The sequence below is a fragment of the Eucalyptus grandis genome, chromosome 5, assembly GCF_016545825.1.
Source record: "Eucalyptus grandis isolate ANBG69807.140 chromosome 5, ASM1654582v1, whole genome shotgun sequence".
Classification (NCBI taxonomy): Eukaryota; Viridiplantae; Streptophyta; class Magnoliopsida; order Myrtales; family Myrtaceae; genus Eucalyptus; species Eucalyptus grandis.
Genome location: NC_052616.1, coordinates 2492103 through 2548849, shown reverse-complemented (window position 1 = coordinate 2548849; position 56747 = coordinate 2492103). Strand labels below are relative to the sequence as shown.

The following is a 56747-nucleotide window of genomic DNA, read 5'->3' as shown; positions in this document are numbered from 1 at the left end:
GCTGCAGATTTGACGGAAGCAATCCTGAAAGAAGAACATGGGAACAGATTTTATTTACTCACTGAACTTCTATACATTCCTTCAAATGCTATAAGGAAAACAAGAAGACCTTTTGGATATTACTATAAGTGGAAGCTTCATGTACAAGAAAATACTGTTGATATTTGATTACCGGAAATGGTATGTTGGATCTTTGAACTGTAGCTTTCTTGCGGTCCTATGTTCCATGAATGGCAGAAAACTGCAGGGCACTCTCAATGTTGTCTGCACCACAAAGTTGTTCTTTTATAAGTAATTTATGACATCGATGAAAGCCCTGTGTGAGTTAATTTCTTCTTGGATTCGACGAACTTCCTCCTCATTTTCCTCTCCGTCTCTAAGTATCTCTCTGAGGGAGTTCTCGCTTTCCAAGGGCAAAGCCTCCATTCTGCCCCTCAATCGATAGCAGTCAAAACATCATGAGCTGAATTGCTTGGATAAAAGAATCAGATACACAGCACATGGTCAGGATCACAGAGAATGACTGGGCAAGAAACTGCGATTCCTCAAAATTAGATGGGCAAAAACGTTTTAACTTCATTGTTCTAATCATATACTTCTTCTTTGATTTCCGTCATGCAATATGATGCATCATCTTTTATAAGTACGGAGAATAATGTTCTCTGAATTCTGGCACACACTGCAACACTGAACTAGTCTTAAAATGTTCGAGAAGCTTACCCTTTTAATTTCTGAATAAGATGTGTGGATTGGAGTTCTGCTCTTCATTTATGCCTACTTCAATGGTCTTTGATCTACCAAATAGACTTGTCATACAAGAAGATTTCCGATACAAATATAAGGAAAAATATGAAGATGACTGATTGTGCCGAGGGCTACATAATCACCTCGAAGTTAAAAGACTCGCTTGTTTGGGAGCAACAGGAATATAAAATGCTTCCTGTTCACCTTCAAGCCTCTTAGCATCTTGAAATTCCCAAAAAATTGCGGCCAAATCTTTGGCAAGTTTGGCATACTCGACAGTCTTCCCAGCCTGGCATGGCAATGAGGGAAAAAAAGATAAAATAAATCAGAAGTTCCCAACAAAGATATTGGAAACAAAATAAAGAATTCAAGGTAGAAAGCAACACAGCATAAAAGAATGTAGACTGGTGATTTTTTCTTACCAAACAAGAAAATGAACGTTCAAAATTGGAGAAATCTAAGCTCTAGTTGAAAGAGATAAAAGGCGAGGTAGAAGAAGGAAAAAATAAGGCAGTATAGATTAAATGCATACTAACATCATCACGATCTCTGCCGTCTTGTTCAAGCAGAGCTGATAGCGCTTGTAGTATATTTCTTATACGTTGCCCTGCCATGTCCCTGGTTGTCGCAATTCCCCATAGATAAATTACACACTAAAAATGCAAGCATGAAGCAACAGTCGAGTATCGTCAACATGATTCGCTTTGCTTTTATTTTGCACGAAACACATGCCAGAGATATGGTTCATTTTTGTGCCATTGGACCTCCATGACTTTCTAAAGCCGGTGATTGGCTATATGATCTCACATGCAGCACACGTAATAGTCAGAAACTAAGGAAACCTCTATTAGACAAACCCACAGAATTTCGCAGAGCAAAGGGTTGTCCTTGGAGGTCCTGATGAGATCAACAAAACCTTGATAAGTGGTCACGATGTTGGCTGTCTGAGATATTGCAGTCCGCCAGCACAACAATATACTAGTGCTCGTGTCATCTGCCCTTCATCCAGGTTGAGTACATGTCACGGTCTTTGCGACTTCTTCATGGGCCAGACCTTAACCATAAGGGGTCTTCCATGGAGTGGTGGAAAGCTTGTCTAGATAAATTGAATGGGGTGGAAATGCAACGCATTGGCACATCAGGTTCATCTTAATACTGTTGATAAATATTCTGCAGAAGTTCATTATATCAGCTGACTATAGCTAAAGGTCAAGAAGTATATAGATTACCAGAACTCGCACTGCGTTTTTCTACCCAGCTGCTACTTCTTAATTTTGTTATTCTCAAGGAAAACGGTCTCTCATTGAAAACACGCTCAGTTTCCTTCACTATTAATGTGAATTGTCCTTATTTTCTCCTTCGCAGTAGTTCTGTCATTGCTGTTAAAACAACCCCATGATGTAAAATCTGCAACTTGGATTATCTGACTCTGCTCGAGGACCATTTCTCTAAACCAGACGTGTTCTCATTTGTAACATTGAACCAGGTACGATTATGAGCTTGACCGTCTTTGTAGGAGGATTCAGCTTTCTACCGCAGGAGAACTTGTTGCGAGATTGATGCAGAAACCGACAGGATCTTACAATTAAATCAACATGAAATCATTGAAGAAATAAATGATGAACTTAACACCAATGAATTTAGGTGGATCGGTCCGAGTGTTAGTACATACTACATATATGCTCGAGGGTTCCTACATCTAAATTACACCCAAGCTCAGAGTATTCACAAATAAACAATTCGATTATTTTTTGGTACATGGACAAAACAAGAAGCAAGCAAGAAGGCTTGCCATTCAACCACACACTTAAGCTTTGACTGATCTTGCACTATTAACAGCAATCCAGGAAAAAAAAAAACACAGAAGTAAGATACATAGAAACCATCATTTCCACAGAAAGCACAATCCAAAAGGTTGAAGAAAGCAATCCTGAAAAGAAAAGCACAGGAGTGAAGTTCCATTAGTCCCTGACACCCAACACTTCCCTTCAAATGATAAGAGAAAAAATAAGAAGAAGAAGGAATGTTTGGACAACCACGGAAGCTTCAAAGCCTATAGTTGTCAGTTAGAAATTACCAGAAATGTCAACTTTAATTTTATGTCACAAGCTTCAGGTTGAGTGGTCGGCATCTGCGGGGCTCTCAGTGTTGGCAGCATTGACTTGTTCTTCTTCGAGTGATTTAAGGTCGTTGATCAGAGCTTTCACAAAATTGATTTCTTCTTGGACTCGACGGACTTCCTCCTCACTTTCCTCTCCATCTCTGAGGATCTCTTTGAGGGCATTCTCATTTCCCAGGAGCAACGCCTCCATGCTGCATATCAAGAGAGACAAGTGATAACTTCAGGAGGTGATCCATTGCAATAGAAAATTTTTGAAAAACCATGAAGGGTAAATGCTGAAACATAGGAAAGAAGTAAAGTAGGGGTTGCCAAATTTCGCAGCTTACAACGACATCAAATTCGTCTTAGAATGTTCGGGAAGCTAACCTTTTCAGTTCATCAAGAGATTTATGCAAATCAGCGTCCTGGTCTGCTTTTCTGCCCTCCTCATCGTCCTTATCTCTGTCAAACCAACTCAAAACACAAGATCACCAATTTGAGAAATTAGTGCAAAAATGCACTAATCTTCAGAAATGTATAAATGTTATGGCATGATCAGGTTATATGAATTGCAGTGCTTTGGCTTTCGGAGACTTTACCCTTTTCGTTCAAGTTACATGAAAAGAGATAGATGTTAGTGAAGGGAAACGAGAAACAGAGGACAAGACAAGGGAAAATATCTGCCAAGAGCTATATGCACCTTGAAGTCAGGAGATTTGCTTGCTGGGGAGCAACAGGAACATGCGATGCTTCCGCTTCAGCTTCAAACCTTTTAGTCTCTTGATATTCCCTTACAACTGCACCAGACTCTTCGATGACATTGGCATCTACAACATTACTCTTAGCCTGGCAGGACGACGGTGAAAAGGTTGAGCTAATATAAAGCATACGAATCAAGGTAGGAAAATAAGATGGCATAAGGGCATCTCACTGAATGAGAAACTCATGTTCGATATGAGAGGAAAATGCGAATTCTAATTGAAAGGAAGAGAGAAAAGGAGGAGAGTAAGGACAACATTAAAGTGATGCGGATTAAGTCATACTAACTTTGATATGATCGTGGATTTCATGTTTTATTTCAGCTGATATATCTTTAAGCAGATCCCCGAAATGTTGCTTTGCCTTGTGCCTGACAATCAAATGAAATGTACTCAGGAGAGAGTGATTAAGAAGTTCACGAAAGAGTAACAGAGTCAGCTCCTTCAGCTAATAAAGCTTCTTTTCCCTCCTGAATGTACTGAAGAACTAAAAATTGCACATCCGGTCTGCCTTATTTTACACAAACCAAATGCCTCGGACATGGTATGTTGTCGAAGCTATTGGTGGATTTCCGTAATTTCCTAGCCATGATTGGCTATGTGATTAAACTCAAATATGTCGAAGAAAATTGACTAGGCAGACTCACAGTTTTTCACGGAACCTGGGGCTATGTGATGCACATAGTGTTGATACTTGGAAACAAAATCGGCTGAATAATTACAGCCGTGTGCAAAGATCCATGAGTTGTCACGTGATCGACCATTCGTCCTAGGGGGATTCAACCTCAACAAACTGCAGATTGGCTAGAGTTCTAAGCTTGTGTCGCCCCCTTTTTCCTTGTCAATATTTGAAATGGAGGTACGGACATCTGGAGTGTCAAAACTTGGCACAGAGGGACATTAAGTACCAAAAGTTTGGAAAGTGACACTTTAGTGCCAAAATTAGAGCATAATGGATCACTTAAGTGTCAATCCGGCCAAAATTTGGCTAAATTGCTGACGTGGCAATTTTCCAGCAAGGTAAGTGCAAAACGGCGTCGTTTTACACGCCGACTTTGCTAAAAAAAAAAAATAAATACAAAAACGATGTTGTTTTGTGTGGTAAATAATTATTATAAAAATTTATTAAATTAAATTTAAAACTAAATTTATTTAAAGTATTTTAAAAAATAAAAACTTTAAATTTAAAAACTTTACAAAAAAGTGGGGCCGAAGGGAGGCGGGCGAGGGTTGAGCCCTCGTTGTCGTCGCCTCCCCGCCGCCACCGGGAAGGGCTAGTGACGGAGGGGGTCGGCCGGGGTCGCCGAGCCATCACCGCCTCCCCCTCTGCCGTCACCGGGAAGGGCCAACGGCAGTGGGGGAGCGTCGGCCGGGGTCGCCGGCCCGGCCGGGGCCGGCGACATCGGTTGACCGATGGAGAGGGCCCGCAGCCCTCGCCCAAATTTAGGGCGAGGGTCGCGGCCCTCGCCTAGATCCGGTGAGGGTCGGCTACCCTTGCCCCGGCATCCAACGAGGGCTCACGGGCCTCACCGTAGGTCGGCTAGGAGCCGGCGATTTGGGCAAGGGCTTGCAAGCCCTCGCCGCCGATCAACTAGGGGCCGGCGACCCCGGCCAACCCTCCCCCTCTATTGCCGGCCCTTCCCGGCGGTGGGAGGCGGTAGCGGCGAGGTCTCGGCCCTTAGCAGCCTCCCTTCGCCCCTCCCCCCCCTTCCATTTTTTAATTTTTTTTTAAATTTTAGTTTTTAATTTTTTTTTAATATTTTAAATAAATTTAGTTTTAAATTAAATTAAATTTTTTTATATTAATTATTTACCACACAAAACGCCGTTTTTTAGTCACGTCAATGTGCAAACGCGTCACTTTTGCACTCACCTCGTCGGAAAAATTGCCACGGAGCAATTTGGCCATGGATTGGCACTTAAGGGTGCGCATGGATTTGTTTCCGATTTTGTTCTGGGAACGAAAAAAAAAGTGTTTGTTCCGGGAAACAGTTTTGAACAAAAGAACACGTTTGGTAACGTTTGAAATAAAAAATGAACCACGTTTGGTAAATTTTATTATTATTTTGTTTCTTTTAATTTTTTAAACATTTTTTTTTTTTTTATTTTTCCTTTCTTTTTATTTTTCTTTTCTTCGGCCGGTCACCGGCCTCCGGCGACTCGGCCGACGGGGCCGGGCACCCTCGCCCACCAGCGAGGCTCGCCGGCCACGGCGAGGCCGAGCCTGGTTGGGCGAGGCTCGGCCTCACCTTGGGCAGGGCGAGCTCGGGCTCGCCGGATCTGGGCGAGCTCGAGCTCGCCCAGCCATGGCGAGGCTCGGGCTCGCCAAGGCGAATCTGGCGAGCCCGAGCTCGCCCCAAGGCGAGGCTCAAGGCGAGCTCGGCGTCGCGGCGCGAGGCGCCTCGCCCGCCGGCGAGCCGGGCGAGCCCGAGCCGCCATGGCCGGGCGAGCTCGAGCCGCCAGATCCGGCGAGCCCGAGCCTCGCCGGGGCCGGCGACGCTCGGCCTCGCCGGATCTGACGGGCCGAGGCCGAGCCTCGACGCCGGTCGCCGGCCGGTCGGGCCATGGCCGAGGCCGGCGACCGGCCAAAATGAAAAAGAAGAAAAAAATAAGAAAAGAAGAAGAGAAGAAGAAGAGAAAGAGTGATTTTTGTTCTTTTGTTCCTTCCGAAAGTGTTTCTTTCAGGAGAAACAACTTTTTTTTTTTTTTTCTGTTTCTATTTCGTTCCGAAACAAAAAAAAAAAAGAACAAACGCAACCAAACGCGTTTTTTCTTTTTTTGTTCCCGGAACACTTACCGTACAGAAGTGTTCAAACACTTTTCAAGTGTTTTGCACCCCTAAGTTATCCATTTTTATTTTGAAGAGTGTCACTTTTCAAACTTTTGTTTAAGTGTCCTTCCAAAGTTTTGGCACTTGGGCTGTACTTTGCCCATCTTAAATGCTTCTTCCCTGAACTAGCACGTAGGAAGCTTCTCTGTGTTGCTTCTCTATGCTTCTTCCCTGAACTAGCACGTCTTCTCGTGTTGCTAGCTTCTCTATGTGTCCGTGCTATTTATCAAAAATCTATAGAAGTAACATTAGTATGTGCCTACATAAAAGGTTAAAAAATAATCTGGTACTAAAGCTCCGTTTGTTTCACGGAAAATGACTTATAGGAAAATGTTTTCCGGATTTTCCAGTATTTGTTTCACGGAAAATGAATTAGTCAAATCATTGGAAAAAACAACCTTTAAAAATAAGGAAAATGTAATCCACTTTTCAAAAGTAGAAAACATTTTTCATAACCTCTTTTACCAACACATTTTAGTTTTATTTTTATGCTTTCTTTTTCTTTTCTTTTTTTCTTTCTTTCCTTTTCATCCGGCGAGGCTCCGCCTAGCCCGATCTAGGGAAGTCGAGCTCATCGAGCTAGGGTAGAGCTCGAGCCTCGCCCATTCGGCGAGCTTGGGCGGGGCCCGGCAAGATCGGCCGAGCCTCAAGCTCGTCGAATCTCGGCGACCACGTCTTGGTCGGCCGCCGGGCAACCGGGCATCGTCAAACTGGCGGCGGCAGAGGAAGGATGAGGAGGAAGGAGGAAGGAAAAGAAAAGAAAAGAAAAGGAAAAAATAAAAAGAAAAAGAAAGAAAAATAATAAAAATAAAAATTTCAATTTTTAAAAATATAAATAATTAAAAATTCATTAAAAAATAAAACTAATTTTTTGGTAAATTAAAAATATTTAAATTCAAATTTTTAATAATTTTTCTCAAACAATTAAATTAGCTAATGAACGGTGGAAAATATTTTCTACTCAAAGTTCCGCTTTCAGCCAAACATCGAAAAATATAGTCATTTTCCAAGAAAATAACTTACTGGAAAATATTTTTCAAAAACGTGATATTTTCCGCGAAACGAACGGAGTCTTAGTTGTTAACCATTTTGTAAGTACGATGAAAGGTAAAATGAAAACATCTAACGCCCATTTATAAGTTTGGTGGTGTTTGGCCAATGGATGAAAATTTCATGATTCTCCAAGTTACATTGTGGGTTTGATATCCATCTGAAGAGATTCATGCACCCAAGGGAGAAAGTATATCATGAATGGCGCACACCATGTGAATATGCTTTTAATCATTAAGTAACAGATAATAATAACTATATATTCATAAAAAGAAAATCGTATCGAGTTGGTGATATCACATCCAAAAGTGATTTATATATTATATAATTATATATATCAAATGTATATCTTGACTAACATTATTGATCATTTCCACAAACACTATCATAAAATTGATCTTATATGAAGCAGTGGCTCGCATGTTTATTGTCGTGTGGCAAAGCAATACCGACTATATAATTCATTCCCATGAAGTCCATTGCAAAAATCTTACTCGCACATAGTGTAGACTTGTCTTGTTAAAACGACAATGGACAATATTTACATGGGTTTAAAATCAAAGATTGACCTTACCAAAAGAGATATTCCACATGGGTTAACCCCAAAAAAAAAAAAAAAAAAATCCTTTTCTCCCAAAGCACAAGAAATGAAAAGGAAAAAGGAGAGTAGTAAAAAAAGAATAATAGAAGTCCCAAATATTGATAACTTTCCCCCCTCATATTTTCCTCTCTTTTTCACTCTTTAGCTGTTTGGTAGTCGGGATAAAATTCGGGATATAATATGATTTATCATATCCTATGTTTGATGCTCACTTAGGACAGGATAAAGTCGGATATAATGAGGATATAGGCAGACTAAAATTATCTCATGGGGAGATGAAATAAATGTGGATATGATTTCTAACGTCCAAAATAAAAAGTTATTTTTCTCGAATAACAAACTTATTAAATTAACAAAATTATAATTATAATTCAATATAAATAATATTTGAATTATAATTTAAGAAATTAAAAAAAAAATTAATTTTTAATCTTATTTTAATTTATATATTCAACTTTAATTCTATCTTATAATAAACATTCAATCTATCAATTAAAAATTTATATTTATTATATATTTAGGTATGTTAGTACAGTTTACTATTTGATAAATTTTTATTAAAGAATGATGAAAGGGGAAAAAAGAAATAATAAAGAAAATAATATAAAAAAAGAGGAAACATAAAATAAAATTAAAATTAAAATAAATTAAGAAATAGTGTTACGAGAGATTTTTACTATTTCATTTTTTATGAACATTTAGGCTTTCATTTATAATAATATACCGTTTATATAAAAAAAAAAAGACATAATATGATGTGAATATATTTAACTTTAATACTGTGATTTTTCAAACAATGAATATGATATGAAAAAATCTCAGGATTTCATATCCTATCTTATCTAGTCCTATCTTGATCTAGGTCCACACAAAAGGCAAGGAAAAATAAAAAGAAAAGGAACTCCTCCGTCACCCTCTCCCTCTCTCTCTCTCTCTCTCTCTAGCTCCTCAAGTGTCATTTTCTCACTTATACTTCACACAAAGGAAAACGAGGCCGCTGTCTTCATTTCCTCTCTCTCTCTCTCTCTCTCTTCTCCATCTCAAAGTTCTCTGCAACTACTCCTTCCTCAGTCTCATATTGATCTAACCCCATTCATGAATCCAACCCTCTCCTCCCTCTTCCCAACTTTAAATTCCTCGACCCAATAACCAGATCAACCCAAAAACTCTCAGCCTCCGCTGTTTTCTTTTAAGGGTTTTCTGGACACACTTTTTACCTAGAGCCTCTTGATACACCTCAGTATCAGGGAGCCAAAGAAAGGAGGATATATTATCAGAGGGAGAATCCGAAACCAACGTGCCGTTTGTTCTTTCGTGGTCTAAATGGAAATCTTCCCAGCTCAGCCAGATTTGTCCCTGCAAATCAGCCCGCCTAACGCCAAATCGGCGTCCTGGCGGCGGACGGCGGAGGAAGATGTGAACCTGGGCTTCTGGAAGAGGGCCCTCGACTCGAGGAGCCACCACTCCTTGCCGTCCTCAATGGCGGCCAAGAACGACGCCCGCTTCGATCTATCCTTGTCGAATCCGAGGGCAGGCCACAACGCCGTTGGCGGCAACACCATTCCGGAGGCCAACAATAACGTCTCTTACAACCATCTCCACCAAGGCGGCAACCATATCCACTCCTTCCAAAACCAAAGCCAGTACTCCGACAGTAATCACCACCAGCATATGCACCAGCATCATCACTCGGTGTTGCAGCATCAGCCACAAGGGCTGAGCCAAGAGCTCGGCTTCTTGAGACCGATTAGAGGCATCCCGGTGTACCACCAGAACTCTTCTAGTGCTTTCCCATTCGCCACTCAACTTCAACATCTAGACCCATCGCCAATTCATCACCCGAATAGTAGTAACTCCCTAACAAATAGTGCCAATTCCATCGCTTCGAACCTTTGCCATTCACACGGGCTGGTGAGATCGAGGTTCTTGTCACGGTTTCCGGCAAAGCGGGGCATGCGGGCGCCACGAATGCGGTGGACGACTACGCTGCACGCCCGGTTCGTCCATGCGGTGGAGCTGCTCGGCGGCCACGAGAGTAATGCTTCTCATCTTTGTATTCTTTGTGATTTCTCTCTTTTCTATGACGTTGTTGCCTCATCTTTCCTCTTTTACAGATTTTTATTCCTTCCTGAAAAAAAGAAAAAAAATCGGGCTTCATTCTTTAGAAGTTGCGAAAACAGGAAACCAAATAAGAAGAGAATATTTACTTTTTTCTGCTTATTCTCTCTTTTCTTCTCGTGGGTTTTTTCAGGAGCCACACCAAAGTCAGTCCTTGAGCTGATGGATGTTAAAGATCTAACCTTGGCACATGTTAAGTCTCATTTACAGGTAATAAAAGCACCTCATTTTTATTTTTATTTTCAAGATTTCTCTTTCTCTAATTAATCGAAAAGCAAGAAAATGTAGCCAGAAATTCTGTCTCTCTTGCATCTTGTGCTTTCTCTGAGAAATTGCATGACGTTAAGCAGTAATCCATTTTTTTTCTCCATGGTGTTATAAGCATCACCACTTGCATTATTCAAAAGCTGACGTTGTACTGGAGGTCTGTTTAGTGCATTGGTTTCAGATTCCAAGATTTTCACAGCTTAAGCCCTTTGCACACTCTTTTCTCTACTAGATCTGATGGTCCTGCAAAGAAACTAATCATGAACAGCTTTTTACTCTCAAGAATCAATAACCCAAGTCAAAAAAGAAAGAAAAATATATTAATAGGTTGGGGGTGGAGAGAGAGAGAGGGAGTGTTAAATTGCTAAAGGGAGGAGAGATGAGGCTGAAACTTCATCTTACGTACAAAGCAACCAAGTCTTTTACAAAAGACAAAATACATAACGTAAAACACACCATAACTACCAATGTTCTCCATAAAACACTTGCTCCACTAACACCTAAAAACTAGGATAACTAACACATATGACTCCACTAACTCTAATAACTAAAAAACCAAATCAGCAACATGTGAAAAATGAAATAACTGTTATATTAACAATCCCTCCCTTAAACTGATGTTTGCTAACATTCAGTTTAAAGCCTTGACTTTTTTTCACCGTGCAAACACCTAGTAACCTTCTAAGCTTCACAAATGACTCCATCTTGAGGGCCTTGGTGAATATATTAGCAACTTGATTTTCACTCCTGCAGTAGATTAGATCAATTGTTCCATCATTGCTAAGATCTCTCAAGAAATAAAACTTCACATTAATGTGATTGCTTCTTCCTTGTAACACCGGATTCTTGGAGAGTTTTATTGCCGAGTTATTGTCACAAAAAATTTTAGTAGGTCCCGGTTGCTTGAATTGTAGCTCCTCAAGAATTCTCCTTAGCCAAATAGCTTGACAAACACTAGCTGCTGCAGCAACAAATTCAGCTTCTGTACTTGACAATGTGACAATTGGTTGCTTCTTGGATGACCACGAAATAGCACCTGTTCCAAACATAAAAGCATAACCCGAAGTGCTCCTCCTATCATCTTGATCTCCTGCATAGTCACTATCAGCAAATCCCAACAAATCAAACTTTTCACCCTTCTTGTAAAATAGCCCAAAGTCTCTAGTTCCTTGCAAGTAACGAAGGATTCTCTTGGCAGCTAACAAATGCATTTGTGTAGGATTCTCCATATATCTAATGATTAAACTCGCAGAATACATTATGTCTGGTCTTATTGCAGTTAAATACATCAAACCGCCCACAATTTGTTTATAAAGTGTGCTGTCAACCTTCTTCCCTTCATGATCTTTGTATAACTTTAAGCCAAACTCAATTGGAGTGTTTACAGGATTACAATCCTTCATCTGAAACCTGTCCAAAATTTCTCCCACATATTTCTTTTGAGAAATAAAGATCCCATCATCCGATTGTACCACTTCTATGCCAAGGAAGTAATGCATCATACTAAGATCAAACATTTCAAACTTATCCATCATAGATTTCTTGAATTCTTCAAACATACCATCACAACTTCCAGTAAATATAAGATCGTCAACATACAAGCATACAATAAGCATTTTCCCTTTATCTCCAATCTTGACAAAAAGCGTATGCTCATAAAGACATTTTGAAAAATCAACTTTAAGAAAATAAGTTTCAATACGACTATACCAAGCCCGAGGGGCTTGTTTTAGCCCATAAAGAGCTTTCTTCAATCTATAAACTTTATGCTCATTTTCAATCTTGACATAACCAGGGGGTTGCTCAACAAATACATGTTCCTCCAAGTACCCATGCAAGAATGTCGATTTGACATCTAGTTGGAAAATAGGCCAAGAATTCTGTATCGCCAATGCAACCACCAATCTGATCGTGTCATGTCTCGCAACTGGAGAAAAAACCTCTGTATAGTCGATCCCATATTGCTACTTGTATCCCTTGGCTACCAAACGTGCTTTGTATTTGTCAACTTCACCATTTTCTTTCAGTTTTGTTTTAAAGACCCACTTCACACCAATGATTTTTTGTCCATCCGAAAGATCGGATAACTCCCAAGTATCATTTCTTTCGATGGAATTAATTTTATCATCTATCGCTTTTCGCCATTTTTCTTCTTTGACAGCACTCTCAAAAGTTGTAGGGTCATAGTCTGAAAATAAGGCAAAGTGAGTTATTGAATCTCCAATTCCAGTTACCTCATAATCTTCCATCCAAGCAGGCTTTCTTCTAATGCGGCGGAGAGATTGGGCTTCTTCTTCATTGACTTCATGCTTGTTGGTGAAATTTCAGCAGCTGTAGAAGTTGTATTTGATGAATTTTAGGGCATATAAGGTGCTAAAAATTGCTCATGTTCAGCATCATTGTCATAAAGAACTTGGGTAGGCTGCTGCCTATTCCAATCCCAAGTGTTCTCTTCATAAAAAATAACATCCCTGCTAGTCACAATCTTCTTTGTTAGTGGATTAAATAATTTATATGCTTTGGATGCTTCACTTTCACCAAGAAAGACACATTTTTCAGCCTTGTCAACAAATTTCTTCATTTTCACATCCGGGACATGGGCATATGCGATGCATCCAAAAATTCTGAAGTGATCTATAGCCGGTCTTCTCCCACTCCAAGCCTCTTCAGGTGTCATATTCTAAACAGCAAAAGTTGGACTTCTGTTCAAAACATGAATACTCCAATTTACTGCTTCTGGCCATAAAGTCTTTGGAACTCTTCCTCTTGCCAATAAACTTCTCACCATGTTGAGAATTGTTCTATTTTTCCTCTCAGATACACCATTCTGCTGTGGTGTATATGCAGCAGTAAGCTCTTTTCGAATGCCATACTCTGCACAAAAAACTTCAAATTCTTTTGAGCAATATTCACCACCACGATCTGTTCGAAGAGTCTTAATGGTCTTTCCTGCTTCATTTTCAACACGAGCTTTGAAGCTTTTAAATGTGAGGAAAGCTTCTGATTTTTCCTGTAAAAAATAAACCCAAGTTTTTCTGGAAAAATCATCAATGAATGTAATTAAGTATCTTTTATCTCCATTAGAAGATGGGTTTATAGGACCGCAAATGTCCGAATGCATCAACTGCAAAACATCCTTTGCTTTCCATGACTTTTCTTTTGAAAATTGAGAACGATGTTGTTTGCTAACAACACATTCTTCACAAACTTGGGAAGGAACAGCAATATGAGGAAGACCCGTCACCATGTTTTTCTGTTAGAGGGTCTTCAATCCACTAAAACTCAAGTGACCATAGCGAAAATGCCAAAGCCATGATGGATCTTTCTTTCCAACCATCAAACAAGACTGAATATTTTCAATCTTTAATGGAAACAATCTATTTGAATTCATAGGAACAACTGCAATAGCACCTCTAACCGAATCATAAATTTCACACACCCCTTTGAATGGTGATTACATAACCATTTTCTTGTAATTGGCCAGCACTCAATAGGTTATTTTTCAAGTTAGGAACATACAACATTAGAGATCGTTTCCACAAAACCATTCTTGGTTCTTATCTTAATATCACATTTTCCCATCACATTCACAGTAGAATGATCCCCAAAACTTACAGTGGAATGAAAATCTTCATTTAGATAAGAAAAAGAAGACTTACTTCCACTCACGTGGTTACTACAGCCTATATCCACATACCAAATATCTGACTCGCGCTCCTTTTCATCTTAAACAGCCATCAACAACGTTTCTGCTCTTTTTTCTTCAACAAAGTTTGAACTCTCTACCTTTTCTTTATTATTAGGCAGCCTAGTATAACATTCGGATGCATAATGACCAAATTTATGACATCTAAAACACTCTACCTTGGCTTTGTTAGGATCCCGTCCTCTGCCTTTGCCTTGAAATTGGTCATTATTGGCTTTGAAATTCCTGCCAACATCTCTATTTCCTCGATCTCCCCTTCCTCTACCTCTACCTCTACCTCTACCCCTTCCTCTGAAATTGTTGGAATGAGTATTGGTAGAAGCCTTCAACGCTTGCTCCTCTACTGTTGAACTTCTGTTCATCTTCTGTTCATGGACCAATAAGGAGTTTTGCAATTCATCAAGAGATAATGCATCTATGTCTTTCGACTCTTCAATTGAGCAAACAACATAATTAAACTTTGATGTCAAGGAACACAAAATCTTCTCCACAATGGTAACGTCGTCCATCTTCTCGCCATGGAATCGCATCTTGTTGCCGATCTCCATTGTTCTGGCACAATAACTAGTGACAGATTCTCCATCCTTCATCGCTAGTGTCTCAAAATCTCTTCTCAAGGCTTGAAGCTGTGCACGCTTCACCCTAACAGAGCCTTGATATTTCTTCTTCATGGAATCCCAAATATCCTTGGAAGTTTCTTTGCAAAGAATAGTCTCCAAGATGGAACGATCGATAGTCTGAAAAAAATAATTTTTTGCCTTCAAGTCCTTCAACTTTCGAGCTTCCAATTATGCTTTCTAGGGATCTGTCAAAGCCATGCCTACTGGTGGCTCTTGAATTCCAGATTTGACAACCAACCAATACTCTTTTGATCGTAAAAAATTCTCCATTAACATACTCCAATGGTCCTAGTGACCATCAAAGCGTGGAATTGCTGGTTGAACAAAATTGTCGGTGGCCATTGGAAATATTGCTACTGCAAATTTCTCACGAAAGTTTTTTTATTTTAAAAAAAAACTCTCTCACGTTTCTCTCGGGCTCTGATACCACTGTTAAATTGCTAAAGGGAGGAGAGATGAGGCTGAAACTTCATCTTACGTACAAAGCAACCAAGTTTTTTACAAAAGATAAAATACATAACGTAAAACACACCATAACTACCCATGTTCTCCATAAAGCACTTGCCCCACTAACACCTAAAAACTAGGATAACCAACACACATGACTCCACTAACTCTAATAACTAAAAAACCAAATCAGCAACATGTGAAAAATGAAATAACTGTTATATTAACAGGGAGGGAGTTGCTGTTATCGATTTCAGAGAAAAAAAAAGTGGAGTCAGCCAAGCCGAGAGAAGAGCACAATTATGCTGAGTTTTTTCTTTTTTCTTTTTTGTTTCTTCAGAAAGTTCTGGGAAGGAAAAATAGGGAAAGGGAAAAGGACTAAGTACAGAACATCATCATTTCTCAATGATGTAGGTTTCAGACAGGGGTTTCTTCTCAAGTGGACACACTCGCACAACCTTCATGCGGTTTTTTATTTGTATTTCTGCATGAATTTTAGGATATGGCAGTAATGTTTTTGTATGTGCACATATTTTGGAGGCATATATATAGTTGAAGCATCATGCACGCGGAGATTAATCAGTCCCTGGTTTAAGCATTACATAAAACCCAAATAAAAGACTTTCTTTTTAGGTCGATTGCCAAAAAAACTCATAAACAAGTTTACTCGTGGGGTTTGCAGATGTATCGAACCGTGAAGACTACCGATAGAGCAGCAGCTAATTCTTCAGGTAAGCACTAACCGGTTTTCCTTTTTGTGAAAAAAATGATATAAACCATGTGTGCGATACAATGTTTTGGCATGCACCGTCGTGCACGAGGTTCTTATGCATCTATCTTGACCTTTATACACAGGACAAACGGATGTTTTTGATAATGGATCGTCGGGAGAAACTTCTGATGATTTAGTAATCGAAGTTGCGAACCCGAAAAGGCCTGAACTTGGAAGGCATGATCATCAAGATACGAATCAACACGGTCTTTGGAGCAATTCCTCAATGTGAGCTTTTTTATATGTGACCCCCTTTTTTCCTATTTCATTTGTGTTCTCCTGTGAAATACTAATGCTATACCCGAACTGAAATTATATATGCTCGTATCGGTTCATTCATGAAGTGACAAGCTCCAGAAACACCCATCATCACGTAACATTACGATATTCATTCATGTCAAGAAATTGAGAAATGCATGAAGAACAGTTTCGCCGTACTTCATTCTTGTCATTTTCAAGCTGACAAATATCATCCTAGATATTCTCATAATTTGAGAAATTATTCTATTCAAAGCAACTCCATAAGTCATTGTTCCGTCTTATCCTTCTAAGCAAAATTAATCTCAAATTAGGTCCCATTTAAAGCACGTAGTCAGTCTTCTTTTCTGCCCCATGTTTAATTATTCCCCCACAAAGTTTTTACAGAATTAGTCTAATTGTATACTTCTTTCAACCATATACCAAATTGGTCATCCATATTGATTTAAGGAGAAGGAAAAGTGAGCTTACACTAAAGAAGGTAGTTTATTTCGTATTTTTACTAAGTCACTGACAGAGTTAGGTTAGTGCGTAAGAATAAAACCCCGACCATCTTCCTTTCTTTGCGCTCTATATCCAAAGAATGTACTACATACCACTGACTGACATTATAGTTTAGAGAAATGAGACATGTTCAGCGAAGAAATTCCTGAATTTTGTGGCAAGATTTAGAGGAATGTCTTAGAGAGAAAAAAAAATGTGAGGCCCCAACTTCTCCGTCTCTTTGTCATTGATGATGGGGGCTGCGTCCGGACCTCAAAAAACACTCGATTCATCCCACAGAGTCAACGATAAATCCTTAGTCATCACGTTCAAGTAGTTGGTTGCAACGTCTGAGGTCCCTAAGGGAAGCTCCAAGGTTGTCTTCTTTAAAACTCGAAACCGTGCCCATGCTTCCTCCCTTGTTGGTTCTTAACCATTTCAATATCCCATTAGGGTTAAGGCCCTCTGTAAAACTTGTATTACGGTGGTGCGGGCATACCCCTATGAAAACTTGATCAGCAATTTTTTGGCAAGTTCCATGCATCGCAAACAACCATAGAGACTACATGTAACCTGATTGATACTTTAATACTTACATTCGGTATGTATCGCCATGTGAATACTTCATATATTCTGTCTTTGTTTCCGACTACTAATAGGGTCTAAATTCATGCCTTAAAATAATAGGGTCTCCTAGTCTTTGAGGGCTGTTTTGAATAGAAATCTGTATATTCAGATAATTTGGCCGAGTAACTCTTAACATTGAGTTCCATCATATCTGCAGAAAAAAACCAATTCGGCTCAAAAGGCAAAGATATTGTTTAAGTAGCTCACGTAGAAACTAACATGATTAAGCTTCAGTTCAGAGGCCCAAAAAGATAAAACTGAAGGTGAAGGACGCATGGCGCACCCATTTTAGACTTCTTGAATGATGTAACAAAATTTTCTATCAGTAATGTTGGAAATGGTGATCCATTTTCTAGAATTTCCTAGAGTTGCTAAACTTCTAGAATTCCCTAGATGAAGTTTTTGGAAGAAAGAGAAAAATGTAGAAGCACATGTGTAGATCTCTCTAGAAGAAGAGATGATAAACTACAATCTAGAACTCTCTAGATTAAGCCAAAGTGGACAACATTCTACACAAATCTAGAATGTTGGTAGAGCACCCTATAAATAGGAAAGAGGGGAGAGTATAGTAGAACAACAAATGTAAAAGGTGTGAGAGATAAACCCTCCACCTTGTGTGTGAGCTTTATACCTCCACCATGAGAGGAGCATGAGAACATACTCCATATCATGTAACTTCCACACCAACACCTCCTACAACTATTGTAAAATTATTTTATCCAACTAATGAAACTATTTCCCATATCCCATGTTCTTTGTCCTTCAATTATCCTAGTTTATATCTTGTTCATCCACTACAAACTATACCATACACTTGTACACGTCACTAACCAAAAATTATAACTAATACCAAAACCATGCTTCCGCAGCGCACACATCCAAAATTTTTTAACAAGTAATTTGATGCGATCGATTTGCTTCTGAATTTTCTGCTGCTCCTCTGCATTTTTTCTACCTTCTTTGGGGGTATTCTCCAGCTCCAAGAGCAATAATTCCATTCTGCAGCTCAAAAGGTCATTAGCTTATTTTCACATTGGTTTTCTTGTACACAGTTCCTCTATTTATATATGCCAAAGGAGTCACTCCCGATCGATTATGATGGACTCATAGAAGCGTTTATTTGGGTGGGTTTTTGATACTAGAGTGCATATCGTGCACGGTCAGACCTTTTCAGTTGCACGAGAAGAGGAGTTCCCAGATCCAGATTGAAACTTGTCTCTAGCTCGGCAACCTTTGAATTATCATTAATACATTAAGAAAGAAAGCACGCTCGAGTGAGCATACTGTTACTGGAGAAAATGAGCCCTTGAATCGAGCGATTACGCTTACTACCTGAATTGAGTATCTTGTTGGTGAAGAAAAGAAGAACACGCTGCTCCTTGCTTTGATTTATGTCGCTAAGCCACTGGAAACTCCTCAACAGCTTGAAATTCTGTTACGAGATCTTCTCTCATCATCTTCCTCTTGGACTGCACTTGAGTTGTGAAGATTCATCTATCAAGGAAATAAAAAGTAACCAAGCATTGGAAATTTAGTTGAGAATTTGTCTCATGTGCAGCATATAAATATAACACGGTTGAGAGAAACATCCTTGGAAAAATAAAAGAGAGATGCAACTCAGAGAAAAATTAACTTAGTTAATTTAGAAGAGCCGATTTAGTTTCTTTCATTTTCCAAAGGTGAAATGAATCTTCAATCATGTTGAACTTATGCACGGTGCACAACATTGAGTGTTCGATGTTGATCAGGAAGTAATTTGGTTTCTGTTTCATGCTTTTCTTACTCTGATAGATAAACTGACGGATCAATGACTTGATGTATTCATCAAATCAAAACTTTTAACTTCTGTACATGTACACAAAAGTGACCAACTACACTGGCAACTTTGATGAGTAAGGGATGATGTGCAGCTTACACATGCTCAAGTCAAAGATTATTCGACGGTTGTGGCGGGTAATAGAAATCTGATGTTCAATCTGTGACCAGTAGATGGATTTTACTGCACATCTTTTCCTAACAAAATAACAATGAAGCCACTGGTTCCATCCAAACTTAGGCCTCTAGTATTGCCTTTCAATCCCAAACAGATACAAAAGGTGCATTTAGACAGTTTAATAAATCATGTCGTGAAATTAAAAATCTCGCAATCATACTTTATACCCACAGATGGTCTCCCCACAGGATTTGCAGCAATTCAAAGCCTCTTAAGGCATTTGCAAGTTGATTTTTGTTTAATACAAGTAGCTGCCTCATGTAATTCAACATCAAGAGGTTACTCCATTATGATAGACCAGATCCAGTTTGCTTATTTTATAAATCCTTTTATATGTCAAATATTATTAGGAAGGTAACACAGGTGAAACTTCAGCAGAGGCCAAGGATTTACAAATGGAGAGTAAATTGAAAACATGACTTTAACTGCAATCCTTGTATGAAAGAATTAATTGGTGCTGTGCATAAGAAAGTGTAATGCTCTCACACTTCTTCAAGAGTTGTAAATTGAAATCTCACGGACCTGATTCTGAACCTCAAATCATCCGTGATGAGGTTAAACTGACTAAGGGAACCATTCAACTCTTCAAGATCCATTGTTGTTTTTGACTTAGAGTTCCACTACACAGCATTCAAATGCTCAAGATTTGAAGTTGCAATTGACAACTCACTATTTGGATCTTGTCATGCAATTACGAGCTAATTGCTTTCACATAAGAATGTCCAGATTCCTTGCCCATTCATGGTTGAGATTAAGAGATAGTAACAGGTTCTTCTCTTTTATAATTCAGAGACATGATATTTTTCCCAATTTTCACTGACTCATTTAAACTGACAACTAATAGTAGCAAAGAAGAAACTGTCAGAATGCTCACAGGACGCTCCAGGGAATAACAGAAATGAACAAATTCACTGATTTATTTTTACATGTCCGTACCTAAACAAAACAAATAATCAAGCCATGATGTCTGTCTTTCAAAACGCATAATAAGATTTCATTGGCATTGTAACTGGTTTATTCCCACTGCAAATGATAGAAAAAATGAGAGGACTATGGTTCCAACAAAAAACATGGGCCAAAGATTTGACGGAAGCAATCCTGAAAGAAGAACATGGGAACAGAATGTCATTAACTCACTGCACTTCTGTACTTTCCTTCAAATGCTATTAAGGAAAACAACAAGACCCTATGGACATTACTATAAATGGAAGCTTCAAGTACAAGGAAAAAAATGATGATATTTAATTACCAGAAATGATAAGTTGTGTCTTCGAACTATAGTGTTCTTGTGCTTCAATGTTTGATGAACGTTTGAAACCTGCTGGGAACTCTCAATGTCATCGATACCACGAGCTTGCTCCTTTGAAAGTGATTCATAGTCATTGATGAAAGCCTTTAGTGAGTTAATTTCTCCTTGGATTCGATGAACTTCATCCTCGTCTTCCTCCCCATCTCTAAGTATCTCTTCAAGGGAGTTCTCACTTTCCAAGAGCAAAGCCTTCATTCTGCATCTCAATTGAGAGCAGTCAAAACATCATGAGCTGAATTTCGTGGATCAGATGTGCAATGCATTGTCAGGATCTCAGAAAAGACTAGGCAGGAAATTGTGATACTGCTATATTAAATGGGCAAAATCTTTTCAGACCCTTCTTTATTGTCCTAATCATGAACTTTTCTTTTCGATTGCTTTAATGCAATATGATGTGTCATCTTTTAGTATGAAGAACAAATGTTATCCGAATTCGGGAGCACAGGCTGCATGTAACTAGTCTTACAACGTTCGGGAGCTTACCCTTTTAATTTCTCCAGAAGATCGTGCAGATTGGAGTTCTGGTCTGCATTTATGCCTGCTTCATTGGTCTTTGATCTGCAAATTAGACTTGTCATACAAGAAAATTTCCAACGCCAACATAAGAAAAAAAATGGAGATGAATATGATTGTGCCAAGGGCTACATAATCACCTTGATGTAAAAAGACTTGCTTGTTGAAGAACAATGGGAGCATAAAATGCTTCCTGTTTTGCTTCAAGCCTCTTGGCATCTTGAAATTTCCTAAAAATTGCAGCCAATTCTTTGGCAAGCTTGGCATATTCAGCAGCCTTTTCGGCCTGGCAGGGCAACGAAAAATGAAAAGAAATCGAAAGTTCACATAAAAGATACTGGAAACAAAATGAAAAACTCAAGGAAGAAAACAACAGAGCATAAAAGAATGTAGACTTGTGACCTTTTTAAAATAAACGTTCAAAATTGAATAAATCTCAACTCTAGTTGAAAGACAGAAAAGGCAGGGTAGGGGCAGGAAATAATAAGGCAGTCCAGATTAATGCATACTAACATCACCCTGATTTCTTCCGTCTTGTTCAAGCTGAGCTGATAGCGCTTGTAGCATGTTCCCTATAAGCTGCCTTTCCTGGTGCCTGGTCATCGCAATTCCCCATACAAAAATTACACGGGAAAAATGCAAACATGAAGCAGACAGTCGAGTATCGTCTGCATGATTCATCTTGCTTTTTATTTCACACAAAACACACGGCAGAGACACGGTTCGTTTTTGTGCCATCAGACCTCCATGACTTTCTAAAGCCGGTGATTGGCTATGTGATCTTACATGCAGCACATGTAATAGTCAGAAGCAAGGAGAACCTCTTAGAAAGACTCACAGTTTTTCGCAGAACACAGAAGTGTCTATGGAGGTCCCGATGAAATCAACGAAACCGTGATGATTAGCTGTCACGGTGTTGGCTGTGGCTGATATATTGTGGTCTGTAAGCGCAACAATTTACTAGTGCTCGTAAATTTTTTCACACAAACCAAACGCCTTGGACACTGTGTTGTCGTAGCTATTAGTGGATTTCTGTAACGTTGTAAGCCACGATCACCTATATGATTAAACTTGAAAAAATAGAAGAAAAGTGACTACGCACACTCACAGTTTTTCTCTGAACATGGGGGTGTCCTCCGAGGTTCCTATGTAATGTACATAGTGTTGATACTTAGAAACGACATCAGCGGACTGATGTACGACCGTCTGCAAAGATCCTTGAGTGGTCACGTGATTGGCCATTCTTCCTGGTGGATTCAACCTTGACAAAGTGCCGATCGTCTAGAGTTCTGAGCTAGCGTCACCCCCTTTTTCTTTGTCAAAACTGAAATGCTTCTTTCCCTGAACTAGGAGGTGGGAAGCTTCTCTGTGTTGATAGCTTAATCATCTTCACCTATCTATATATACAAGCATCTGCGGAAGTAACATAATTATGTGCCTACAGAAAAGGTCAACAAATAATCTGGTACTAATAATTGAATCAGGACGAGGGATAGAACATTCGTTGTGCTTTTGCTGCAACTACCGCTTTTGAGTTTTAATTATTAAAGAAGGGAGATAATCGCTCGTTGAGAAGATGCCAATTTTCCGTTATTTAATGCGAACCGCCAGTGCTTTGTTTTTCTTAGTATGTTACTACTTTCTAAGTGTGAACATGCTGAGTTTCCTTTATTCTAACGTGAATTGTGAACTGCCGGTGCCTTGTTTTTCATGGGCCGTTGTTGAACTGCTGTTCAAGATGTGCCGTGACCGCAACCTTGGAATTTTTCTGATGCTACAACTGGAGGAGCATTTTGGTCAACCCCATCTGTGATTTTATTCGTATTCGTTGGATGTCTTGTCCTTCAGACCGGTGAACTATGACATAAGTAGTTTAAGGAGCAGTTCAGTTTTCGATTTCAGCTTCAAATTACCCATCTTCTTCTTAAAGCATTCTCCTTTAGTTCATGAACCTCAGTAGATCAGTTTCATTGTCATAAACATGTTTGGTGAAATGACTTTTTGTTGAGAAAACATTCTCTAAGTGGTTTCGATGACTGACAAAACTTAGAGACTTTTGTTTCTGAAAAAGTTTTTCAGATGGAAAGTTTAATGGGATAGGATTAGATGAATTCAATCAAAATCAGAGTCGTAGTTTATCCTTCATTCCCTATACATTCTGTTAAACGGCTAGGAATGAGACAAAACATCCTCATGCGACGGCTAGTGGCGATTAGCTGGATTTCCTGACATACTTATAAAGAGTTTCAAAAAGAAAGTCTTGCTAATATCTTTTGGAGATTCAACTTTCCTGGAATTTCTTTCTAGAGGCGAAACATTCTTTCCATTTGTAAGCACTCGGCTTTTTGAAAACTCAAACTGCTGTATGGGTGGTAGAAATTATGGGAAGCGTCAACCTTGGTGATCCTGAAGTTGTTAGATCTTTTCAAGTAGATCCAAGCCAACGGGTAAATTGGCTAGATAAGTCCTCTTGGAGATTTGTCCAACGGTCAGCTTGGACTAGGAGGAGTGTAAGAGGACGTTTCACATTCACGAGATTTGAAACTTTTAATTCTGAGAGTCTGAAGAATGTTTTTGTGATCTCATATATTTGTTTTTGATGAGCAATATTGTGTAACCCTTTAGAGGTTGAAAGTGTGAGGAGTTGTTTACGCAAACTTGAGTGCTTATAGCTCAGGATTTATAACATCTGATCGGTTCTTATTAGTGAATTCTTTCCCCGAGAAAGTGCAGATCGTCTATAGTTATAAGCCAGCGTCGCCCCCTTTTTCTTCGTCAAAATCTGAAACGCTTCTTTCCCCGAGCTTGGAGGTGAAAAGCTTCTCTATGTGTTGGTAGCTAAATCATCTCCACCTTATTGCTATATATCAAAATTTCTGCAGAAGTAACATAAGTATGTGCCTACAGAAAAGGTGAACAAATAATCTGATACTAACAATTTAATTTGGATAAGGGATTAGTTTAGAATATGCATTGTACTTTGGCTCTAACTACCACCTATGGATTTTAAATATTAGAGAAGGGAGATGATTGCTCATTGAGAACATGTTCCATTATTAAATGCGAACTGCCGGTGCTTTGTTTTTCTTTGTGTGTTATTAGTTTCTCAGTGAGAACAGAGCCCTCTGCAGTACGGGATTCCTTGCCGTCCGGGCTATCTTCATACAAGCAGCCCTCTTAAATAATTGCTTCCGGAGTTGACTTTTCATTAGTTCAGTTTGAGTTTGAATCTATAGGAACTCAGAGATAAAGAACCTAACAGAAGCATCTTTCATAAAGAAAGGCTGAGGGTAGCTAGGCCAAATTCCCTTCATTCTAACGCAGATTGTGAACTGCGGGTGCGCTGTTTATCATAGGTTGTTCGTTGAACTGCTGTTAAAGACATGACGTAACTGTAACTTTGGAATTTATTTAAGTATCTGGACTTTGACTCAGTCAAAAGCTGTGGGCCAAAAATTAGCAACCAAAGTCTATTCAATGGCATCTTGCGACAGTCATGGATCCATGAAATGGAATATTTGTGCTATTCATCTTCGTTTACTATATAATCGAGGTCACCAACTTATGACTAAGCATCAACACTTCACATTATAAAGAAGTAATCACATGATTAAAGCCTTCAAGTAATTTCACAGCATGCTTGGATTTGCATTCCAACACAGCTTACACATGCTCAAGTCGAAGGTTACTCCATAGTTGTGGCAGGTAATAGAAATCTGATGTTCAATCTGTGACCAGTAGATGGATTTTATTGCGCATCTTTCCTTAACAAAATAACAATAAAACAACTGGTTCCATCCAAACTAAGGCCTCTTTTATTGCCTTTCAATCCCGAACTGAACCAAAAGGTGCATTCAAACGGTTAACAAATCAAGTTGTGGAATTAAAAATCAGCCAATCACAATTTAAACCCACAGATGGTCTCCAGTGAACCCACAGAATTTGCAAGAATTCAAAGCCTCTTAAGGCATGCGCAAGTTAATTTTTGCTTAATACAAGTAGCTGCCTCATGTAATTCAACATCAATAAGGTAACCACATTACGATAGACCACATCCAGCTTGCTTATTGTAGAAATCCTTTCACATGTCAAATATTATTAGGAAAGTAACACAGGCGAAACTTCAGCAGAGGCTAAGCACTTACAAATGGGGTGTAAATTGAAAACAATGACCTTAACCGCAATCCTTGTATGGAAGAATTAATAGGTGCCGTGCATTGGAAAGTTTAGCTGCTCTTACACTTCTTCGACAGTTGTAGGTGGAAATCTCAGACCTGATTCTGACCATCACATTATCCGTGATGTGGTTATACTAAGGGAACCATTCGACCTCTTCAAGATACATTACAGCATTCAGGTGCTCAAGTTTTGAACTCGCAAATGACAATTCGCAATTTGGATTACATCATACATTTGTAGACTAGACGCTTTCACATAATAATATCCAAATTCATTGCCTTTTCATGGCTGAGATTATAATACACCATCAGATTCTTCTCTTCTTTTATATGTCAAGAGGCGTGATTATTTTTTCCTCAATTTTCCCTGACTTCTATTAGAGGACTGACATATAATAGTAGGAAAGAAGAAACGGTCAGAGTGCTCATATGACATTCCAGGGAATAACAGAAATGAGATACAAATTTCACTTTAATTGATTTTTATGTGTTTGCACATAAACATAATGACAAGCCATGATGCTCGTCTTTCAAGCCACATAATAAGATTTCATTGGCATTGGAACTAGTCCATTCCCACTACAAATTAGATTAAAAAAAATGAGAGGATTCCGACAAGAAGCACGGGCTGCAGATTTGATGGAAGCAATCCTGAAAGAACATGGGAACAGAATTTCATTTACTCACTGAACTTCTATACTTTCCTTCAAATGCTATTAAGGAAAACAACAAGACCTTTTGGATATTACTATAGGTGGAAGCTTCAAGTACAAGAAAATAATGTTGAGATTCTTGTGGTCCTACGTTCCATGAACGGTTGAAAACTGCAGGGCACTCTCAATGTCGTCTGTACCACAAAGTTGTTCTTTTATAAGTAATTTATGACGTCAATGAAGAGTTAATTTCTTCTTGGATTCGACGAACTTCTTCCTCATTTTCCCCTCCGTCTCTAAGTATCTCTCTGAGGGAGTTCTCGCTTTCCAAGGGCAAAGCCTCCATTCTGCACCTCAATCCATAGCAGTCAAAACATCATGAGCTGAACTCCTTGGATAAAAGAATCAGATGCACAGCACATGGTCAGGATCACAGAAAATGACTAGGCAGGAAACTGTGATTCCTCAAAATTAGATGGGCAAAAACTTTTTAGACCTTTCTTCATTTTCTAATCATATACTTCTTCTTTGATTGCCTTCATGCAATATGATGCCTCATCTTTTATAAGTACGGAGAACAATGTTCTCTGAATTCTGGCACACACTGCAACACTGAACTAGTCTTAAAATGTTCGAGGAGCTTACCCTTTTAATTGCTGAAGAAGATGTGTGGATCGGAGTTCTGGTCTGCATTTATGCCTACTTCAATGGTCTTTGACCTACCAAATAGACTTGTCATACAAGAAGATTTCTGATACCAATATAAGGAAAAATATGAAGATGACTGATTGTGCTGAGGGCTACATAATCACCTCGAAGTTAAAAGACTTGCTCGTTGGGGAGCAACAGGAACATAAAATGCTTACTGTTCAACTTCAAGCCTCTTAGCATCTTGAACTTCCCTAAAAATTGCAGCCAAATCTTTGGCAAGTTTGGCATATTCGACAGTCTTCCCAGCCTGCCATGGCAATGAGGAGAAAAAAAAAAAAATCAGAAGTTCCCAACAAAGATATTGGAAACAAAATAAAAGAATTCAAGGTAGAAAGCAACACAGCATAAAAGAATGTAGACTCGTGAGTTTCTCTTACCAAACAAGAAAATGAACGTTCAAAATTGGTAAAATCTAAGCTCTAGTTGAAAGAGATAAAAAGCAGGGTAGAAGAAGGAAAAATAAGGCAGTCCAGATTAAATGCATACTAACATCATCACGATCTTTGCCATCTTGTTCAAGCAGAGCTGATAGCGCTTGTAGTATATTCCTTATATGTTGCCCTGCCATGTCCCTGGTCGTCGCAATTCCCCATAGATAAATTAGACAGGAAAAATGCAATTATGAAGCAACAGTCGAGTATCGTCAACATGATTTGCTTTGCTTTTATTTTGCACGAAACACATGCCAGAGATATGGTTCATTTTTGTGCCATTGGACCTCCATGACTTTCTAAAGCCAGTGATTGGCTATATGATCTCACATGCACCACACGTAATAGTCAGAAACTAGGAAAACCTATTAGATGAACCCACAGAATTTCACGGAGCAAAGGGTTGTCCTTGGAGGTCCTGATGAGATTGACAAAACCTCGATAAGTGGTCACGATGTTGGCTGTCTGAGATACTACAGTCCAACAGTGCAATAATATACTAGTGATCGTGTCATCTGCCCTTCGTCCAGGTTGAGTACATGTCACGGTCTTTGCGACTTCTTCATGGGGCAGACCTTAACCATAAGGGGTCTTCCATGGAGTGGTGGAAAGCTTGTCTAGATAAATTGAATGGGGTGGAAATGCAATGCACTGGCACATCAGGTTCATCTTAATACTGTTGATAATATTCTGCAGAAGTTCATTATATCAGCTGACTATAGCTAAAGGTCAAAAAGTATATAGATTACCAGAACTCGCACTGCGTTTTTCGACCCAACTGCTACTTCTTAATTTTGTTATTCTCAAGGAAAACGGTCTCTTGTTGAAAACACGCTCAGTTTCCTTCACTATTAATGTGAATTGTCCTTATTTTCTCCTTCGTAGTAGTTCTGTCATTGCTGTTAAAACAACCCCATGATGTAAAATCTGCAACTTGGATTATCTAACTCTGCTCAAGGACCATTTCTCTAAACCAGACGTGTTCTCATTTGTAACATTGAACCATCTATGATTATGAGCTTGACCGTCTTTGTAGGAGGATTCAGCTTTCTACCGCAGGAGAACTTGTTGCAAGATTGATGTGGAAACCGACAGGATCTTACAATTAAATCAACATGATATTATCGAGGAAAATAAATGATGAACTTGACACCAATGAATTACGTGGATCAATCCGAGTGTTAGTACATACTACATACATGCTCGAGAGTTTCCTACATCAAAATTACACCCAAGCTCAGAGTATTCACAAATAAACAATTCGATTAATTTTCGGTACATGAACAAAACAAGAAGCAAGCAAGAAGGCTTGCCATTCAACCACACACATAAGCTTTGACTGATCTTGCACTATTAACAGCAATCCAGGAAAAAAACACAGAAGTAAGAAACATAGAAACCATCATTTCCACAGAAAGCACAATACGAAGGGTTGAAGAAAGCAATCCTGAAAAGAAAAGGACAGGAGTGAAGTTCATTAGTCCCTGAAACCCCAACACTTCCCTTCAAATAATAAGAGAAACAAAAAGGAATGTTCAGAAAACCACAGAAGCTTCAAAGCCTATAATTGTCAGTTAGAGATTACCAGAAATGTCGACTTTGATTTTATGTCACAAGCTTCAGGTTGAGTGGTCGGCATCTGCAGGGCTCTCGGATTGTTGGCAGCATCGACTTGTTCTTCTTTGAGTGATTTAAGGTCATTGATTAGAGCTTTCACAAAATTGATTTCTTCTTGGACTAGACGGACTTTCTCCTCATTTTCCTCTCCATCTCTGAGGATCTCTTTGAGGGCATTCTCATTTCCCAGGAGCAACGCCTCCATGCTGCATCTCAAGAGAGACAAGTGATAACTTCCGGAGGTGATCCATTGCAATAGAAAATTTTGAAAAACCATTACGGGTAAATGCTGAAACATAGGAAAGAAGTGAAGTAGGGGTTGCCAAATTTCGCAGCTTACAACGACGTCAAATTTGTCTTAAAATGTTCAGGAAGCTAACCTTTTCAGTTCATCAAGAGATTTACGCAAATCAGCATCCTGGTCTGCTTTTCTGCCTGCCTCATCATCCTTATCTCTGTCAAACCAACTCAAAACACAAGATCACTAATTTGAGAAATTAGTGCAAAAATGCACTAATCTTCAGAAATGTATAAATGTTATGGTATCGGGTTACATGAATCGCAGTGCTTTGGCTTTCAGAGACTTTCTAGGAAGTAAATGCAAACTATAGCTTTACCCTTTTCGTTCAAGTTGCATGAAAGAGATAGATGTTAGCGAAGGGAAACGACAAACAGAGGACAAGACAAGGGCAAATATCTGCCAAGAGCTATGTGGTCACCTTGAAGTCTAAAGATTTGCTTGCTGGGGAGCAACAGGAACATGCGATGCTTCCTCTTCAGCTTCAAGCCTTTCAGTCTCTTGATATTCCTTTACAACTGCACCGGACTCTTCGATGACATTGGCATCTACAGCATTACTCCTAGCCTGGCAGGACAACGGTGAAAAGGTTGAGCTAATATAAAAGAGACGAATCAAGGTAGGAAAATAAATGGCATAAGGGCATCTCACTGAATGAGAAACTACGTTTGACGCGAGAGAAAAATGCGAATTCTAATTGAAAGGAAGAGAGGAGGAGAGTAAGGACAACATTAAAGTGAAGCGGATTAAGTCATACTAACTTTGATATGATCGTGGATTTCATGTTTTATTTCAGCTGATATATCTTTAAGCAGATCCCCGAAATGTTGTTTTGCCTTGTGCCTGACAATCAAATGAAATATGCTCAGGAGAGAGTGATCAAGAAGTTCACGAAAGAGTAACAGAGTCAGCTCCTTCAGCTAATAAAGCTTCTTTTCCCTCCTGAATGTACTGAAGAACTGAAAATTGCACGTCCGGTCTGCCTTATTTTACACAAACCAAATGCCTCGGACATGGTATGTTGTCGAAGCTATTGGTGGATTTCCGTAATTTCCTAGCCATGATTGGCTATATGATTAAACTCAAATATGTCGAAGAAAATTGACTGAGCAGACTCACAGTTTTTCACGGAACTTGGGGGCTATGTTATGCACATAGTGTTGATACTTGGAAACGAAATCGGCTGAATGATATACAGCCGTGTGCAAAGATCCATGAGTTGTCACGTAATCAGCCATTCGTCTTGGGGGATTCAACCTCGACAAACTGCAGATCGGCTAGAGTTCTAAGCTTGTGTCGCCCCCTTTTTCTTTGTCAAAATCTGAAATGCTTCTTCCCCTGAACTAGGACGTGGGAAGCTTCTCTGTGTTGATAGCTTCTCTATTTGTTCATGCTATTTATCAAAAATCTGCAGAAGTAACATAAGTATGTACCTACAGAAAAGGTCAAAAAATAATCTGGTACTAATAATTGAATTGGGAAGAGGAATTTGTTAGAACATGTGTTTGTGCTTTCGCTCCAACTACCACCTTTGGATTTGATCATTACAGAAGGGAGATAATTGCTCGTTGAGAACATGCTAATTTCCATTACTTGATGCGAACTGCCGGCGCTTTGTTTCCTAGGTCGTGATTATTTTATCAGTCGATGAGAGCATGTTGAGTTTGCTTTATTTGAACGAGAAAACGGGAAGGGCCGGCGCCTTGTTTTTTTATAGATTGTTGTTGAGCTGCTGTTCAAGATACGCCGTGACTGCAATTTTGGAATTTTATTTTATGAGTTGTCTTTCAAACATTACATGAATACTTCAAGGAGTAATTCAGTTACCCTTTTCACTTTGGCATATGTGCATTAAAAGTTTTAAAACTTATCACGAAAGTATAATTAAGTCTTAAAAATTTCAAAAAGTATAATTCAGTCTTAAAACTTTCAAAAAGTATAACAAGCCCTAAAAATTATCAAATTATTTGAAAATTTTAGAACTCCATTACATTTTTATGATAAGTTTTAGGATTTGATTGCCATCTTTGAAAATTTTAGAATTTAATTACACTTTCCTAATAAATTTTAAAACTTAATTGTACTTTTAAAAATTTAGGACTCAATTATACTTTCATAATCACTTCAACTTCAAATAATCCACATTTTATTTTTATATTTATATTTAGCGGTCTATGTCTGCATGCTCTTTTTCTTGATGAAAAAATCAGTAATTCAATTCATTCTCACGAACTTTTGGCCAAGTAACTCTTATTTTTTATATTGTGATCTTGGAAAAAAAAAATCAGGAAAACCCATCACTGAACCTACAGAAAGACCGCCGGTGACGTTTTTTTGAAAAGTAAAGGGATGCTTTCGAACCTTTAAAATAAAATATAAAAAAAAACAAAGAAAAAAAGAAAAGATTTTGATATTCGACCAAAAATAGAGGAACTGTTGGTGACATTATTCCATTTATTAAACACTCTCCATTGGTGTTTGCTTAACCTTCAATGGGGTGTTTAGCCATTCAACAACTCAGCCGTGGATGGTAATGTTCTTGTTTCTTAAAACAATTATATTCAGAAATAATTTATTTTTATTTATATCACCAGAACAAATTTCTGAGTAAAAAACCATAATTGGTTACTACATAAAATTTATATTCATGGAGTAGAAACGTGTTTGGTAGCAAACTCTCATAGTTCAAAGCCCAACTCCAACTACTTCTTTGTAAGTGAGGGGAGGTTCTTCTTTTGATTTGAATAGAGAGTAGCCATTCTTTTGGTTGAAGTAGCCATGACTTTGGTCCTAGTCGGTTCAAACACATAGACCCAGTCCACTTGCAGCCATGTTGATCAAAATGACTAAGTTTCATGACTTGATGAGTCACTCGACTTCATATTAAAATATCATCTCACCTTGTGGTCGACATTTCATTCCCTTTAGTCACATATGCTCGTTCTATTTTTATTTAAATGGGTCACAATGGGTCACGTCTCTTGAATGATCATAGTACAGCTGCTCATCTAATATCAAATCAATGTTCTAATTCTCATCTAATATCAAATCAATGTTCTATTTTTATGGGTCATGTCTCTTGAATGATCATAATATAGCCACTCATCTAATATCAAATCAATTATCAAATCAATCGGTAGATCTCACCTTCAAATATTTCTATAACTTAAAATTTCTTTTAATTTTTTAATATTTTTTTTTTTACATTTTCTCTTCTTTTTTTTGTCCCTTTTTTTCTTTTTTTTTTTTTTTTCCTTCTTTTTCTTCTTTCTTTAGCTGGCCACCAACGGACCAAATGAGAGCCAACGACCAGTTGGGAGAAGAAAAGGAGGATGAGAAAGAGAAAGAAAAGAATTAGATGAAAAGGAAAAAGAAAAAAAAAATTAGGCTTGATTCTTGAGTTGTTCCTTTAGAATAAAAAAGTAAATTTTTTTTTAAAATTTCTGTTCCAAATCTATTTTTGAAACAAAAATCTACACAAAAGGATTTATATTCTATTTCTCTTCCGGGGAAAGAGAGAGAGAGAGACAGGAATATTACCAAACGCAACCTCAAGTAGCTTTTCAGCCAACAATTAAAGGCGTCGCCAAATGCATCCTGGAACCATGACAAAACGCAAGGGATATAACAACGTCGATATGGCAATGTTATGCAAGATCAACCGCGATTCCAGACTCTTTCTTTGGTAAGACAATTCAAAGAATTGCAGAGGCTATTATTGATAACAATGAGAGCACCTTTACAGGACAGCAGTGACACAAACCTTGATAGGCCAAATCATAATCCCAGATGGTACGTATACAGGAACTTCACCAGCCAACGCAGCAAGCAACCCTCCCACCTCCTCTCTCTTCTTTCCTCCCCACTGTTTTTCTTCCTTAGTAGAGGAAAAATTATAAATTGTTTACTCCCAGTTTTACATATAGCAGACTCCTGTCGACCATGTTTTATAGTGAAAGAACAAATAAGGGTGGTTAATCAGGATAACCCCATTGTATCATTCACTCCCATGAGCAGTCTCCACTAATGCTTGCTTATTCTTCTGCTTAAGCTGCAACTACTATGACCACAATAAGAAGGGCTACCCCAACCATCACCATAAGCAAACAACTCTGCAGAAAACAAGAAAAATGATCTCAATATTAATGCACATAGCATTGTAATGCCGCTGAACTTGTGTTGGTGTGATTTTTTCTGTTTTTTCTTTTACTTCAAGTCCAATGCAAATATGGGATGCACTAAATAACCAGCCGAAAAAGGAGAACAGAGAGGTATAACTGCATTGATTCCTCATCAAGAGTAATGGTAGCCTTTGCCATGATACTTAAGAACAAGCCCAGCCATGGAAGCAAGTGAAAAACGAGGCTACGACATTCAGACTACTATGCTGTACATGAAAGTTAAAAAAAATTGCACAAACAAAACTGACGCTGCTTATGGCACTAGAGATATGCAATTTTCTGAACAGGAAATAGTTGCAAATAACTTTTGAAGAAGTATTTTTTCCAGAATATACCATAGATGAATTTGATCTTTGAGTCTTTGCAGCTTTCACCAAATGGGACTTTCCTTGAGCAGTGGATGCATGTGCACTTTCAATATGAGAACCAATATCATCTGCACAGCATATTAGTGTAAATTACAGAACAAGCCTCAAAAACTAGTAAAACAAAACTGACTAGAGTCTGGATACAATAACTTACCAATCATTGTCCCTTGATCATGAACAAGCACTGCAAGATCTTTGAACATTTCATTCACCTCACCAATTTGCTGCTGGATTTCCTGGATTCCTTGCTCCCTTTCCTCAATGATAGCTTCATTGAAGGCAATCTCATTTTCGGCCAGCAATACTTGTTCTCTGCAATAAAATTTGGCTTAACATTGAGGATATTGAAGTTACACACAACCAGCTGACCCATGAATGATGTGCATATCTAAGACCGTATGGGATGTTCCAGAATAATAGTTAAACACATGTCATTTTGGATGTTGAATTGAATTTTGCCAGATATTTCCAAGTGGTCTTTACCCACCTTGAACAACCCTCATCAACAGCCATTTCACAATACCAACAACTTAAATATTTGAAGCATAGTATAAACTATGGAAGCAACACAAACTTGGCTGCCCCACAGGAGAAGTATAGCTTGTTGGAAAACTGAATACTTATTGTACATGCATAGTGATGTTAAGAAAACTCATTTTAGGTATGAAGTTTTCTGGACAATGACATACTGTGAATTAGATAGAAAATTGTATATCATGACATGATCCAAGGACTTCCAGAAGTTCTCCTATGAACCTTTTCTGTCTGGGAAAAATGATACTCAGAAGAGTTTTTAAATTCTCAGCTAAAACAACATCTAGAGAAGATTTTGCATACTAGGAAAGGCCATAGTTGCGGGAAAACACAGATTTGTTGAAGAGAGCAAATACTAATGAAAAAGTGATGCTTCCCTTACCTCCTTGATTCAACAAGGAGAGCACGCTGTTGTGAACTCTTATCAGCATTTATCTCTTGGTCACTGGCAGAATAGCTGGTTAAGAATGAACAAGCATATAACACAGATCAATGTAAAATCAACATCATAAAATTAGCATCACATTCTACAACCATTACCTAGAAGAAAGAACAGACTGGGGTACAGATGGAGCGTATGCAGTTTCCTTCTCAGCTGCAAGCCGTTGGGCCTTCTGAAACTCTTTCAGAACAGCCTGAAAATCTTTTGCAAGTTTTGCATCTGCAATCTTCTTGGCAGGCTGTAAACATTATTTAAAAAAAAAAAAAAATTAAGACTCAAGAAATTAGCATGAGAGAAAACTGGAAAATCTGAAGGAAATGTACATGGAACAGAATCAGGAAACTTCAACCATCTAAAAGTAAAGAAGCCAAAGGGTAGAAAGGAGGACATAGATTGTTCCACATCAGGCTTAAGCCACCCTTTAGATTGGGATAGGCACTTTAAAGTACTCTATAAAATGGTATACAGATACATGAGTTGGTTTCTCCAACAAATGTATAGCTTGTGGTTAAAAAAAAAAAAGATTTCCATTATCAAATCGAATTCAAAATGCAATATGATCCTAATGATAAGTTACCAGGAGAATTAGTAATGTTAAAAAATGAACCATCGTCAGAAGCTATTTTGCTATTCATTCTGATACACCAATGCCATCCACCTACTTGATATATTAAGATGAAGATTCATTGATAAAACCCTTAATGAGTTAAAAAAATTTCAAAGAAAAAAAGGTAGCGCTTACCATGACACAAGTATGCATCCTCATTTTGCCATTACAGTACAAGACAGACTCTATCACAGTGCATTGTAAAGTTTTTAGTACATAATTCTATACCTCTTTATTGTCACATTGGCTACATCAAACGGAAAGAGACAATCACCCATCCTTAGACATGTTAACTGATTTATCAATCCAAAATGATAAAAATTTTCTCCATATAGGCAGTAGGGTGTTTATTAAGAGAGTTAACTTACGCTAACACCAGCTTGATGATCTGTCTCACTGGCTTGTTTAAGTCTTTCTGAGGTATCCTTCACCAGGTTCCCAATATATAGCCTTGTCTTGTGCCTGTAACAAACAAGGGGTCATGGAGACAGACAGTATTAAAGTATATTCAAGTAAAAGTCTAGACTCTTGAGGATGATTGGGACATTGCTGCTGATTTATCAGAGTGACCGGATTAGCATGATCTACATAGTATTTTTGAGATAACAAAGACCTCAACAGAAAGATGGACCCGTTTCTTTTATTTGATGATATATCTGACATCAAACGCATGCACATTCATAAGTACAAGGTTCTGAAAAGGTACAGGGTACGAGCCATAACGAGTGTGAGAGATGAGAACCATTTCGCGACAGCCACTAGACATACCATGACACCTTCGTCAGCCATATATTAGTCCAAAAGCCCAGTTAGTAGTTTGAAGGATGCTAATTCCAGTTAAGGCAATTCTTTGTAAACCATAGACTATTAAGTGCACAAAAATGAGCATTCTCTCAACGAATAAACTCTTCTGGAGCTCACACTAAGACAAGGTCACGTAAAGTCAAACGGCAAACTACATTAGAAGTCCATCAACAACCAATTTCCCGATACATAACTCCGGATTACTAGAAAGCAATTAAACCAAACCAAAGCAAGCTACGATTCCCCAGACTTCCAATTCCGATCCTAATTAAACGAGTCAAACCGAACCACAAGTCCCCGAGAGTGTCAACCCGTAATCACGCATCCGAACAATCGTACACACGAGAAATTCGGCCGCCGTGCAGCTCGAAACCACGAATTGAATCGAACCCCTACGACGACAAATCAAAGCACTCACAGCTTCTCCCGAAGCTCGGGCGTGTCCTTGGAAGTCCCGAGCGCATTGACCTGCCGCCGGAACGCGTTGACGGCGGTGTTGATCTGGAACACGCCGGACGCGACGGCCTGCGTGGGGTCCTGCTTGCCGCTGATGAGATCGCGCCGGCCGGCTTCCAAATCCTGAAAGCTCATCCCCCGCCGATTGACCTAGCTTTCCGAGAGAAGAGACGACGACCGCGGCGGCGAGGACGGCGGCGGCGGCGGACGGGGGCGATTCCTGCCGAATCGGGCGGCGATTACGGCGCGAATCGGGCGGGATTTGGGGCAGAATCGATTGGGAGGAATCGAAGGACGGAAAGAGAGGAAGAGAGAGAGAGAGAAATTGGAGATGGGGTCTGGAATTTTCGGGGAGGAGAGAGAGAGAAAATGGGAATGATTTTGTTTTTGACCGGCGTCTGGGCGGTGGCTTTCCGATTGGTTGCCGCGTCGGTTGTGAATGGTTTATCTGCCTTTACCGGCACGTCAACGGTGCGTTTTACGGGTGTGGTCCAAAGTGACGGTCTTGTCTTTTGATTTGGACTCTTCCTTCCACCGGACAAATCGGTTAGAGAACTGCAAATCAAATTTCTCCTTTGTAATAAAATAATTTTCATTTTTATCTTCGAATTTGACCGCGGTTTTTCACTCTTTTTATTTTTTTTTTCCCGCTGTGGAAACTTCATTTCTTATCTACCAAAAGGTAATAGTATGGCTGACTATCTTCTTCCTCTTAATACATGGTGAGTTTGAAGCTGGTTGATGACTTAAATGTCAAAGACCAATTCCAAATAAATAACGTGACTTCCCAAACGAGCTGGTAACTTACCCCATGAATACATCTATTAATCAATCAAACTAGCCACTGTTGAGGCCAGTGCAACTGAGGCCAATTCATATGGATCAAGACAAAAGAAGAAGAAGAAGAAAGCAATAGGTAAGTTGTGTTAGAACCTCGTAATGTTAATTTTATATGTTAAGGTTCCAATTTAATGATGATAATAGCGCACTAAGGATCCGATGACTAGGCCAATGCTTTTATAGAAGCTAGTGCAACTATTGGAGGATTTATTAGTGGGCAGACAATTGCTTTTGCTCAAGTTAGTGCACATATAAGATGATTCAGTGATTGGACCAAAGTTTCTAGGGGTGAGCACAGTTCGGGTTAGGCCAGTCAACCCCCTAACTCTAAAACCAACCTGCACAGTGCTAGTCTTCAATTTTTGGGACCGAGAACCAACCCTATTAAGCTTGGGACCGAGGACCGGACTGACCCAATGGGTTCGGTTCGGTTCTAGGGTCAACTTAGAACCAACTGATAATTTTTCATTTTTTTTTGTACTCCTTAAAAAAACGATTGAAGACTGGACTGACCTAATGGATTTGATCCGGTTTCAAGGTCAACCCAAGATTAACTAATAATTTTTATTTCATTTTTTGTACTGCTTAAAAGAGCAACCGAGGATCATACCGACCCAATGGGTTCCATGATGAGTAAGGTTAGCTAAGAAAGTCAAGCGATGAGGGTCAACTAGAGTGAGCGTTGAACATAATGAGCATCGAAAGTCGAGCGGAGAGCAACAATCCAAGTGAGCATCGAGCGCCAAATGACAAGAGTGACCCAAAGCGAGCGATGTGAGTGTTGAGTGGTGATCGGAGAAGTTATTTTTTTCGATTTTAGCAAATTAAAGACTAAAATGACAAATAAGACGGAAGATAACGAATACTAGAGAAAATGCCATAAGGTGTCTTTTTGGACGCCGTGAGGACTCCTCATAAAAAACATTTTCTTTCTTCGTAAATTATGACTATTGATGTCGTAAAAGACATTAAAATCCTAAGTTATTAAAGAATAATATAAAATTACTTAAACTCATCAATAGTTATTTAATGTTGTTGACGCCATTTATTTTAAGGTTTTCTCTATATAAAAAAATTATATATATATATATATAGTCGGGGTTGGTCCGGGTTAGACCGACCAATGATCAACCCGTACAGTATTAATTCAGAAATTCTAGGACCAAGGATCGATCCAGTCTCCTTGGGACTCGGACCAGGACCGGCGGGGTTGGGCTAGTCCAGGGTTAGTCTAGAGTTGACCCTGGACCGATGCTCACCCCTAAAAGTTTCTACTCAAGCCACAATTGATGAAGGAAGCTCTTATGATTGAGCCAATGCAACTGCTCATGAGAGACTATAAAAAATCCTAGTGAGTAATACCTCGATCCCCGTGCATTTGGGTGTTGTCATTTGATTCTCATGTCCAATGTTCTTTTGCTATAAGAGAGCTGCACAATCACGGCCAAGGAAGAACAAAATAGTAGCGAAGGATATTTACACAAACCTTGAGACAAATTTTCAAATTTTTAATGTTAGTAATTTTAACATTTCATAATTACACCATCCTATCAAATAAGCTAAAAATGCATTCATTGTCGCGTAGCTTGGAACAGTTGATGCAAGACTATTGAGGGTGCCAGAAAAAGAAGTTGTTTCCAAAGCTCCAAAGGCAAATGCATCATCACAACAACGACCACCATCAAATCCAAACTCTCAGGCGAGTGCACAACCTTGGTCGTCCAATGCTAAAACTTCCTCTCTAAAGAATGATTCTGCTGCTAGCGAATAACAGTCGTGGGAAAAAGGACTAGCTACAAGGAAAAGCGTGGGACTTATGAATCAAGTGAAGGCCAGACTTATAGGACCACCAGATATCGTGACTAAAAGGCTTGGATTGATGTATATTCTGCATTCTTCATGTTGGATTAGATGTTCTTCAGTTTTTTATTTTCATATTAATTAATGCTGATGACGGGTGTGAGGCGGGCTGGGTTGGATGGTTTTGGGTGTTTTGCTTTGACTTGGAGAAGGAGGATGGGTGACGTTTGGTTTTGTCCATTCATTTTGTTAAGGCGTTCCAATTTTTGTAGGTGGTTTTTTGTTTGCTGAACAAGGAGCTACTTATTCTATGCAATGACTCTATTTTATATTAATGGATGAGGTGTTTTTTGTGCAAATTGGGGCACTCTTTGGTCATTATCTATTGATGCAGCATCACTGGTTGATAGGTTGATTGATGGTCCTTCAAGTTTGCTGCATATTCAACACATTGATATTAACATTGAAAATTGCACGATATAGAAATCGACATTACATATTCAAAATGAAAACTCAAATGGTTGATTGGTCTGATCTCAAACATGAGTGCTTGTACTTAGGAGCAAGCATCGGTTCGGGCCCAAACCGACTGGATCTGAGACTGCTGGAATATTAAGATGGGTCCAACCTATACCAACCTCATAGTTATCTTCTTCTTCTTCTTCTTCTTCTTCTTTTTTCCAAATCCTATGTATATAATTGTAATAAGAGGCCCCGCCCAGCCATATCTCTTAAAGCCCAAGCCCTCAGCCCACCTTCACTTTTCTTCAAAGCCAACGGAGTAAACAAGAAAATAAGAAAACGTTCGTTCGTAAAGAAGGAAAGAAAGAGGAAAAGGAGAAAATTTTCCCTCTTAGCCGATCCAAACGTTCCGACAAGCCAATTCAACTCCGAATTGCAACACCCAGTAAGTATTTTAACCCATTATTCATCTGGTTAGAGTAATTTTTAAAGTTAGGTCATAAATCCAAAATTATGTCTATTTTGAACTGGGATTTTTTTCATTAGCGCGTAGGAGTGTTTTATCTTTCTCAATTCCTTGATGGGTTTTCAACTTTTCTAAGTGATACTATCTCTTTTATGAATTTACAAACTCACATCTTGAAAGTTGTAGAGATTTAATATAGTATAAGTTATGTGCTTGCACAAATTGGATCAATCTTTTACTATGTTTTTAGTATGTTGACAAGGCATTGGAAGGTATTATTTGAAATAGTTTGATCATTTGTGAATGTCTTGATTAAATGCTTTGTGAAATAAATTGCCAAAAGCTATATCTATTTGGTCGCCTTTGTCATGGGCATTAAGTATGGCCATTGTTAAATATTGAACATTAGATTAATCAATAGAATTAATCATTGATGTTTGATTTGAGAGAGATCAATCAATGGAATGGTTATTGATGATTGAACCTTCATATTATATTTTTCCTTTCTTTGCCGTGAGAATTGGTAATCGAGTACCACGATAACAAGTTAGGTCCAAGTCAACCTTATTAGGAGTTACGCCATTTGATTCAAACATTCGTGTCCTCATACTACCAGTTTACCAATTGTCATTCTTCGATTTGGGATTAAGGTTCCTCATGCCAAAATTAGAGATTGCATTTCAGTTTGAGGCTAGATATGATAGATCTTTATATTTTTTGAAGGATTAAAGGGGGAAAGCAACGACATCATTTTGAATCCCATGGACAAATCAATTAAGGAATTACTACATAGAAGAGAGAAATTCATGAATAAAGTGCCATGTCATAATTCGTCATCCATCAATTTAAACGAAGTTAACAAAGAAACTTAATTGTACTAATATTTCAAGTTTTAAAATTTGATTCCATTTTTACCGTAGGTATTATGACTTTTGTTGCATTTATGCCATTTGCATTAACTTTTGATTTATCTCTCATGAGTTTTGTCTTGTTTGGCTCTCTTTTTCTTTTGTTTAATTTTTCTTGTATAATGTCATGTCAGCGTTACATATGACTAAAAAATATCAAATGACAGTACGTTGGATTTTAGCATACCGCATTAGCAAAATTGGCTAAGTAATCATAGAAAGGACTTGACTACACCGGATCTAAAATGTGCATGACTTAATTATATTTCTTCAAACGATTAAATTTGATTGCTTAATAGGCGCAATTTCCCTATAATCCAGTAACCTTTTTTTCCCATTAATCAATCCAATAACTTAAAAAAGAAGAAATTCAAGATTTCAAGGCATTGACCGGACGAGGGCGCGTCAAGGAATTGGGGGTCCGCCCAAGGGGAGTGGGACCCAATCCCATGTCGGAGTGAAAACTCCCCTAATCAAGCAAAGGGGCCCCACCACTCCGTGGCCACTCACCGTCGGATCTTCGCACGCGCGATTACTGCCGGCCGTCCAGATCCGTCCTCCCACGCGCGATCTTCAAACTCGGCCTTCCGGGGGGTCCATTTTTCTGCCGTGTCCACTGCATAAATCTCCTTCTCTCAAGCTCAGCTCTCATTTCGAAGAAGAAGAGGACGACGAACAACGGCGGCGACGGCGACGGCGACGACTACGACGGCGGCCTGAGGAAAGAATAGCATTGCCATGTCGGTGAGTCCTCGATCTCCGGCTCCGACCTTCCTCGTACTTCGCTGTAGTACGATCGCGGAACTAGCGTGTGCGCGTTTTTTTTTTTCCTTTCTCTCCCCTGCTCGAGCGAAGCTCGTTTTTTCGAAGCTGTCGCGCGTAGATCTGCTTCGGTTTCCATGGGGATTTCGGATTTTATGCGGCGAGAGTGCGATGAATTAGCTCCCTCGGTGGAACGGGATTGGTGTTTTCGAGCTGACGGGGTTTGTCTTTTGCCTGATCGGACGATGCTGCTGCTGCTGCTTTTTGAATTCGAACGCTGTCGTTTTGGTCTGGCCTCGTGGACTGTTCCTGAATGTGCGTTCGAGGGGGAGTTTTGCTGTGACAATGAGGGTCGTTTGTTCCTGTTAATGCGCGATCTCCATGGAAGTTTCCATGCCCGGGAACTCTTGAATGCTGCTCGATGGAGATTCACTGGCGAGCCTTGGTTAGCTTAAAGTGACTGTCAATCTATGTATGCAGTTCACAGTTTGATGTTTGGTCGCAGCGATTGCTTATTTCAAAAAGTTCGTTAACTGGGCCTCGAATTAGATTTAGACATGTCCTATCGAGGTTTACTTTTTCCCCCCTGGTTTTTTCAGCATATTGATGAAAGCCTCTCCCAGATGCCGGGGAGCATTCATGTAGTGCTGATGTCTTTCTTTGGGAAGCCCATTGAATTAGTTCTCCAATAGTGACAGATTAGCCCAATAGCCCTTTGCTTTGATTTGAGAAGATCTCGGATCAGTTTGGTCAATGCGAATGTGGGAGTGTGAAAGATTGGAAGTATCTGAATGCCTGCATTTAGCATAGTTTGTTTGCTTTCTTGTTTAAAGTCTCGCAAAATTGCCGTCAAAACGTTCCATGAAAAAGAACATATCATTCAGCAAGTCATTGGACAAAAAAGAGGAGCAAGTCTTGCTAAGGAGATCCCTTTGGCTCAGCCATTCATGGTGTAGCCTCTTGGAATGGCTTAAAACCCTATTTCATTCTGTTATCATTAGCTCACTTTCTACCATCAGCTTTCTTTGTTGTAATATTTTATTCACATCAAATTGTGACTGGTCTATGGGTATAATTCTAACCATCATATAAATGTCATTGCAGCTGACAACTGTTAAGGTTAGCAATGTCTCCCTAGGAGCAACAGAGAGGGACCTCAAGGAGTTCTTCTCATTTTCCGGTGATATTGCATATGTTGAGATGCACAGGTTGAGTCTACTCCTTTGCTTGCTCAATCATTTGGTTTCACAGTGACATTTCTTATGTTTTTCTTCTTCTAATTACACAGTGACACTGAGCGGTCTCAAGTTGCATATGTCACGTTCAAGGATGCTCAAGGAGCAGAGACTGCCATTATGCTTTCGGTAGTACAGTTCATCATACTTGCGTTGTTTCATTTTGTCCTTCCAATATCCCAGACTTTCTACAGTGGCTAGCTATTCATTAAGTCTTTTTTACATGCGCAAAGTCACTACTTTGGGAGAAGGAAAATCCGCATACTATGGAAAGTATTCAATTAGCCTAATTATCATTAAGAATTTATGTCTAGGATTGTTGCAGCAACGAAGTGATGCTCTGAGGCTTTCCTGAGCTATTGTTTTGTTTCTTTTTGTTTGGTTTTGCTTGTCCTTGTAATGGTGCTTGTGATTGATCAGCTGATGCATTTGAGACAGGAATCACCTATAGACCTTGTAGTATAATCTAGCTTGTATGATGAACTAAAATCCTTGTGAGCTAAAAGAAGGGTGAGGATAATCTTTAGAATGGATTCATCACACTAGGGGCTTCCATTTTACTCTGGCGGAACATATATGCTGGTAATGTGGTTAGTTCTTGTCCTATAATGTCCTTCATCAATAGCTCTTGGTAACCATTTTTTTTTTTTTTTTCACATGGCATATTTATGAATGTGCATGAAGGGAAATCTCCCTCTATATATGGTCTTTCTTATATGTAACTTTTGGATTCTTTTGCCTAGTAGTCATATTTCACTAGATAACAAGATAGATATGATAGTTAGAAGTTAAATCATCTACTAGTTATTTATGCATTGCAACAGCAAGGTTTACTGTGAACTCCTTTGAATGTCAGGGTGCAACTATCGTTGATATGTCTGTCAGCATTGCTCACGCTCCAGATTACAAGCTTCCTCCTGATGCTATAGCACCACCAGTAAAAGTCCTGAGTCTCTTAGACTCCTGTTGCATAATATTTTCTACTAAGCTACAAATTTAGGACCATAATGAACCTGATTATTGCTCTTCTTGCAGGTAACTGAAAACAAAAGTCCAGCTGGTGGTGACTCTGCTTTGCGAAAAGCAGAGGACGTAGTTACCAGCATGCTAGCTAAGGGCTTCATATTGGGCAAAGATGCAGTGAACAAAGCCAAGTCCCTTGATGAGAAGCATCAGTTGACATCGACCGCCTCATCAAAAGTCGCTTCCTTTGATAAGAAGATTGGGCTGACCGAGAAAATCAGTGTGGGTACCGCAGTTGTGGGTGGCAAGGTCAGGGAAGTGGATCAAAAATTTCAAGTTTCGGAGAAAACTAAGTCAGCATTTGTGGCAGCCGAGCAAAAAGTTAGCAGTGCTGGATCAGCCATTATGAAGAACCGTTATGTGTTCACAGGGGCGTCGTGGGTAACAGGCGCTTTTAACAAAGTTGCAAAGGCAGCTGGGGAAGTCGGCCAGAAGACAAAGGAGAAAGTGGGAATGGCCGAAGAGGAACAGAAGAGAAAAGTAGTGGATGACTTTGCTCAGATTCATTTATCCGAGTCTCCAAAGGCTACTGCTTCCGCTGAGCCGAAGCCATCGAAGCACGAGCCTGTTCAAGGTCTGATTCTGTGATCTGGTTCTGTATTGAACATTGTGTATCATTTCAGATACTCTCAGTTACTTGTCTGCTGTTGACCACCAGAACAGTGGTGCTTCATTATAGTCAAGTTGTCATATATCGTTGCTTACAGACACTTATCTTCCTTTACCCCTCCCACCTCAAAAGGATTTTTCCTATGTATGCAAAATCTTTCTGCTGGAAACCTTCCTGATCCTTGATTAAAATGGCCTCAATTGTGGTCGGACCTCCATTCCGAGAAACTCAGAAGGACTTGGTGAAAGCAATGTTCATCACTTTACGATGAAGCGTAGGGTGAGTTCTGCCTGAGCTTCTATTCTGAGAATCAGATTCTTAATTGTGCCAATCTTTTTTAATAAGGTTTTGGAAAAGTCAATGAGTTCCGGTTGCTTGCTCTGTTCCCATGTGATTCCTTGTACAAAGCTGTACGCCCCTTTCAGGGGAAGACGTTTCATTAATCCGCACGACGTGCGGGCTTTATGTTAATGTAACTTGACTACAAGTTCTGTTGTCTTTTCCAAGTACCTTGACATGGCTGAATACTCCATATCCTAGAATTCGCGAGTCCAATTAATTTTAAAACACCGACCAAGTAAAATACACAGACGTGAGGCACATGTATGAAGCATCATACTCTTAGTTTATTTCTCGAGTCGTGTGTTGCACGTCACTAAAGTACCAATTCATCGAAATCAGGAGATGCCTGAAGGGCCAAACCAGCAAAGGTGGGATTTTCTTTTCTTTGATAAATCGTAAGTGGAGTACCAATTCATCAAATCGAGATTGGGCAATGTAATTTTCCTACATACTGCGGTACTCATAGCCTTATTGAGTGAAAAAAAAAAGGGTAGCCACTGAAATGTAAGCCCCGTTCTGTTTGCCCATACGATGATGCATGGGCCTAGTGAATGACTCTGACGGTCGGCCAATGCAACTTCGGGCCAGAGTCCACGGAGGCTCCGCACGCGTCTCAGCCTGGGATTCCGGCTCTCGAACGTCGCTTCTCGTCTTCGAGACTGCATCTCTGCAGATCACGGCTCGGGGACTTTCCTGAGCCCAAATCCCAGCGCAAAGCTAGGCCATGGCCCATTCACTACATTCAGTGGGCGTGCCCGGATGCCTCCTTGGACTACGATACTTACAGAGAATATTTGGTTCCTTCCGTGCCGATGTGGGACAAGAATTCAAAAACCCAAAGTACCCAATCGGAGGCTGAATAGGATACAAAACTTGAGTACGGGGAATCATCTTTGATATAAAGAAAGGGAAAGAAGATAATAGTGTTGGTTGGGGCTGATGATGACAAGAACGATAGTCAATGATGGAAATGGTAAAAACGGTATCGAATCTTCCTGCATGCGGTGGTCAGTAGAAGAAGAGAAAAAAATCAAGCTTTAATATCACCATGTGTCTTCACACCGTTAAATCAAAAAAGGAATCAACGCTCCTAAAAGAGGAAATCGTGTACTCTCTTCACATGTAAGTTGCATTTGACAGTGGGGATAAAATTTAGGATAGGATAAAATTTATCCTATCTGCGTTTGTCGTTTGGTGTTTGCTCAAGACAAGATAAAATCAAACACGAAGGGGATATAGATCAAATAAAATTATCTCATAACGAGATGAGATAAAGGTAGATAGAATTTTTAACATCCATAATAGGAAGGTTATTTTTATTGAATGACAATCTTCTCAAATTAACAAAATTAAAATTATATTTCCATATAAATAATAGTTGAATTCTAATATAAGAAATTCAAAATAGCAAAAAATGACAATTTAGTTATTTTAATTTAATCTTATTTTTATTTATATCTTCGAATTTAATTCTATTTCATCATATAAATTCAATGTATTTATATTTATTACATATTTTATGTATCTTAGTATTTTAGGTATCTTAGTATAGAATATTATTTAATAAAATTTTATTAGAGAATGATAGAAGGGGAAGAAAGAAATAAAAAAGAAATTAATTTAAAAAAGAGGAAAACAAAATAAAAAAGCAAATAAAAATAAAGTAGGTAAGCATGTTAAGATTTTTACAATATCCATTTATAAAATTTTTGGTTCATTTATATTAAGATGCATTTTATACTAAATAATATGTATGATATAAATTTTTGGTTCATTTATATTAATATGCATTTTATACTAAATAATATGTATGATATGATGTGAATATATCCGACTTTATTACTATAATCATCAAACAGTAGTTAGAATATAGCAAAATCTTTGGATTTCATATTCTATCTTATTCAGTCCTATCCTTATCACAAATCTGGATGACCAAACGCAGCCATAAATCATTCAAGTGTTTAAGCATATATATATGAAAAGTTCAAAGTCAAAGGGAGACTTGCGAGGTATGATGTAGATCATGCTTGTAAAAAGACAAGAATGGGGCCTTTAACTTCTCTAGCTCTTGATCCAGTTGAGAATATTGGTGGAGAATGTACGAATGTTGGTCTTTCTAGTTCAGAAATTTGGTGATTGATCTTTACCAAAAAAAAAAAAAAAAAAAAATTTGGTGATTGAAGGCGTAAGTTATGAAATTGGAGATGGAGGAAAGTTGTTTTGAATCAATATCCACTATCTGAGATTAAAAGAAATGAACAAATCGAAAACCCTAGGCGACACGGTTTGAGTTCAATGTAAGTGATTCTTGAGTTGGGTCACATTTTAGTGTATTATTATTCTTAACTTGGAGAATGCTCTAATCGGCCATGTCGCTGGTCCCAAGCCTTCTTTCGAGGCAAAGGTCTCAATTGCTTGGTCGAAGCTTTGTGAAGGGGTGTGCTTCGTGCTCCACACTCGGGGGACCCCATCTCCTACAAAATCAACTGTTCAACAATCTGATCATGGAAATCACGAACCACCTCTCAATTCCAATGATAGCTAGGACTCGCATTGGGCACACTCATGAGGCAGACGCATTGGGATGGTTGATTACCCCTCCATCAATGAGAACGACCATGCCAACGAGGAGCTAAACAACCATGCGTTCAAAATTCCTTGTGTTTGCTATTGCCATAACCTCTATGTTGTAATTAGGATTCAAGGGGAGAAGTCAAGGTCCGTCATACTACTAAGGCCATGAAAAATATGAGGTCACTGTTGCATGATGCTAGTATTATGATATCTATAAGATTTTGTGAAATCAATATCAATTATTCTAAAAGAAAGAAAAAACAAGGGTACAATATAGATTATGTCCGTTGAGTTTAAAAATTTGGGTGATTTGAATTTTTTATGTTTATTTTAAACAATGGAGTCCTTCAGTTTTCTGAATAAGTTTTGTTGTATGCAATTAAATCCTCTAATTTTCCTATTTATTTAATCAAGTGTTGATATACCCATTGTAATTAATGCTTTTTTTTTTTTTTTTTTTTGCATATTAATTAATCGACAATTTAGTTAGTAAATGATTTGATTGTACGAATCAAGAGAGTTAGAGGAATTATTTGTTAGACGACTTAAGATTGGACAAAATAAAGAATTTGACAATCAAACCACATAAATTAGGGTTTGCACAGTAACGTTTCAATTTTTATGTTCTTTTTGTTTTTAGTTCACCGAATAAAAAGGAACGGAAATCCATTTGATAATATCAATTAATTTTTTCATTCCGCAGAATAGAAATGTGGCTAAGGAATATATTTGGAACAGAAATAAGAATTTAAAAAATATTTTTTATTTTTGAGAAAATTTCTAGAAATAAGTCATTTTTTTCTTTTCTTTATTTTTCTTTTCTTATTCTTCCTCTTCTAATCGGTCTGTGGAGACTTGCCGCTTGTCACCGTCGGTCACCACTGCCGCCTCCGGCTAGAAGAGGAGAAAGAAGAGAAAAAAAAATGAAGAAAAGAAAAAAAAATCTAAAAATATTAAAAAATTAAAAGAAATATTACGGCATAAAAAAATTTGTGCATCGTGTCATATGCAATTTTATTCTTTTTCTATTTTGAGAATAAAAATTTGTGTAGTTACTAAAAAATTGTTAAATGCTAAAAACTTGAAAAAGATCAAGAAGTCTACACAATCCAAGGAAGAAATAAAAGAAAGAAACCCAATCGAACCTGAATACGATGATAAGAACAAAAAAATCCACTGAAAGAAATTAAAAGAAAGAGAACTTGAGTGTGCGGAATTCATGGTGAAAAAGAAAGGGAAAGAAGACAGTATGTCGGTAACAATAATCGATGACGACGAGGGTGGACTTCAATCATTAGAGCTTTAAATTAAATAATGAAAATTCTGAGTACTTACGAGCAAAGTATTCTACGGTCAGCAAAAATGCTGCTCTTCTGGTATATATATATATATATATATATATATATATACATATAAAGGAAGTCCAAATAATTTTATATTTATTATACAGATATCGATTTAGTCCTATATATATATTTTTTAATTTTACTAATTTAATTGTAAATATTTGTGCAAAGTTCCTACATAGTCTTTTTTATTAATATTACCACATTAGATAACTGATTTTGATTGGACCCTCACGTTGGTTTCCTGCAAAATATAGGGCTATGCTTTTTTCCTAACCTGCACTTGTCATTTTACTTTAAGAATTCTACTATTTCTCTTTAATTTAACTTGTGTTCTGAGTAGAAAAGAAATTCAATTCAAATGCTGTCAATTATGAAATTCTTTTTATCTCTCATTTTCTCTTATAGGTAAAAAGGTTTAAGATGACAACCAAAGAAGGCAAGGAAGAATTACAATAATACAGAATTTAAACTAACCGACCTGAGCTAATCAACGTTCCAATCAAGCCTTGAATTCCAGTGGATGGAATGACTATTTGTCTTAGAAAGTGCAGCACTTTTAATGTAATGCTATGGCACAGAAGTGCGGCTAATTGTCATGCAAATGTTTATCACAAGTTAACCACAACACAAAACAATCCAAGATCGTGTCTTACATCCATGGGCGACATTGAAGTGGATAAACTCGAGAAGTTATTTCAAATTCTCCTGACAGGTTTCCATAATTAGGTGCCCCGCACCTTTAAATCCCTTGGTATGCCAACCTTGCTCCCTTTAGCTCTATCTATAAAAATATTTCTTTCCCACAAGCTGTGTGCAAATCTCCATTGCCATTTCCCCAAAAGGGCTTTGATTAAATGATGTTAGATTTCTTACTTCCACACCTTAATCATATGATCTTAATGGAAAGCAAACTTTGAGTCTCCGTAATCCAATCCCTCCCCAATAAGAACTGATTTTGGAGTTTTCCATTAGAGAGAAATGACATGATTTTATGAAAGAGTTCTGGAATTTGGCTAATCCGTAATAGATAGGTTTTGGGTCTTCCTTTTTGGTTCTTGTTCCAAGAACAAGCATACCTAGGAGCCTGTTTTTGATAAGTGATTATCTGGTTGGAAAAGTTCTTCCCTCTCCAAAGCAGGGAGAGGTCTTTTTGAAAGCACTATACCCAATCTTCCTATTTATTTCATTTCTTCTTTTCTAATCCCTTCCTCGGTGGCTAAAAGGTTGGATGCCATTCAGAATGAAGTTTCATGGGATGATATTGAGGAGGCTCACAAGTTCAACTTAGTGGATCGGAAAGCAATCAGATGACCTTTCTGAAATGGCAGTTTAGTCATCAAGTACTTGTTAATCAACATGGCTCCTCTCGGCAAATTGCATTGGCGGTTCAGTGTTGCAAATGAACACCTTCGAAGAAAAGTAGTAGTTGCAAACTTTGGCCTTGAAAAGGCAGGTTGAATCAGTGAGGATAGGGGAGCTTTACACAGACTAATGTAGGAAGGAAGATTAGAGAATGTTGAAGCAAGTTTTTTCTCATGGAAATAGGACACAGGACGTTTGGCGTGGGGACACAACTTTGGAAGATCAGTTCCTAGATGTCTTTGACATCACCAGAACATGGAGGCTTTGGTACCAGATTGTTATTGTTTAAACGATGATATGGTCATTATTGATTTTTTGAGGCAAGCCCAAGTTTGGGTGTTTGAAATGGGGCTTTTTTTTTTTTTTTTTTTTTTTTTAATGTTTTGTGCAATTCGAAGATTTCTACTGCTTCTGGGGATACTTTGGTGAACGGTGGAAGAGGCAGAAACTTTTCTACAAAATTTTACTACAAGCTGCTAGATAGGGAGGGTTTTCGTGGTAAATTGATTTTCTTTGAAAAGCGATTCGGAAAGTGAAAATTTCAAAAAGAGTTTCCTTTTTTGCTCAAAAAGAAGTGACAAAGTATTGGTTAATTAGTGTTTCATCCGCAAAAAGGAGGTAGAGACCATTCGGCATCTCCTCCTTGATTGTTCTTGGATGAGACGGGTTTCGATAGCTTCCTCTGCTTGCATCGGGTTATCTTGGGTTATTGGAAGTTCTGTTGAGCAAAAAATTTGGCTTGGCAGGGCATTCACTTACATCACAATAAGAAAAGACAGATTACCTCAACTCCTCTTTCCACTTTTTGGTTGATTGGGGAGGAGCGGAACAAGAGAGCTTTTGATGGAAAGGAATCTCCCATCTCTCTATTATTTTTTGAAATTGGCTTAACGTTTCACACTTTTAGCATAGTGGAAACTTGCTTAGGATGTAAATGTCTTGGTCGATATAATTGATGATTCGTCTTGTTATGGAGCTCCTGTCCAGTTCCTTTGGAGGATAGATCTATAAGAATTCACCTTTCTCAATAACCAAAAAACCTGGCTCAAATTTGAGAACTGCTTTATATATGCCGTTAGTGATTTGAACTCTTCTCTATACGGGTTGCAGCCAGTTGTTACCCTATAGTCTATCCTTTTACCTAAGAAAAAAAAATGATAAAGTGTGAGGTCTTGGTTTCTTTGGTAAGAGCATGTTCGCAGTCCTAATATTAGAAGCAACTTAAAAACTGAGGACTGTATTACCAAAATCAAGTCCTTATGATCAAAAGCTTGAGGATTCATGATTCCTTTTATATGAGTGATTTCCTTTCTTATCTCTAAATTAAAGAGAGAGTTGGGCGTCCTATGTTTAATTAGATTCTCATGGAAACTCTTCTTTATTTTGTTCAGAACTAGGTTTTTATCAGATCAAGTATTTTATTTTGCTCGAACTTATAATATCCTCATTTCAATGCATTATATATATAAGGTCTCCGCTAGAAAGAAATTTGAGGAAGGAAAGCAAAATGCTGCAAAGGAAGAACAATCTGGAAAGATCTCGAAAAAGAGGCAGAAGACTCCATCACTATTGAGACCTATTAGTTCAGTGCTTAGACATATTTATTCTAAATTTCTTTTATTCAATTTCATAGCGAATGATCCACATATTACAGGTAATATGCATATGAAATGACCTTTATGCTCTTGCCTTGAGACAATTACGTCAGATTGCAAAGTAAGTCCTTTTTGCTTTTTATTAAATTGTTATCCACTTATCTTAGAGGACATTGTAATGGTTTGCATCCTCTAGGAACCACATTAGTCGAGTGCGCTTACGTATAAAAGAATAGAAAACAAATCATCATTGGTTTCCATTTCTCAAAGTTTGAGTTGTGCAGCTTGCATTAGTAGTCTGAAATATCAACGACACTTTTGTTATCTAGATCCAAATATTCCTTTGAGCATCAATGAACATGTGGATGCAATGCAAGTTCAATGATGTAGTATGCTATATACTTGATACGGAACTTTTGTCATGATGTCAACCTATTTTATCTCTCATTTTGTGATCCTAAACTTTGTGAAGAAGGAAATTGTCATCGACATTCTTCTTGTGAATAGATTTGAATAAAGCTTCCACCTGAGTATCCTTAAAGTGGTTGAGTGTGTGTTTATGTCCAGCTTATAGATCAAAACATTTAGCGTCTTAATACTGTGTTACATTGAGCATATGCAACCTTACTGTTGACCAATATAGCATACCGAACTTGGATACACTTTTTCCATTGCATCCATCACACTTCTATGTCAATTGTAACATCTCGATCAATACATTATCATTTGCCAAAATGAAGCGAAGGTATTAGTTTGCTTCTTGTTGTTGTTTCTTGATCCTTGGTTTGTGCTGAAGCTTTGTTCCTACCCTCTTCCTCCCAAATATATAGTCTAGTTTCTTCTTCACGCTATATAGATGAAACTTTCATCTTCCAGCATTATCTTTACCACAAAAAAAAAAAAAAAAAAACTTTCATCTTCCAGTATGTCCTGTACTTTGAGCTTTGGAGTTAGTCCCTCAATTCTATCAAAGCCATGTCATTTGCAGAAAACATAAACTTAGGGACACCAATTCAACAGTGTTGACTTAGCTCATTTGTTGTTCCTTTTGTAATTTTTGGTTTCTCCTTTTGTTATCTTTTCCTTTAAAAGCATGACACAGTTCTATAGGTGAACTGTCCCCCACTTGAAATTGAAGACAAAAGATGCCCATTTTGCACTATCCAATAGACTTGATTGAGTTCAACAAAGACAGTAATATTTCAAACTACTTGCAAAGCAGCAGCGGACATTCGCAAGTAGACTTAGCTGCAATTCACTTGACAATTGACAATAGTATCTCATGCAAACTCCTACTAGATGCCATAAACTATTGAGGAATATTATGTCTGTGGTGTTGGTGGCTATAAAGGCATATCTTGTAGATAATCACCTAGTATATATTATTAATAAAGATGAGGTGCTTTGAGACATCCCTAACTATTGAGTCTCATTTTTCTCTCGTTGTTTTATGTCTCACACGAACAAATTGTTCTTCCTATCCATCTTGCATTTGGCTACCAATCTAGCTCCAAATATATGTTCTCCATGTACTAAAGACCTCTATAGCTTATGTGATATGGTCAAATCGCGCCTTCTCATATCAAAGCTAAGCTTAAACCAGCTTATAAGAGGAAGTCTTTTTCCCTTGTCTTACTAGAACGTAATTACATCAATAGAAAAATGAAGCTATGATAATGAGAATTCTCATCTAAAAGATGGGTGAGTTCTTCTTTGGGGTAATGTTGATTGACAAAGTAGGTGAGTTACTAACTGGTAGGCAACTGGTCATTCTGCTTTAGCATATAATAAATAGTTTGCTAAGCACATAATCTGTAACATCCTCGATTTTGAGCCCGTAAGAATTGGCCATAAGGCCCTAAAAGGACCGATCATGGGCTATTGGCCATGGATTGATTAGTTTGATCGGTAAGGAATCACGGATCAGTCATGGTTCAACCGACCGACCGACTAGTCACGAACTGGTTGAGGTGTCGACCGTGAATTTCTACCGATCATATCAATGGGATAGGATCATTAGCTCATAAGATGACTTTTTGATCACAAAGATTGATCATGGGATGATTTTGGATCAGCGGATGATCATGATCGGTCATAGTGCCTGGCCGTAGGTGATTCCGCCCGGCTATGTACCGATACACGGACGATCTTCCGACCAAAAATGCATCATTCCCTATTTAATTCTTAGTGATTGGAAATGAATCTTGAATTGGTGATGTTCGATTGTGAATCAGTAATACACTGACCATGAGCCATACGGATGGATCGGGTGCCGATCAGAATAAGCTCGGGGATAGACCCGGCTATTCCGTCACTAATTCTAAGATCCATGAGTATCTTGGCTTAGTGCTAAGCGATAGGTGGCCTTAGGATTGACCTTGAACCGACCGAAGGACAACCGACCCTTTAGGCCAACCAACCATCCAAGGGAATGGTTCGGGCAAGCATGGGGCGTGATGGCCGAACCTCGAGTGTACGTGATTCGATTTTTCGAGGTTTACCTAATGATCCATTTCCTGACCCCGGAACTAACTAAGACGACGGAATTTTCTAGACCGCCTTCCTAATGAAGAAAATGACAAGAGAATAAAACTCTAGAACACTAGCTTCTTCACGAAGGAGGTTGACTTATCATTCCACCTAGATTTTTCTAGATATGGTCATGATTACCAAGAATTTACCTTGAGAATTAAGAAAAGCATCCAAGCCAAGTGTTTCAATAAAAATAGGACACATTGAAACTAATTATGGCTATTCTATAGCCTTGATGCCACCCTATCTTTTAAAGTGCAACCTATCCATAATGAGTTGTCCCCTTAATAATGAGCTAAGTGCTAATGTGGTCCAATGAAATGGAGACAAGCAAGGCCTTAAATGATGACACTAAGTCATTAGATCTCCACCTCATAATCCTAGGTGTTCACTCGAAGATTTGGTAATGATGGCTTAAGATTTTCCTTAGAAAATAAGTTGGTGACTTGTAAGCTTAGGTGACCTCTAGAATCTTAGGTTATGATGAGCCTAAAGGGTAGCCTTGGTGAACAAGACAAAGGCCAACCAATCAAGAGAAGACATTAGGCATCAAGGGGCTTATGTGTCCCCTAGGGCCATAGGCTTACCATAAGCCTAAAGTGAGCCTTGGAGGTAAGTAAATAGATGGATCAATCACAATCAAACACGAATAAGTATAGGAGCCAACGAAGGAGACTAGATAGGCCAAATCATTCCTTAATTTTAATCATGAGATTGGCATCAATAATTGAAGAGGATGAAGCCTATAAATAAGAGAAGGCATCCTCACATTTTGGAGGCTTAACCATTCTTTCTTTTCCTCTCCCTTTCTCTCCTCTCTTTCACGTCCTTCTCCTTTAAGCTGCCTAAGGAGCCGTTCGGTCACTAAAGGAGCATCTTAGAGCCAGGCTTAAAAGTAGTAAGTAAAATCTTTAACTTTTGATTAGGGCAATAGCCTACATCGCCAAGTTTAATGGTGTGCTCACCCATGTGAGCTGTATGTATGATGTAATGTTCTTTTGTGTGTTTGCTCATGTTTGCATGCTTGAGTGTGTTCATGCTCTGGGACGAGGTCAAGATTCGTTCGGCTTGGAATCGTATCAAGTCGTGATGGCCTAAGCATGCGACTCAAGCCACTAACCAAGAATCGTTTTCGGCATATTTCATGATGTTGAGGGTCATAGCTGTGACATCTTGATTTTCGAGTTTGATTTCGATAAAATGAAATAGGCTTTTCGTCGACGTGCCTATAGCCTGTTTCTCTGAGTTGACCACTCACAAGTTAACTAAACTATCTGAGGAAGCCATTAAGGAATCTAAACGTAATAGACTTGAGAATTCGACCAGGAATTGATTACTCGACCGTGTTGATCTACAAGGGTCATTACGGCACTGTCGAAATCAATCAGAGACCAGAGATAGGTTGACTTGACTAAAATATGTGATCAAAGTGTGGGCGATTCCACCCGATTGCAAAATACTCGTTGATCGGCACTAGACTGATTTTTCTCATTTTGGTACCCGGTGCCCGTAATTGAAACCTCAAGATTTTCACAACAACCGAGAGTCGCCAATGTGTCGAAGATGTACATTATGGCTCGAAAATAATTGACCACGGGTCAATTGCATTAAAATTTCCTAAAAGCTACCTAGTAGATTGGGACGCGCTAAAATCACATCAAATTGAAATTAACCGCGAAATTAAACTCGATTTCAAAAATTGAAAGTTCTGTCATGTCGCGATTCATTTTAGGAACGTCGACTCACTCTCCAAAGAATTTTCGGAGATTCCGAGATTTTTACGGAAAATCAATTCGGACGTTGCAGAAAAAGAACAGAAATTCAGATGAGCTCAATTGAAGGGAATTTGGGTTTCAAAGCCGAGCCTTCGGATGTTGGGGACTTGCAGAAAATTGTTCGGGATTTTTCTTCGACGAAATTGGGACGCTTGATTTGGGAAATTTCACGAAGAAATTGAAGCCAAAACTTAAGAATCTTGGTTGGTAAGTTGCATTTTGGTCTCCAATTGATAATTTGTGGAAATTCTATTCAAGAGTATCGAGGATATTAAGATACGCCACACCAAGGGGGCCAAAGATTTATGTTTTGCTAAGCATGTGGACTTTTGCTTTTCTCTCTCCACCGATCTTTTTGGACAAGCCTCTGCCGACCTTCTTCTTTCTCGTTCAATCCCTGCCTCACCCAAAGGATCACTTGCTTCTGCTTTTCATTTATTTTCTTTCGGCCCTGCAAACCCCCGCCCCCAAAAAAATCCATCGTCTGCCAGCTGTTCTCCTTCATCTCTGCTGTCCACTGAAGCTTCCATTTTCCCCTGCATCCGCTCACCTCACGCCCACGCGTCCAAGCCCCCATCACCGTTGGTCAAAGCCCCAACCGAAGCCTCCATCTTTGACTCCACCCTCCTGCA

The 56747-nt window shown here is 38.7% G+C and overlaps 4 protein-coding genes and 1 long non-coding RNA gene across 8 annotated transcripts; 2 read left to right on the top strand and 3 right to left on the bottom strand.

The window, feature by feature from the left end:
• Positions 1 to 9067: 9067 nt before the first annotated feature.
• Positions 9068 to 19079, top strand: LOC104443520 (probable transcription factor KAN2). Of its 2 annotated transcripts, XM_039312405.1 has the most exons (5): positions 9068 to 10119; positions 10336 to 10412; positions 15925 to 15973; positions 16098 to 16242; positions 18435 to 19079. In XM_039312405.1, the coding sequence occupies exons 1-5, from the start codon at positions 9408 to 9410 to the stop codon at positions 18490 to 18492; spliced, it is 1041 nt and encodes a 346-aa protein (XP_039168339.1). In that variant the 5' UTR covers positions 9068 to 9407; the 3' UTR covers positions 18493 to 19079. The 2 variants fall into 2 exon arrangements, with proteins under 2 accessions (XP_039168339.1, XP_010055276.1); XM_010056974.3 differs by lacking the exon at positions 18435 to 19079 and having other exon boundaries at positions 16098 to 16357.
• A 778-nt stretch (positions 19080 to 19857) lies between these two features.
• On the bottom strand, positions 19858 to 21800 carry LOC104445935 (syntaxin-23-like). The gene is made up of 5 exons (XM_018873073.2): positions 21711 to 21800; positions 21338 to 21483; positions 21168 to 21242; positions 20625 to 20880; positions 19858 to 19995 (listed from the first exon to the last, which is right to left on the bottom strand). Exons 1-5 carry the CDS (start codon positions 21798 to 21800, stop codon positions 19858 to 19860), a joined length of 705 nt encoding a protein of 234 aa, XP_018728618.2.
• Positions 21801 to 26019: 4219 nt separating this feature from the next.
• On the bottom strand, positions 26020 to 27397 carry LOC120293253. The gene is made up of 4 exons (XR_005551002.1): positions 27230 to 27397; positions 26841 to 26986; positions 26674 to 26747; positions 26020 to 26375 (listed from the first exon to the last, which is right to left on the bottom strand). It is a non-coding gene; the product is annotated as an uncharacterized LOC120293253 (long non-coding RNA).
• Positions 27398 to 32766: 5369 nt separating this feature from the next.
• LOC104443519 (syntaxin-22) lies at positions 32767 to 36867 on the bottom strand. 2 transcript variants are annotated; one of them, XM_039313150.1, is made up of 7 exons: positions 36440 to 36867; positions 35586 to 35679; positions 34709 to 34848; positions 34551 to 34613; positions 33789 to 33946; positions 33602 to 33702; positions 32767 to 33197 (listed from the first exon to the last, which is right to left on the bottom strand). In XM_039313150.1, exons 1-7 carry the CDS (start codon positions 36610 to 36612, stop codon positions 33132 to 33134), a joined length of 795 nt encoding a protein of 264 aa, XP_039169084.1. In that variant the 5' UTR covers positions 36613 to 36867; the 3' UTR covers positions 32767 to 33131. The 2 variants fall into 2 exon arrangements, with proteins under 2 accessions (XP_039169084.1, XP_010055275.3); XM_010056973.3 differs by having other exon boundaries at positions 34551 to 34625; positions 36440 to 36865.
• Positions 36868 to 41548: 4681 nt separating this feature from the next.
• LOC104443518 (binding partner of ACD11 1) lies at positions 41549 to 44752 on the top strand. Of its 2 annotated transcripts, none has more exons than XM_010056972.3 (5): positions 41549 to 41697; positions 42820 to 42923; positions 43004 to 43079; positions 43807 to 43887; positions 43986 to 44752. In XM_010056972.3, the coding sequence occupies exons 1-5, from the start codon at positions 41692 to 41694 to the stop codon at positions 44559 to 44561; spliced, it is 843 nt and encodes a 280-aa protein (XP_010055274.1). In that variant the 5' UTR covers positions 41549 to 41691; the 3' UTR covers positions 44562 to 44752. The 2 variants fall into 2 exon arrangements, with proteins under 2 accessions (XP_010055274.1, XP_010055273.1); XM_010056971.3 differs by having other exon boundaries at positions 43807 to 43893.
• The last annotated feature ends 11995 nt before the right edge of the window (positions 44753 to 56747 follow it).

What these genes read in the sequence shown, in the direction of transcription:
- LOC104445935 (XM_018873073.2), bottom strand. Translation starts at nt 21,800, where the DNA reads ATGACCAGGCACCAGGAAAGGCAGCTTATAGGGAACATGCTACAAGCG. An exon ending in CTTCTGGAGAAATTAAAAGG is followed by an intron (nt 20,881 to 21,167) that starts GTAAGCTCCCGA and finishes ATTGAGATGCAG; the next exon opens with AATGAAGGCTTTGCTCTTGG. An exon ending in GACACAACTTATCATTTCTG is followed by an intron (nt 19,996 to 20,624) that starts GTAATTAAATAT and finishes AATGCTGTGTAG; the next exon opens with TGGAACTCTAAGTCAAAAAC.
- LOC104443518 (XM_010056971.3), top strand. An exon ending in AGACTGCCATTATGCTTTCG is followed by an intron (nt 43,080 to 43,806) that starts GTAGTACAGTTC and finishes TTTGAATGTCAG; the next exon opens with GGTGCAACTATCGTTGATAT. An exon ending in CTATAGCACCACCAGTAAAA is followed by an intron (nt 43,894 to 43,985) that starts GTCCTGAGTCTC and finishes CTCTTCTTGCAG; the next exon opens with GTAACTGAAAACAAAAGTCC.
- LOC104443519 (XM_010056973.3), bottom strand. Translation starts at nt 36,612, where the DNA reads ATGAGCTTTCAGGATTTGGAAGCCGGCCGGCGCGATCTCATCAGCGGC. An exon ending in CCCGAGCTTCGGGAGAAGCT is followed by an intron (nt 35,680 to 36,439) that starts GTGAGTGCTTTG and finishes TGTTTGTTACAG; the next exon opens with GCACAAGACAAGGCTATATA. An exon ending in AAAGATCAAATTCATCTATG is followed by an intron (nt 33,198 to 33,601) that starts GTATATTCTGGA and finishes TGTTTTCTGCAG; the next exon opens with AGTTGTTTGCTTATGGTGAT.
- LOC104443520 (XM_039312405.1), top strand. Translation starts at nt 9,408, where the DNA reads ATGGAAATCTTCCCAGCTCAGCCAGATTTGTCCCTGCAAATCAGCCCG. An exon ending in GCTGCTCGGCGGCCACGAGA is followed by an intron (nt 10,120 to 10,335) that starts GTAATGCTTCTC and finishes GGGTTTTTTCAG; the next exon opens with GAGCCACACCAAAGTCAGTC. An exon ending in CTTTGGAGCAATTCCTCAAT is followed by an intron (nt 16,243 to 18,434) that starts GTGAGCTTTTTT and finishes TCTTGTACACAG; the next exon opens with TTCCTCTATTTATATATGCC.